General features: G+C 47.9%; 1 protein-coding gene and 1 long non-coding RNA gene across 2 annotated transcripts; one reads left to right on the forward strand and one right to left on the reverse strand.

Annotated features, from left to right (window-relative positions):
* The first annotated feature begins 24009 nt into the window (after nucleotides 1-24009).
* On the forward strand, nucleotides 24010-32572 carry LOC119401252 (protein inscuteable homolog). Its single transcript, XM_037667936.2, has 7 exons — nucleotides 24010-24174; nucleotides 25030-25829; nucleotides 25913-26061; nucleotides 26216-26562; nucleotides 27548-28135; nucleotides 31048-31273; nucleotides 31663-32572. Exons 1-7 carry the CDS (start codon nucleotides 24148-24150, stop codon nucleotides 31869-31871), a joined length of 2346 nt encoding a protein of 781 aa, XP_037523864.1. The 5' UTR covers nucleotides 24010-24147; the 3' UTR covers nucleotides 31872-32572.
* A 3459-nt stretch (nucleotides 32573-36031) lies between these two features.
* Nucleotides 36032-39380, reverse strand: LOC119401253 (uncharacterized). The gene is made up of 3 exons (XR_005185404.2): nucleotides 39361-39380; nucleotides 37947-38029; nucleotides 36032-36430 (listed from the first exon to the last, which is right to left on the reverse strand). It is a non-coding gene; the product is annotated as an uncharacterized LOC119401253 (long non-coding RNA).
* Between the last annotated feature and the right edge of the window lie 32709 nt (nucleotides 39381-72089).

Below are 72089 nucleotides of genomic sequence, written 5' to 3' on the forward strand. Positions count from 1 at the left end.
GCTGTTTGTAAACGAACTGGCATGCGCCGAACGGTCTGCCCAAGAAGACTTCCGGTGCGGCACTTCCGGTAATACTTCTTCAACGGTCCCGGTGGTGTTTGCCTGGTGTGTTGGAGTTTGTTGCTCTATTATTTCTGGCGCATTCCCTCAGATGTGTTAAAGGGGTCATGAAACGTCCTCCAAAAATTTTCAACTACGTGTGTATTCAGAATCCTGGCCGTCCATTTAGTACTATACATCGACTCGTTTGATGTCTGGGTTCGCTGAATTACTAAAAAAGCGCAATTTCGGTTTCCCCGCTCACGTTCCAGTCAACTGTGTAGCTGACGTCATTTTAAGACAGCCAATGAAAAGTCTCTGTCGTTGACAAAACATGGCGACGCAGCGATGTTTTTGAGTTTTAGTTGACCGTGGTTCGTAGCATCATACTGTTTAGATTGTGGTGCCGGCCAACGTTTATAGATGGTGCCGGCAACACCATAACATTAGAGTTACTGTATATGCTACCTTTAGGTAGCATATACAGTAACTCTACATAACATCATGGACACACAGCGGGCGATGGCTGACCTTCCCGAACTACAGCGTCGTCTGCTAGAGCGGAGTCGGCTGTTAGGCTTTGAGCCGCACGCCGACGCACCCATGCGGGTCCGAGACCGGCCATCGTCAGAGCAAGACAGCGGCAGCGGCGACGACGGTGAACAAGCCTGCGCCGTGGAGGCACCTGTATCGAGACCACGTGGAAAAACCTGCGCTAGCGGAAGCCCCGACCATCACCCTCCTGAACCCGATCGGCTCGGAAATACGCGCTGGTACGGTCAAGTCTTGAAACCTATATTGAGCAGTATGCCAGTGTGTGCGATCGCTTATCTAACTATTCTAATAGGTGTACCACTCTCTGAGCCCAGACCATCGGGGCCATCGCGGTTGATAGCTCGAAGCCACACTGCTCTGCGCTGTGGCTCGCTGGGCAGCTTGTGAAAGCGAACGTTGCTTGCACTTTCATAAGTTGTGCGGCACTGTCTGACGACGCACACAGTTGGCATAGCGAGGACTAAGCCACCGAGAACACACAGTAGAACACAACTTGCGACGCTGCAAGCAAACCGACGGGAAGGCATGGATACACACGTGAAAGAGCCCGGATGTACTTGAAAGCGGAACCGAGCAGATCACTCACTGTGATTGTGCAGCTTAGAACTCAGAGCGCCAAAATAGCTCTGCTGCTTTTTCTTTTTTTAGTATCCTATAATTATATTACTTCAGAGCAAAATAAAGCGAACGCTCTCTTTGTAACTTCTCTTAACATGACGTATCACTGACGTCACATTTTAGTGCTTTTAGCGGCCGACGGTCGCGCATGGTCGCTAGCGATCTCCAAAGAACTGTGATTTCAAATGGGTGTCATTAATTACAGAATGGGTATTGTGCCGAAATATTTCGGAATTGGTATGTCTAATCCGTATTAAATCAGGAAAAATTGCAACCGGGAAGTTTCATTTTCGTTTCATGACCCCTTTAAGATCAATGTCTAGCGATTACATGAAGGGGCTCGACGACGTCGCACGGGAGAGCTACAAGCAGGAACTCCAGTGGCGAGGAGAAGAGTCACTTGATCCGCTGCATCAGGGAAGTTTTGCAATTCAGCTTCTCGGCTGGAGCTAAAAACCTGCCTCCTGTCACAGCTGCGGATATATTTATGTAGTTTTGTCTAGGCACACGAAATCACTTTAAAACGCTTACTACTGCGCCTGTGTCACACCGGGCACTCTTGATGGAGATCGGCGCCGGTCGGAATCGATCGCGATCTAATGTGTTCGGTGTGACAGATAATATAAAATGTACTCATTATGTGATGACCTCAGGTGCGGCTGAGTCACGCGAACCACCATTGTTTACTTACGAGTACACTATATTCATGAATGAAACTTTCAAGCTAACCCGCCTATACATCTACAGTCCTCGCTCACACCGAAAGATAAATTAGCTAGAGTGCGACGATGTCCGTTGGCGGCAACACGACAGCCGATGAGTCCTTTGCTCGCACCGATGCACCCACTCGCAGGCCTCGCTCTCATGAAAAGCAAATGCAACGGCGTCACGGCAGTCGGCAACAAAACGTGTGCCGTACACTGTGCGGCGATTCATGTTGAGCGTGGCTGCTTTGGTGTCCCGAGTGTTGCAACTTGCTTCGAACAGTACACATCCCTGATGAGGCTCCAGCTACAAGAAACACCTTCACGGGGATTTTCGGCGTTAGCCAGCTTTCACGTATTGCTATCCACTTCCGGAGACAGCGCAGTTATCTGTCTTGGGTGGAAGAAGACGGCGTCCGACGTGTTCCTTGCAATTGGGGACCTTCGACTAACACCTGAGCATCTCCTCTGTGTCATTAGAGTACCCGTTGAGCTTTACTGGCCTTTGATGAAGTAGGAAGAACAAATCTACACGTTTTTTTTTGTGAGAATACAGTTTTCTTGCCTCATCGCTGCAATCCAGGCACTCTATCTGCTTTCATCTGTCGGGAAACGCGACGTTTTGACTTGTGATGGAAAACTAGTTTCGGATCGCAGACTGCATCCTGGCACCACACAGCAGTGCTCGAGACGCGAGCGCTTCATTGGAATAATTCTGTGCGCCGAAAACATCGAAACACAAGCAGCAGCGGCGGGCAACGCTGGCTAAAGCCACGCTAAAGCACGGTAAACAGGAAGCTTTATAGGGTGCGTTTCCGGTGAACGCACAATGTTGCCAGAGAGCGGCAAGCGCTGGCGAAACCGTCTATACTGGGGGCATTGTTCCTAGCGAGCGGTTCACATTTGCAGGTGTGCACTGAATGTGCCAGGAATCGAGCAAGAGTCTCCTTCGCAGATTCCTTTCTGTTTCTAGAACAGAAGTGCCGTCAAAGTCGATTTTATGGTCGTGCTTCTCACAGTGCTCTGCAAGAGCGCTACGCTCCATCTTCCTGACGTCGTTCTTTTGTTGGCTCCGGGAAACACTTGCTCTCGCTTATGTAGCTGGCTGGACAGTCAGAACACGACACCTTTAGCCTTGGTGATGGTTGGTCTTTCGGCATCGGTAGCAAGCGGGCGAGCGTCGATTCCGGTTTGTGAATCACTGTGACCCCCGCTTTCCCGAAGACACTGGAGAGCTGTTCACTGATGCCGGCACATATGGAATGACGACGCGCTGGGCCGGCTTCTTCGATTCCATTAGAGCCGGTGGGGTGGCCAGGGAGGGAGAGTCGTCGCGTAGTGTGTGTCTCTTCGGTACGGTGGCTGCCCTCTCGATACACATAACTATTTACATGATAACTATTCTTCACTTCGCGCTCTCTGAAACCGAAACTGCGACTGGGTGCTATAAAACCATCTACAAATAATTAACCGTCGCGCGCTCGAGCAAACGAGCTTTCCATCCGTAATAAGTGAGTCGTAAAAAAAAACAAGATCCAAATTTTTTGTGTCAATGCTCCTTTTTGCCACCCCATTTTGCTGAGGAAGCAAGGGGGTTGAGGAGATGAAATTCTTGGATAGAGAAGAAGAGAAAAACGCGACCCCCCTCCACCCCCCCCCCCCCCCTCAGAAGACACGGGGACCTTTTCCCGACAGGACAAACGATCGCAGCAGTGGGTGTCCAGTCTGCAGCTGGTCTTCTGAACCAACGTTTATAGAAGCAGGTAAGTTGCAAAACTCCCCACGTCAGCCAACCCGTCGCGCGGCGCCGGGACAGCTTCCGGTTTGGTGGCGCTGGCGGCGCAACAAGCTTCCGCTAGCAGACGAAAAAGCGTAGTCTGCGTGGCAAACGCCGGGGCAGCCGTTCAGAAAGAGCTCGGTTATTATCGTGATTTTTCGTTGCACTGCAATGTAAAACTGAGTAATATTTAGTAGCGGTAAGGCAAAGTCAGTAAAGCTATGGCTTCCAAGACTGTCCAAGATAACTGACGCTTGATAGCATAGCATACGAGTCTGTCCATTACCCTATAAGAAATTAACTATATGGCGCATTCTCGTAGCGTAATTATTTAGCTACAGCGGATTCTTGGGCGTGTTGGTACTTATATCTTTTCGTTTTGGACTGTGCAAGTATTGCGTGGTGTTAACGAATAAATCTTTGTTGTGTCAGCGCTGTTGTTTGTGTAATCCTTTCTCTGGTGCTCCGTAGTTTTTCGCGCTATTTTTTTCGATAATTCTTCACTTTCACTTTTTTGAAGTGAGGAGATTTCACTCTGTACCGCGGCTGTCGTTACTTGTAATTATTGGGTGGTAAAATCGCCGTGTGTGTACTGCACGCCACAATTTCAGTCCTGCTACAGAAAGAAAAATTGTATTTATTTTTCGCACGCAATGCAGAGAAACAATTTTTCAGATATTGCATGTATGGTGTGATGCACACAAACGGCACAACTTATTTACAGTCTCAGGCATTAAACCTTATCAAGACAGCTCTAATTAACTGTAAAAAATTATTTACAGCACAGTTTTTAGATTCACTCAAATCAAGGCAAGTTCGGGAATATCTTTGGGCAATCTTCGACGAGGCTCCTTTCCGCTGGCGATTTCAACCTTAATTCTTATCGTTGACCGTGTGAGTGAAATTCTTCAGGATGTCTTCCTCATGAATGTGCATATCACATACAAGTGATATGTCGGACAGTTTCTTGTCCATACGAGGAATGGCGCGATCGCACGTCGCTCGCTGGTCAAGGTCACGCGGGGTACAAGTAGGTTACCAACCGTTTCGTATTTCGCGGGACTGTCCCGACTTTTTATACAGCGTTGCGAGCCGTCCCTGTCGGGACAGCTATATGTCCCGGATTTATTCCGTACCGTCCAGTTAGAACTTTTTATGTGATCCAACGCACGCCCGACAACGCGCGTCACGCTCCAGAACACAAAGTTCTCACGAATAGCACGCACGAAGCAATGTTGCGGTGGCTAGCGGTGGCTGCGAAGGGCTTCAGTTACTTTGTCTGAACTTCTGTGCGAAACGCGACAACTTTTACGGATACATTCTCCAGCAAGAGGAAGTGTCGCGAGCAGCACGTAGCCAGCTGAAGAGGCCGAAACAATTGACAACCCCCCCCCCCCCTCCCTTCCCGACTCCCTTCATTGAAGAGTTGGTAACCCTAGGCACAAAAGAAATGTCGGAGTGTCTCGGAAGAGAACATGTCGGCACGGTGAAGACACACAGCATATCCGAAGCACAACAGAAAACGCCAAGCTGTTCGCGCAGAAAGCAGCCTCCACTGATACTGACGCGACGCGCCGAAACGCCGGCTGAAGAGAGCGGAGTGAGTGAATCCTGTTGCGACAGCAGCGCCACATCTGTCGCTGATGGCGGCGGCGCCGCGCAACATTGCTCAGTTTTGCAACTGACCTGGTTCTATAAACGTTGTTCTGAACCTCGTCGTCAGCAGCTGGTGAAACGGGCGGTACAAGCCACCAGAGTAGTCTGAAAATGCTGGTCTCCTCCTCCGGTCGCCTCGTCTGTGTGAGTGGGGGACATTTGTGGGGAATTATCCTCGCGAACTGACGTCACTAGGTTCCACTTTTATCCCCCGAAGATTTGTCCCCCGTGTGAATACCGCTTAACTGTCTCTTGTCAAGGACATCTCAACTAGGGTGGCTTGTTGAGACCATATCTCAACCCTCCTGTCCAAGGGAGGGGAATTAAAATAGCAGAACAGAGGCGCCTCCTCGTTGTAAAAGGTAAAAAGGGGGTGAAAGAAGTTGGAGGAAAGACGAGGGCACCATCTCGAGTGCCCAGAACACGAACTGCCAAGCTGGGGTAACTCTTTTACTTATTAGAAAAACCAACGGGTGTCCGGCGTCGCTGGGAATCGAACCCGGTAGCTCCCGCATTGGAAACAGACGCTCTAGCCATTCGGCTTCCTCTGCGATCTGGGCAATGGTAGCCGGGGCAACCTGACAAAGGAGGTGGACGCAGGCACTGGAGGGAAGGGGGGTGGGGGTGTCACACAGGTTTTTTTGGGGGGGGGGGCGATCGCCCCTACCGCCCCCCCTCTGGATCCGCCACTGATTGCTTGTGCTCTGTTGAGCTTTGTGTGAGGAGGAGGAAAAGTTAATAACAAAAATTGGCCGCGTATCTGCGTGCTTCGCTGCAAATGTCGTGTAAAGACGATAGAAGAGGCGCTGTGTGAGATATGGACGCCATCTGGCAATACGTCGGGAAACACGAGTGCTGTGTTGCGGGCTGGTAGTCCCGGCGCAGCGGCAGGCGAAGACCGGCGGTGACCAACGCGACCGGTGGGGACGCCGGCCAGTCCGAACACGCTGTTTGGCGCGATGCGCCGAAGGAGAAGAAACGTCCGCACTCAACGAGTACTCTCCACAAACTCACTTACACGTCGCCTGGGTAAAACAGGAATGCCAGAGCGGCGCCCCCTGTCATTCGTACAATGCAATACTGAACCGAAACCGAAACACAACATGAGCTTGTGCAGAGGGCACGGAGGAAGACAAGTTTCAGCGCAGTCGCATTTTCAGCGCACCTTAAGAAACTAGGGTTGTAACATTGTAGGGCGAGTAGGGCCAGAAGGACCGTCACGACGAAAACCTGCCTCCTCAGTCGTATTCGCCTGTAACGTTGGTGTGGCTTCGCGTTCCCTCCTCCGCTCCTGGCCTTTCCACAAAGCTACTGCCTAAGTACGAAGGCCCCTACCGCTTCCTACGTCAAGCATCCCCAGTTAACTATATGATTGAGCCTGTTCAATCATCTACGGACCGCCGTCGTCGCGGCCGCGAGAGTGTTCACGTCGATCGACTGAAGCCGCATTATGACCCACCAGTTGTACCTGTTCCTTAGGTCGCCAGGAGGCCAGGATGGCTCCTTTTCCGCGGGGGAGTGATTTGTAACATGGTAGGGCGCAGACAAGAACGCCTGCGAAAGAAGACGACGAAGACGGTTGTTCTTGGCGCTCGCGCTTGCTTGGCTTGGACCGCTGATCGCTTCAGCTGTGGCAATCTTTTAATAAACGCGTTACTGTCTCAACGTTAAACGCATACCATCAAGGTCTTTAAAATTGCGTATCTATGTATTTTCTGTTAAAGGAACACACCGCCTAATACTTACCTAGTGATGTTGCGCCTCAGATATGCGTAATGTTTCCTTTTTGATCAAGAATGTACACAAGTATGAACCTATTCAGCCGTTCACGATGGCTGGCCCTTGGGCAAGTGGTTCAACTTTGGCCCAGTGGCTGAATCGAGGGACGTGCCGACAAACAGAAAGACAGACAGAAGGACAGACAGAAAGACAGACCAAAATTTCTGCGTTTAAGTTCCCCAAGAAAGACTATCGTCTTTAATATCTGGGGTTTAACGTCCCAAAACCACGAGGAAAAGTTCGACGTCCTAACCTATGATGAGAGGTGAGTTCGTGGTATGACACGAGCGGGTCTTTGTTATCGAGGTTCCTGCAGGCTGCATTGAAGCGAGGGGGTGGACTGCAGACGCGGAAAGTGAGTTCTCGCGCCAGTTGGTGTGCCCGCTCGTTTGGGTTGCAGGAAGGAGATCCGGAAATGTTTCCCATGTGAGCCGGGAACCATGTAATGTGTGAGGACGGGAAATGATCTTCGCCCCTTTCTTGGTAGAAGAGCTTGTTGACAACCGTAGCTGCCTTCGAAGAGACGAGGGCAGCCGAAAAAGTTCTTATGGCTGTTCTGGAGTCCGAGTAAATGATAGAGGCTCCCGTGCAGCTTTGAAGGGCCACCGCAATGGCCATTTCTTCTGCTTCGTGGGTGAAGTTGGTAACTACCGTGGCTGCGTTGACGAGCGAACCATGGGTGTCCACCACGGAGACGGCGTAAGCGCCTCGATTCCAATATCTTGCAGCGTCAACAAAGAGGACTTGCGTTTCGTTGCGCATGATCTTGGCGAGTATGGCCTTGGCTCTCGCTTTTTTCCGTCCTTCGTTGTGGGTCGGGTGTATGTTTCTGGAAATCGGATCAACTGTTATCGCTTGCGTGGCGTTTTTGCAAAGTTGTGACTTCTCTGGCGGCATGAAGAGGTGCTGAATGCCGGCTTCTAACAAGATCTCGTTGCCCGCCCTTGAGAGCGAGAGCTGACTAATTTGGGCGTGCCGCTGTGCCTCAAACAGTTCGGTAGCTGTATTGTGCAGTCCCAATTGGAGGAGTCGTTCCGTACTAGTATTTCGAGGGAGGCTCAGGACCCTTTTCAATCCTGTTCTAATTAGTGTATCGATTTTGTTGAGCTCCGTCTTCTTCCAGTTGAGGAAAGTGGCGGCGTACGTTACGTGGCTGATGAGAAAGGCGTGAAATGCTTTCATGAGGTTGTCTTCTTTCAGGCCGTCCCTTCTGCTGGCGACCCGTGATATAACCCTGGTGAAGTTGAGGACACTCTTTTCTATGCGTTTGAGTGCCTCCACGTTGTCACCGCTGTAAGCCCCAATGACCATACCCAGGATCTTGATTGTGTTACACCTGGGGATACTGCCTCCGTCCCTGGTATTTAGGTGAACGGGGAGGTAGCTAAGGGGCTGTCCCTTCCTGGGGCCGTGTTTGCACAGGAGCTCTGATTTGCTGGGAGACAGCTTCAGTCCCGTATTTTTAAGAAAAGCTTCTGTGGTGTCCAGCGCTTGCTGCAGGTTCTGCTCCAGAGCGCCTAGTGGGCCGCTGGCAGACCAAATGGTAATGTCGTCCGCGTAAATCGCGTGTCCTACCTCCTGGACTCTTGAGAGTTGGTTGGACAGATCGTGCATAGCGATGTTGAAAAGAAGCGGCGAAAGCACTGACCCTTGCGGGGTGCCTATGTTGCCTAGCTTGTGCTTTCGGCTTCTGATTTGTCCAATGTTTATGGTGGCCGTTCGGTCAGCCAAAAACGATCGTACATAGTTGTGGAAATTTACTCCGAGATCTAAAGTGGAGATTTCGTTGAGGATGTGTTCGTGCCTGACCGTGTCGAAGGCTTTGGTTAGGTCGAGCGCCAGGATGCCTTTTACGTCTCTGGATTTATTCTCAATGACGCTGCTCCTGATGAGGAGCATTGCGTCCTGCGTTGAGAGTAATTTTCGGAAGCCTATGAGATTGGGGCGAAGTAGGCTGTTTTCTTCAATGTGCTCAGCAATTCTGTTGTGAATGGCATGTTCGGCGACCTTCCCGAGGCACGAAGTAAGGGAGATAGGTCTCAAATTCTCTGCATGGAGCGGTTTTCCGGGTTTGGGAATAAGGATTACATTAGCAGTTCGCCAGTCATCCGGTACCCGGCCTTCAGTTCATACAGCGTTGATTTTGCTCGTAATGATTTGTATGACTTTGTCATCTAGATTTCTGAGCAGTTTGTTTGTGAGTCCATCTGGACCGGGGGCCGAGCGGCCGTTTAGGTCGTGAAGGGCGTGCACGATCTCCGATACCTCGAAAGGACGATACAGCGAGGGTTGAGGTGTCCCCTTGTACTCGCGTGTCGCGTCGTCCCAGGGGAGAGATTTACTCTCTACCGGCAGGTATATGTCTGCCAGGGTGTCAGCAAAATCCCGGGGACTAGTGCCTTCATTTGTGTGCAGATGGACGAGCCTTTCGATCATTATCCGCGCATTGCTCTGGGTCGGTTTGTTGCTGTCGGCGAATAGGTTCTTGAGAAGGCTCCACTTGCTTCCCCTTCTCATTTTACCGTCCGCCTCATTACAAACCTCGTCCCATTGCTGCGCACTCAGCTTTCTGGAGTGTTCTTCGATCTTTTAGGGGCGAAGCTCCTTAAAGCGGCACCCGTTCGTCCCTCGTAGTCGTAGTGCGTAACCAGTCGTAACGCTAGTACCAGATCTCGACCTCCAAGGTGGTGCCGGTGGGAGATTTTTCCTGTGCGTTGTTGAACAATAAAAAATTCGCAGCGTGCGCGTTAACTAAAAGCCGAATTCTTCTGTCTCTCATTCCCCATTAGCAGCCATTGGCATGTTCCAGTAGGAAACGTTAGTAGAAGTAGAAGTGTAAGTGTTAGCTAAAAGCCGACTTCTTCTGTCTCTCATTCCCATTAGCAGCCATTGTTTACCTCCAAGGTAGTGCCTGGTGAGATTTCTCCTGTGCGTGATTAAACAATAAAACTTTCGTTCAAAACGCCGTTGATTGATGAAATAAACCAACGAAAGACGCCAGATGTTTTCTAAAAGCAAAACGAAAGAACGCCAGATGTTTCTAAAGCAAAACGAAAAGACGCCAGCTGCTTAACAAAAGACGCCAGATGTTTTCTAAAGCAATGGTTTTCTAAACAATGAAAATCCACAGCGTACATGTAAAATTAAAGTGAGCTGCAAGTCGTCATAACTCTCATCGAACCTTTAGTATAAACGCGCCTGATCTCACGTCGGTGATGATGTACTGGGCAGAATTCACGGAAGATTCACGGTTTACCGATGAACCTCCGCAGCTTCGCCGACTCATCATCATTCACTCCGTGGATATGCTGTGATTTTTTTTGTTTATTTCCGTTAGTTTAGATCGCAGCCTCCTGTTTAGCTTCTGCTGTTTTCATCGTTCTCTCAACGCGTTCTTCGCCTCCAGGAGGTGTGCGAGTCTGGAGTCCATGGCTGGCACCTCCAGGTCCAAGCTTATTTCTTTAGTGGCATTAGCCACAGTACTTTTCAGATTTTCCAGGAGCTTTTCGATGGTTTCTCCTTGTCTGTCCTCGCTACCCCTCAAGCTTCGGGAAAGGTCCCAGTCGACGTACTTGTACGTCTTCGGAGGAGTGGGTGTGATGCGAACGTTGATTTCTAGGATGAAATGGTCACAGCCAAGGTCCTCTTGCAGGTTGTCCCACCACCCTTCCGCGTTTCCTAGGAACGTCAGGTCCGGGGTAATGTCCCGCTGAACCGAATTGCCTCTGCGTGTCGGGAATCTTGAGTCCGTGATTAGTTTCATGCCAAGGGTGTCTGCACACTCGGCAAGGTTAATCCCTTTCCTGTCATTGGTGGCGTAGCCCCAGACGTTGTTGTGCGCATTGAAGTCGCCGGCAACGATCAACGGTCTGTTCTTGGCTTGCGACGCGGCCGATGTGAGAAGTTTCGTAAAGTTCCTGAGTCGGTCAGTCGGGGAACTGTAGACGTTTAGTATGTAAAGGTGTGCGTTAAGGGCTCGATTCGGAATGATTTCTGTTAGCAGGGATTCCAGGCCTTTCTTGTATGTCGGGGTGCCTCTTTCCATAAAGCTGACGTCTTTGCGGATGAGGGTGGCAATAGACCTCTACCAGCCTACGTCACTCACTCCCCCGTGCGTCAGGTCACGTGACCTCTCGGCACACGTGCAACCGCGGGTGGTTGGCAAAACATTCCCGCTGCCGGCTCAGCGTGGTACAGTCGCACGGTGTTTGGCGCACGTTTTTTTTTTCTTTGGAACCTTTTTCTGAATCTTTCGGTTCCAAGATTATTTGTGGTATGTGTCAAAGAACATATAAATGTGTCGTGGACTGTGTGACGAAAAATTTGCCACGCTGCTGGCTGTTTAACTTGGAGAAGTGAACCCACGTGGTGGTTTGTGCAAGGAACAGCGGCATCGTCTTCGAAAATGTGCCGCGTTTACTGTGGCGTGTAGTGTGCGTTGAAAGGCAGCAACGATATCGGTTCACATTTGCGGACGTTGAAACTGACAATATTGTGTGGTGTGTGTTGTGTGAATAACGATGCATCTTGTTTGCGAAAACATCGGCACGCGTTGTTTCTAACAGGGCAATTTGCAGTGACCGGTTGTCGACGGAACATCAGGATTGGACATTTTATTTGACGCGATGATCTGCGAGTGCGTACATCTCAGTGTTTGTGCTGCGTGCACAAAAAAAAAAAAGAAAGGGCATGGTGTCCGTGCTGAAAGGTGAGACTACGCATGAGCTACCAGCGTGTTTTAGCATTGCGGAACATGCACGTATGGTTTACCACGGCGAATATCCAGAACCATACGCGTATCGCCTTTTATTGGAGATATACGTCATAATGGAAGCAGTGGAGATTCTTGTTTGTCATATTCTAGTTAGCTTATCTTTACGGCTCGATATTTATGAAGTGACATTCAGAGTTTGTGTACCAAGTCTAAAGGAGAGGAGCAAGTATGGAAACACGTTGTAGGCATCAGATACAGCGACGTAACCGCGCAAGAGAATATTTATAATTAAATTATTGGTGTTCAACATCTCTAAACTGCTCAGTGGATTATGAGGAACGCGGTAGGGGATAACTTCGCTTTAATTTTCACGGGGATTTGTTAACCGAACGCAGGCTAATGCGTGTTTCCTTCGTTTTTTTTCTTTGATTTATCTCTGATCAGAATTTTGCGCCGTGAGTGAGAATCGAATCCGTGACCTCGCGCACAGTAGCCGCCAATGCTGTACATCGTTTAAAACTGCAGTGCAGATTTCGCGACGGAAATTCATGCCATGCTAATCCATGCCATGCTAATATTTCTCCAAACACCAGTCGCCGTGAAAATGTACAACGTTCGCTTCCGAGGAGCATAAGATTTTTTTATGGCTGTCATCCCCGACGAGCAAATCATATGTTGAACAAACAGAATCGTTCATTACAGGCAGTAACTCTTCCTTCTAACAGCTGTGAGTTCAGAAAACAGCAATTTGCAAAAACTTCTATCGAAGTAAAGCAGACACACGCAGCGCTGCTATGCAGAGAGATCCCGCCGGCGGAACTTTCTTGCCAACCAGCACCTGCTCCGAAGGCGGGACTTGGGGGCGGGACACTGCCAGTGACGTCACACTGTTTGCAAACAGGGAGAGGTCTATTCCCCTGGCTTGTTTGAAGTCGGGGTCCAGGGTCGGCCTGGAAACCCTGTACCCCGAGAAGGACATGTTTTGAATGTTCTTTTCGGCCCCGCAATCTTGTAAGATGATCATGTGTGGTTTTTCTTTACATGATCCGACTATAATTGCGTTAGGTTAGCTTTCTTTTTGTTGAATGAATTGCAGTTCCATTGCCAGATCTTGAAAACTTGCGATGCATTATACATGGTGTTGTTTTGGCATGACCCCGTGTATGTCGACCTCACCTGTTGGTCGGTTGGGGGGTGTGGGCAGCGCAGATTGGTGTCCCGGGGAAGACGTGGGCCCTGGGTCCGGCGTGGAGATTGTTCTCGTGGCTTTGGGTTGAGCGATTGGTCTTTCTAGGCGGTCGAGTCTGCCACAGATTTGCATGAGTGCCTCTTTAATTTCAGTAATTGCCGTTTGAAAGGTACTGAACTTACTCTTCGTCTTGCGGCTCTTTTTGGCTTTGTTGTCACTTAGAAGGAGCCTCGCTGACTTCAGACAAAGTAACCTACGTCGGATGTGCGTCATCTGTCTGCATGTCGACGGCCCTGCGTTTGTGTGAGCTACACGATGCGACCACGGTTCCTGATGACTGAGGGATGGGTGGAGGAGTGTTAATAAGGAGGGTGAACCCTGCGCTCGCCTATGCCACCAGGCGCTAACGTAGGTGCATATTTACGTCAAACGGTGCCTTCCAATTCCAAATGGACATTGTGCAAGCTATCATGTATCAATCTACAAGAAATTCACAGGGTCCCTTATGCACTCGCCCGAGATGATTGGAAGGCGAAAGCCATCTTATTTTTCTTCTCAGTCGACATATTGTTTCTGTCCCGCCACCCTCCGAAAGCTTTCTGCACCTAACATGGTTTTCCATTGCCTCCAGGATCGGAGGCACCTCGCCTAGCTGTGCACTGCCTCCGTGATCTGCCCACCGTTGACCAAGCTACGTCGTGAAATGACGTCATCATATGACGCCACGTCACGTGACGTCATGATGGCGTCGCAAATTTTGGTGATATGTGACGTCATATGGTGACGTCATCACGTTATGACAATTTTTTGCATTACTCGTGTAGACGCCGACGGGAGACGCCGGCGCGGGACGCCGGCCAATTTTCGCGTTTGATGACGCACTAAGGCTTTCGCCTTAATAAACATTCGAAATAATCTGTCAAGTCACGTTTCACTTTCACGATTCATATGACGGAAGAATCAGCCACGTTCTTTTTTTCTTTAATTAAATTTCCGTTGCGAGTTCAGCCCACGTCCTCTGCACTCCATTTCTCGTCCTTCGTTTGGTAACGCGCTGTTTCACCAAAATGAATCAACGTATCACTGCAACATCTTTCAGTCTAACTTATATATATGCACACTTTTCACACACAAACACTAAAAACGCATGTTTAAAAAAACAGCGCAAAAAGAAACAATAAAACACAGCGCTGCACTCACAACTGAAACTTTATTGGAGGGAAACATGAACTTACACGCACAAACCGCGCACGTCAAGGAAGGTATAGTCATATACCTTCACGAATAAAAGAAAGCTTTCCTTCTTCAGAACCACTGAGGGTTGGCTAACATAGGAATCGCTAGACTTACAAATATGAAATGTTTCTGAAACTTCTCGAGCGTAGTGCTTAAACAGAACCGGGCGTACAACCGCACGAGGCGCGGTGAGATGCCAAATGAGAAGGTAAAGTGGTTTTCATATCCAGCTACGATAACCAGCCTACAGATAAATGTGCTGATGTGCCAAAGGAATACAGCTTTTGCGAGAGCCCGCAACATTCGGCCAGAGTGGTACGAAAAAAAGAAAAAGCGTTCCCCGTCGGGAGGGGCCCACAAAAGGCGGCTACCGGCTGCCGCAACGGCTTCGCCGACCATCTGCCACCACACGTCCCCTCCCATTATTACAGGCTGCCGGGGTCCCTTGCAAGCTGCATTTGTAAGGAACAAACCGGCCGCGAAAAAAACAAGTCTAAAAAAACTATACGTCGCAGAAATAAAGGGCCTCTTTACACAGAAACGCTTCATCGCGCCCTCTGCGACCATTTTCGCGCACACTGCAACGGCTGGCCCGCACCCGTTCGAGTTCGTTTAGGTCATGAAAATTTAGGGGCACGTGTTCAGCGGCAAATGCAGACACACTAGGCATTCGAGGTTACGTATACATACCTCTTGACAGTGTACCTTTCCTCCAGCATCCCGTAAACTTACGTGACCACGTAATTGTTCTATTCTGGCGCATAAACAAGGAACGAACACAAAAAACCGTTGAATAAATTATGCACCAATGGTGACTGGTAAGGTCAGTCTAATGGAAAAAAATAATGGCGAAACGCTAGCGGCCCGCTTACTGTGCGATGTCAGTGCACGTTAAAGAACACCGGACGGTCGAAATTTCCGGAGCCCTACACTATACGGTGTGCCTCATAATCATATTGTCGCTTTGGCACGCAAACCCCAGATATTATTATATGTTACTATAATTGGAAGAAAATATGCAAAAATAAGACGTTTGACTCATAAATAATGTGGAAATGCTGCAATCATGGTGAACTACCAAGATCAATGTAATATAGGACAATCATTAAAGTGCTTTCGCTCAAATTTGGAGTGGGCACGTTTTGCAATAGACGGTTCAGTGTGCAGATAGCATTTTCGCGTTACTCTAAAAAAGAGAGAGTAAAAATAATCCCACAAAAATAGTCCCACAACGATAATCTATCTCGTGTGCTTTTCCTTCCACTGTAGCCGTGCAATTCATAAACGGCAATCAGCGTGACATAGCATTCTTTACAGGAAAGCGCCGAGTTTTCAAGACGGACATCCAGGTGGCGATTACTGGGACGCCCTCTTTACTCGATCTTTTCTTAGGTTGCGATGTGGGCCTGTATAATATCTGATGTTTAACGTCTCAAAACCGCAATATGATTATGAGGCATCCCGTATCCGGAGATTTCGACCATCTGGTGTTCTTTGATGTGCACTGACATCGCACAGGGCCTTTGGCATTTCGCCTCCGATTTGGGCCTGTTGGTTTGGATTCCGAGCCTGAATTTCCAACCGAGACTGAATGTACAACGAGGCGGAATGTCCAACCGAGACGGAATGTCCAATTTAGAAGAGAAGAACTTGCAAGAAAAACTGATTCATTGGGTTAAGATAGCCTAATGCAAGATCGCATTTTTTTTTTTTTCGTTTTGTAAACATTGACTGTGGCGTTAATATTTACTTTGTGTGATGTCAGAAATCCTACATCGCACCCCCTTAAAGAATTACGAAAGAGGGCGCTCCCATTTTGTGGGGCCTTTATGCGCGTTTAGTTCCTGGGAGTGTCAGCCAGAGCCACTCGTAGCCAAGGCGGCGAGTGTGCAACAGAGGGTGATCTTTACACGAGGTTGCAGCTGACCCCCTCACATGCTGCATCACGTCTGCCGGAACGAAGCCCTCGCTATGAAAGTACGAAAGAAGGGTTCCAGGGGCTCGTTTCTTTGTTGAACAACCAACAGCCAATTAAGCCAAAAAAAAAAGCATAGGGAACACTATCTGTTGTTTTTTAACTGTACTGTAAGGATTATAACCCCCATTGAAGGGAATAAAGTGGGCGAAAGAGCACCCTTTCCGTATCCGTACCCGCAACCTCACAAATACGGCTACGATTTGCGCTGGCTAACACTCCCAGAGATCAAACGCACATTAATACCCAACAGAGTGGACGAGGATGGTGGTGGTTTTCTATTAACAAAGAGAGGTGTGGGACCTCTTTAGAGGTTCCTGCAGACTAGGTGCAGTCTCTATTCCGGGACCCCATGCATTGGTTGAAGCCGCCGCCCTGGCTCTCTGTACCAAGGCCTGTTGGGCCCGAAGGTCTGAGCAGCCGAGCAGGGCAGTCCTCTCGTGTACGGTTTGGGTGAGGAGTAAGGGTTGTGTTGTTTTGACAGGACCACACCATGTGGTAGGTGTCCGCCACCTCCCCACAGTGCTGGAACTGTCCTGTGACCATATAAGGTCGAAATGTTTTATTAGTGCAGGCAGTGTGTCGGAACGGAACGAAAACCGAAAACGAAAAACGAAAAAAAGAAACGATATTTTTGACGGAACAAAACGTAACCGAAACTTTATCTATTATTTCTTTCCGGAGTGAAACCGAAATTTTTTCGATCGTTTTTCGGTTCACGAGAAAACTTCGCAATCCGGAACAACTGAGCTCATGCAATGTGAGCATGTCTCAGGGTACAGTATTAGCGCGTGCCTCAGGCAGGAATTCCAAAGCAAAGATATGCTGAAATTTGCAAACTTGCATATGCAAAGATATGCTGATGTTTATATTAACGCAAGTGGACTTTTGCGAGCCTGTCACGCAGGCCAAAGTGGAGAGGGCATTGTCAGCGCTGAAGTTTGTTACAGCGAAAGCTCTTATAAGATCACAACAGCTGATTTTGGCGCCATAGCTGTCCGCCGCCGCCGGTGTCCGTGACCGCTATCGCGTGAAATAAGAAAAAATTAAATGAGAAACAAATTTCTAGGATCGGATGGGATTTGAACCCGCACCCTCTGCGTGGCAGTCGGGTCTTCCACCAAAGTGCCACGCTGGTGTTTGTAACTAATTCGCAAAAATACTCCATACAGGCGTCATGTCGGGCAAGGAATCATGTTAACATATGTATTATAGCGTGGCAGAAGAGTAAAACAACAACCTGTCATCACACAATGCTGATAGCGCAAAGAGGGTGTTGTTTATTGCTTTCCACCAGTGTTGCGGCGTTGCCATTCCAGAATTGGAATGACTCCGGAATGATTCCACTTTTTCGCGACCCCGGAATGGAATGGGGACAACGCTTGGAGGAGTGGGATGGCAATGGAATTAAGCCCCTTCTGCACAGAATCGAATGGGAATGCAATTACGTCTTCTTCCGAAAATAGAGCACGTTTTCGTCTACGTGCTGTTTTTCGAACTTCAAACAGTAAGTCAGAGCCTCGAATTTAACAATAAAACAGTATTTTTAAAACGGCTTGGCTATTGCAAGCACGGGACGTTTATAAGCAACGCACCTACTACAAACCGAGGCGTAAGTTAGTGTACAAACAAATGCATTATCCCAGCAGATACTGAAGGGAGAAACAAATTACCCCTCCGCGTTGATTCCCGTTGATACCCCCACACGAAAGTAGCGAATACTCTATGCACAGCCTCATTTTTATCTCACGAGCAGTTTAGTACCTGACACTCGTAAATAACCTTTGCGGCATGGAAGACATTGCAAGCCTGCGCACAGGTGAACACAGAAAGTTCTCCTCACCCCATCCATGCTTGCGAGGGTCGCTTGACAAGCGTGAGTGCTGACGAGAATTAAGTGTGGCCCAGTGTTCCGTATTCGATGCAAAGGCACAAGGTGCCCGAGCGGGGCACTGTTCCAACTAATACCAGTAGATCTAGAGGGTTTTGTTCCCCATTAACCAAATATTAGTTTTCTCCATATTCACGACCGCTCCAGCTGCGTGGCAAAACTGCTTAGTGTTCTTCAATACTACTTTTGTCAGCATAAAAATACGATATGTCGTCATTTTAGCAGTAACACATTGAAGCTTAAATAATATTAAAACATCACCATTCGTTCAAACACACTGACCATGCAAATACTATAGGTAGCGCGAGAACTGCCCCTATGGGAATTAATAGGATGGTTGTACTGCACGAGATATGTCACCGAGCTACTATCCCTCGTCTGAAAATAAAAGCAGAGCGCAAGGAAGACGGCACACAAGAGACCAGAACACGGGACGGGCGCTCACTACCAACTGATTTTATTACGAAAGAATTGGGGGAAAATATACAGAGCGTACGTCACAAGCGCGCCTGCGCACACATCGCAAAGCTAATCATCACAAAATCTATACTGAATATTGCGGCAAAGCAACTGCAATTCCCCCGCCCGCAAACACACTGCCGTCTGGCTGACGTAATCTGCGCCCTTCGAACTGTTGGAGGCGCCCTATGTGAAATCTAGAACACCAACAGTTCGCGAGCAACCGTTTCTCTGCTGCGTTCCAGCACCTTCGAACCAGCAAACAAAGGCACACAGCCACGCACTGCCCAGCGCGCAAGAATATACGCGCCATTATCATTTGTGAGCGTCAACTAATGCTCAGGGGCCCGCTGGTTGACAAACCTGCCCGTTTGGCCGATGTAAGGTTTACCACAGGTTGACACATCTGCCAAACGGGCAGGTGTGTCAACCAACGGGCCCGTGAGCATGAGTTAGCGCTCACAAATGATAATGGCGCGCATCTTCTTGCGCACTGTGCAGTGAGTGGCTGTGTGCCTTTGTTTGCTGGTTTGAAGGTGCTGGGACGCAGCAGAGGAATGGTTGCTCGCGAACTGTTGGAGGTGTTCGTGGTACAGTTACTTCCGCTTCTCTGAAGAACGTGGTTTACCCTTGTCCTACTTTCTTAAAGGGAGGGCAAGTAACTACATCACAATGTTTTTTTTTTTATGATTATCTTAACTTCAAATTTTTGCATACAAAAAAAAAAAACCTTTACGAACCGTTACGGAACTCTTTTTTTTTTTTCGTTCCGGAACAGAAACGGAACAGAACTTCTTGCGGTGGAACGAAACTAAAACCGAAACGGAAAACATTTCGTTCCGACACCCTGATTGCAGGACACAACATCGTGTTGGTCTAAGGTCCCTAGATAAAACAAGTTTTATCTAGGGACCTTATGTTGGTCTGGAGTCTAGCGCCCTCCGTCGGAGCTCAATTGGTAGAGCATCAGACGCGTAATTCGAAAGTTGTGGGTTCAGATCCCATTGACTGAAAGGGTGACATTAAATAAATGCTTGAATCGAGCGCTGACAATAAGGCTGCAGGTATAGTAACGTACGCGAACACGCCCCTCTGTGACTACATGTAATCTATTACGCACAGGCTGTCGAACTGGACCCGAACCGACATTCGCGGATCTATCGTGCCTGAATTAGCACCACACCTGAGCCGAAAAAAAAAAAAATATGTCGGTTTGGTACAAGGCGGTTCAGTGTATATGAATCCGCTGTCTCGACTTAGACCACTCAAGTGATTATTTCAACACCCTATTAATTTCTTTAAAAAAATTAGAGTGCAGGAAAGACGAAAAGAACGTATCCCATCTTGCGTCACATTGCCCCGTTGGGATGCTCAGTTCGAGACCACCATAGAAATCTGGGAATGTCACTGTAAATGCCAACCTGTGCGTGCGACGGTCACGCTTACTGCATGACCGCGAATTCTACTTAATTGATATATGTTAGAGGCAAGCCTTGAATGTTTCTTTATTTCCGCGCTCTTTTGACGTGCGCAATGCATCCGTCTGTGAAATTAACCATGCGGTTGCGAGTGAGCGCTCTTTGTTATTACTATTATTATTATTACTAAAATGTAGGAGTTGTTACTGCCATTTCCTTACGACGGCAACTTTTTGCTTTGGTCGTTATTATCAAAATTAAGACCAGGAAACAAAAAAATCTGCCGTTCATGTTGTGCGGTACTGTTTTCGTATGTCGTCTTTTCTCTGCTCTAAATTCAAGGAAAAATGGTATTCGAACCAATCCGAATATCTATGCATGCTATTATTTTTTTTGCAGGAGCCCTAAATAAACAGTAACTGTACTATACAGACGCAGATATATGACGCACTGCCCTTATTTTTGTAACTAATTCCAATGTGATGATGCACCATATGTAATTCCGTGCCAAATGTGGTGTTTATGTATCGCGTTCTGTAAAGAGTGTCGTTGCCGAACACTGTACGAAATTTTTTATATGGTTTACTTTCAGTCAATATCCGACAACCGTTTTCCAAGGTAATAACGGCAGTCCTGACAAAAAATTGGACCATCTCCCCGAAGGGAACGCTGATGGGATGCGAAGCAGCAGCGTTGCGCACGGGTGGCGTCACGGGTTGAACGGCGCTAACGCGGGTGCTGCAGTGAGCGCTGGAAGATTCGTTTGAAGCGAAACTCGGTGTAGCGTTTACTGGTGTAAACGTTTGTTTGAAACGCAGACACGGGAGGCGAGCGGGCGTTGGAGCCGGCAGCTGCGGCGCTCCGGCGGGTGAGGGAGAGAGTGACGTACCCGCACACCTGCGAGGGAAGCGTGCGAGGGGTGCGTGACGTCAACGCCCAGCTGCGGCGTGACCTACTTGGCACCACTCCAACACCTGCGCCGAGGGAAGCGCGTTGCCTCGCGTTTGTGCGGACGGACGGACAGAGTTACACAGGTTAGTCAAAGAGCTGCTACGCATCTAAAAATTTCCTGATCTATCACGCCGCCGTCTATCAACGTAGGGAACCTTTCGCAAGTAAGCTCCAAACTGCTTGCAGCAAAACAGCGCTAGCGAAAACAAGGAACTATAAAGCATAGCGACAGACATGTAGTGCACTGAAAATATGGTTTACGCAATTCCTTTGTCTTGCGGCGCGTCATGCATAGGATGAACAGCAAGATGCCTAAATGACAGATTGAAAGGGAATAAGTACGACACAACAAAAGTGGTATCAGGGCATTTAGGTATGCATTGTACGGACTGCAGATGCGCGCCTCAATTAGAAAACACTAGCATCTTGTACAAGTCAACTGACAGGTTAACAAAGGAGCCCCTCGAAGCCCTCGAGGTAAAAAAGCTCGGCGATTCCTACGCCAGCATGCCATCTGTTATGCTCTCTGAGAAAGATCTCAGATTTCTTGACCCGTTTTGCACTCGCAGTCGGAATGACCATGTGATGCTCTGTCATATCTGTCTTATTAAATGCGAAGCATTTCTTAGCGAACCTCTGGCACTTTGAGCGTTTCTATCTACGTATATATCTATCTAGCCGCCTACGTCCGGGCGCTCTCCTGGTCGTCTCCATAGGTTGTAATATACCAAAATTTGCACATCATAGGATGAGTGTATAACGAACACGATTCACTGCGTGGTCATGACGGGAATAACGCAAAATACCTGTCGCGTACGTCATGAAATCCTTTCCCTCAGTCACGTGTGACACATACCCGTATACCAGAGTTCATGTTATGCGGATATGTGCCTCAGGTGATAACATAGTCTCAATCAACGCAGTAACCGCGAGCATACACACTGACACGGAAAGAAAGTGATAGTAATAGTGATTGTAGGGGTTCTACGTACCAAAACCACGATATGATTATTGGAGACGCTGTAGTGAAGGGCTCCGGAAATTTTGACCATCCGGTATTCCTTAACGTACACTGACATGGCACAGTACACGGGCTTCTAGCATTTCGCCCCCATCGAAATGCAACCGCCGCGGCCGGGATCGAACCCTCGACCTCCGGGTCAACAGCCGAGTACCGTAACCACTACACAGCGGCGGACGCAAGAGAAGTTAGGGAACTGAAGACAGAGCATCCCTGGAAGACGCTGGGCTACCATCCACTCGTCCACGTGGTCCGCAACGTCGACCACGTGGATTACGCAAAAAGCGGGGTCAATGCTTCCTACAATAACCCTGCCGAGAGTACCATGTCCCTCATGATTACCGGTGACTTCAGGATTGATTTATGAAACCCAACAACGCCTTGTTCTTAGACGGCATAAAAGACGGCTTGGGTGTGGACAGGGCATCACAAGACCTCGGTGCCACGTCCAGGATATGAGGCATCATCGATCATTCCTTCGCAAGAGCCATCTACGGCTTCAACCAGCTCTACTATACCTCGCATTTCAGAAGACTTAGACCGTTCATAGCCGCGATCACGAACGGATCCGATAACAAGTCCCGTCCAGCTGCTGGTGCTCCCTAATCACGGTGATGATGACCTTATTCAAGAACTTCCAAGGACCCCTTCCACACATGCATACAAGTTCGTGAAACGTGCGTGCGTTCTCCGTCATAACGGATAAGTATAAGCATATAACACCTGTAACGCAACTGTAACAACTGCAACGGTGACTGCGACGTACGTGCAATGTGCGTGCTCGTGCCACTCGGCTGTGTATATATCTAGGGAAACGTTTCTGAATAAAACTTAGTTGCGAGTAGCGCCTGTCCTGTGCATCTGTGGTCCTTCATTGTCCTATTCGAATTCGCGCTATCGAGTATTGAATATTGAGCTTACTGCGTCAGGTGTTGGTAAGACCTATGCTGCTGTTGGCATCGTTAAGCAACTGTAAACAACTGTTTATATAACACATATTCGGCTCTTCAAAATATGTGTCTGCTTATACCATTTGCACATTTCTCGAGCGTCATTCCGCAACGTCTCGCTCAATGTGAAAAATTGCGACACAGTCACCTTAGTGCGCATGCTTCGCATAACATCGATTCCCACGGTACGTGGGATCTGCCGAATTTTTTTCTATCTTTTGTTTATTCATGTACAGCCAATACTTATTCTGCGCAGCTACTGAAGAAACTTTCAGAGCGCCCTGTGTTCCTGTCGTTCCTCTTCATCGGGTCTCTTGTTCTCGCCGGCGAAGTATGAACTAACTGCTCAATTATTATTATTATTATTTATTGTTGTTATTATTATCGAATATGCTTCTCAATGTCAAAGTACACCTCACGTAGCTCGTGTGGTGGTTAAAGCGCCGGGCCGGGTCACGGGTCATTCAGAAAGATCGCTGCTTTCGGGAAAAGCTCGCTGACCCGCGTTTTTTTTTTTTTTTTTTTTTGTGGCTGGAGAACATCCTGGCAGCCATTTATGAATAGCCCTCGTGAGGAGTAACCTACGTCGACAGCTGCCACGTGCCGAGGCACGGGGCACGGCTTTACAGAAAACGGAAGCTTATCTTGAAAATTTATTTGACTTCTCTACTCGCGTATGCAGTCGCGTGGCCGCCCGGTGTACGAAAACATCTGCGACCGAGACCTTCCTGTGAAGAACGGGGGCGGAAGAGGGGGGTTGCTCTTCCGGCACGCGCCGTAGTTGCAGCTGGCCCTGCTTGAACCACGAGACGCCGGCTGTTCCGTCGGGAGGGGTGGTGGTTGATGAGGCGACATGGGCGCGCCAGGTCAACAACGCAGGCCACAGAGGAGCCGCGCAGTTGAAGGCTGAGGGAGGCACGACGGCGGTATCATTTTCTACGGAAGGTGGAGCGGACTGGGGAGGCGACACGCGCCGTCGCGTGCCAGCTGCGCAACACGGGGTGACAGCCGGCACGCGACCATCTGGCACAGGCGGGGCATCCTTCCTCCTCGCACCACCACCGTATAAAATGCGCCGCGGCGTTCGCCGCCGCTCCCATTTTGTTGCTCTGCTGGCTTCGACTAGCTCGCTGCACTATGTTCTGCTGAACGTCTACACCAAGCCTTGTGGATTTCACACCCAGCTCGCGAAGGATTTGACGCCCAGCGATCAAGATGGGCCGAGGAGGCATTGACACGTCGGTGAGTTCACTCGTGACGCGTTCGTTCCAACGGACCGTAGTTCCAAGCACGCACGAGTTCCGTTGCTCTGCATGCCGATGCCGTGAAGCGACGTAGTAGAGGCCACATTGAAAGTGCAATAACTTCGCTTCGTACGTTCGTAATTACATGCTTGATTTCGCATTACATCTGCAGGCAATGACATTTTCCTTCCTTTCACGCGAAACACTGAACAGCGGTGTTGCTACGGTCCCGTGCTTCGTGCGCGTGCATGTTAAGTCTGACGCTGTTAAAACAATTCCTAATTGTTTCATTCGATTACTTGAGTTCACAAGCTATAGGCATATTCGTTCTCAGATGATATCGTTGAACAACCCCATGAAAATGCCCTCACCGCTGCACCTGGCATACATCGAGCCGTTGACGCTGACCGAAAAAAAATCTGTCAGGCCGAGTTGCTCTCCTATACAGCTTGGTAAAATGACAAAATGTTCAAAGCCTGTCCTGCTTGCAGGTACCGAGGTGGAAATCTGCCGGCAGCGATTGTATAAATACGGCTAAAGGGGCTCCGATAAAAGCTCTAAGGCCAGCAATCACCTTGCGAAGCTGCACTGAATCGGCTGAGAAGCCGCGGCAGCAGCATCGAATCTTCCCAATCCTTTCAACAGTCTTCGCTTAAGTGTATACGGTTGTCTTCCATAGTCAACACCATGTGAATAACACACTTGTAATTCCTTGTTAGCCTCAACGTAAAGGAAAGTTAGGCGAGCAGACAAGCGAAAGACTCTTCGCGTCCATATGTCTTAATTTACAATGGCACACTGCAAGCAAATAAGATGCAGAGTCTTACAACTTTCTTTTTTTTTTCGACTGCAGGCTAGTGGAAGGAGCCATGACGTCATCAAGCTCAACTTAGACACGTCGCTTGACAACTTGGACCTGTTCCACAAGAGCGTCCTGCCCTATCAGATTTCTAAGGTATCGCCGAGAATTGGCCGCACACTTCCCAGGGAGGAGGTTAGACAAGATGACTGGCTGTCCCACTCGATTGAGCAGGTCTGTCGCAAGACCCTCTACAAAAATGTCCAATACAGGACCATAAACATGTCTTCCGAAGTTGGCAGCGAAAAGGACGTGTGCTTTGTTGAGAAAGATAAACTCGCAGAAAAATCAAAAATTGACACACCCGGTTCAACTCCGGTGCCGCCAGCTGCTGGGATACCGAACAATAAAGCGACCTGCATGAAGACTCCAGAAAACGCCAGGATCGCTCCGCCGAAGACGCCGAAGACGAGCACTCCCAAGAGCGCATCCTCGTTCATGAAGCGATGCCGGAGGGGCAGCTCGTTCCGCCTGCTGCGCTCTTCTTCAGAGAAGAAGAACGTCCGCTTTGCTTCCACAGAGGATCTGGCCGCCGAGGAACGCCACTCACCCTCCCTCGTGCCATCATCTGAGTCAAGGGTCAAAGCTGAAGAAGCGCTCGAAAGCATGTATGCTACCGTCAGTCCTATCGTGCCAAAAAACCTCAAGGATGTCTGTCGGAGGCTTCCTTTCGCTGACGAAGAGGCGATGACGCCCGTAAAAAAACCGGAAACTTCCGAATGCTCGTTCCTGAATCCTGCCATTCTTCCCCAGAACAGCCCCTTGGGACACTACCTGCAGTGGATCGTTGAACAGTAAGTATAGTGACGTCAACTATCAACTAGCTGTCAACATATGCGTCTTCACGATGCCTCATTAATTCTTGAAACTGTTTCAGGTCGGGGCTGAGCTCCGTGCCTAGCGTCCGGCAGTGGCTCAATTCGGTGCGCCTTTCGGTAGAGAACGAGTGCCTGAGCGCCTTGCAAAGCAAGTCTCTTACAAAGGACCCTGCTCTCGCTGCCGTACTGGCCGTCGGCGATGCCCACGGTATGTCACCACTTGCAGCAATGTGCGTGAAGTCAATTTGTACAGGATAGATTCAGCACTGCGTCAGCAACTTACTAGGAGATTTCGTTCTGTCAAGTTTCAATTGCAACTTGTCTTGAAAAGGCTCTCACCTCTTTTTGGTTCGTCCTTACAGATGCCATCACGTCCCTGCAAGACCGCGTTGATTCGGTTATGGCAACCGTCACTCACCTGACCAGGAGGCTCGAACAGGGTCTCTGGATTAAGTTCTGCAGCAGCACGCCCGGCCTCAGCTCGGAGGTGAACGATCTACTGCGAGACTACAAGGCTGTCATCCATGGCTCATCGCCGTATTCGCGCAAAGTCGAGAGCCACCTGTACCGACTACTGCAAGATCTCCGAGAGATCGGAGCCAGGCCCAACCGCAAGCCTACTGATCCGGAGTCCATCAAATCGCTACTGACAGACATCAAGAACACCGTGCGGACGCTCAGCAACTCCCTCATCTTGAAAGAACTGGAAGTGAGTTATTTTTGTTGTTATTGTTGTCACTCCTGCGCTGCAGCCCCTCCCGGATAACTAGTTTACCACATAAAGTTGGGCCCACTGCACAGTTTAGCCACCCTCTGAGAGCCGGAGGGTGCATTCTAGGAACCTTTTTACGGATAAATTTTTCAAACGAGTTAATTACTGCAGGAGTTAGAAATTAAACTGTCTATCATGCTAGAAGGAAGGAACAGGAAAGGCAGGGATGTTAACCAGTCTAGAAAGACCGGTATGACCCTACACTTGGGGAAGGGATGGGGGAGATATAAATGCAGAGAGAGAGAAGGAGAGCACGCACGCGCAAAGTCACACACATCTCACAGTCATGATAACGCCGTCAGTCTACAACCGCCGGTGCTAGAGCCACTGCATTACGCCAAGGAGCTTTTCGCAAAGGGAGCTCGGTGATCTTCATTAGCGGCGGTGTAGTGCCTAGAACATATTCTAACCGAACACCATATATGTTCCATTATGTAACTGCGCAAAAAACGGACGGTGACACAAGAGGAGAGGAAAGCACAAACAGGCACAGACTATCAACTGAAGCTTTATTGCAAGAACAAGGCAATATAAAGGACAGGATAAAAAGCAAGAAAGAGCAAAGGGGAGGAGAAAAAGCCAAGAGGGACCCACATCAACAAAAACCCAGTTGCTTTAGTTGATAGTCTGCGCCTGTTTGTGCCTACCTCTCCTCTTGTGTCACCGTCCGTTTTTTGCGCAGTTACATAATGGATCATTACCAACTCGCCCAACTTACCACTCTACTACCATATATGTTGTTCGGTTATCTGTGTTTTTCCGCCGTAACACAATTTTCGTGCAGGAATTGCCGGATAATTGCAAAAAGTAAGAATTTAAGCAAACAGCTGTTTCACATGAGTTCACTGGGTCACCCGATATATTTGTGGGTCAAGGCTAGAGCGCCTATACATACCGCCTGTTTTTTTTTTATTTCTCGCAGAAAATCGTGAAGATGAGCGGCGAAAACCGGGCCCTGAGTTGCGCCCGGCGATCAGTGGCCGCTTTGAGCAGCTTGGGCGAAACCGGTCCGGACATGTGCGACCTGATCACGCGAGTGGGAGGCATCCGAGCACTGCTGTCGATCGCTCAAGATGTCCAGCTACGGCCGCTCAAGTGCGTCGCCATCCGCGCGCTGACCATCGTCTGCGGCCACTCGGTGGCCATTCGGCAGCTGGAGCAAGCGGGGGGCATTGATTTCATCGAGCGCACCCTGAGAGACGCCTGTCAACAGGAGAGATGCGAAGCAGTTGGTTTGCTGGCCCAGGTCACTGCTCCGTGGGTCGACTGCACCGGTGGAACGTTGAAACATATGTCGAGACACATGGACTCGCTGGTCTCCTCCTTAACCGGCATGATCGAGCAGGCCAGCAGCGGAGACGTGTTTCTGCTGTCCGCAGCGGCACTCGCCAACCTCTCCTTCCTGGACCGCGTGGCTCTGGAATGCATCCACAGGAACAAATCTGTGCGTGCCCTCATGCTGGCGACCAGGCAGAAGGACCTGGCCTGTTCCATCTTTGCGAAGGATCAGGTGAGGACAGGGGCCTAGGCAGAAATTTTTTTCGGGGGGAGGAGGGGCACCCCCTTAATTTGTAGTGGGAGCCGGGCAGGCAGATGTGGTCGAGTGTCATTTTCTGCTCTGTATGCTATGGCAAAAAAAAAAAAAAAATTCCCGTGCCCCCCCCCCCCCCCCTGGCTACGCCACTGTGTGAGGAAAGCTAAGCGTCTCGCGCATGTTTGTCTTCATAACTGTCGCGATCTGAGCCTGCATGGTTACATATCAGGCACGATTTACAGCGCAAGAACACAGGAGACGACATACGAGCGCTCGTATAACAGAGAGCTGAGCCAGTTGGTATTTTGTAGGTGTTAAAGAGACAGGGCGTGCAAACAAGAAAGAAGTCAATACACCACAAACTAACAGAGTTGTTAGTCGCCGTTTGTGGTGTCTTGACTTGTGTCCGTGTTTGCACGCCTTGTCTTGAGCGCTCGTCTGTCGTCTCCTGTCTTCTTCTGTGTCTCTGTTTCTTGCATCACAAAATCATTTTTGTCTTCATATCGCTCAGTCCTAGCTATCAGCTCCAATACCACCTGGTATCCCGATGCTCTCTGGACACTGTTGAGTTCCGTCATGCTACTGAATTCTGTCATATATGACAGAATTCAGTAGCATGCTTATGTTTCAGCGGTATATAACTGGCCGCAATCGAAGGCGCCGTTTAGACAGTTTCCAGAAAAGCATTCGCGGTCGCACACTTTTCTTGAACAGGCGTTTTTGATAGAATAATCATACGCATTTCAGCCGACTGTTTTATTTTTACTGTGGAGGAAAACTCTTCTTCATTATCAGAAACGCTATGTTCACTGCTTTCATTTCAGGTGTCTTAGCGAAATGTCAATGCAGCAAAGCACATCATGTGCTGACGTTAGCCATCGAAGCCATTTTGTACATGCATGTCACGCTTCGGAAGGAATAGCCGAATCTCCAGAATAGCACCCGTCCAGACTCTTGGTTTGAGCTTGTATGTCATATGCTTAAAGGGGTCATGAAACGAAAATGAAACTTCCCGGTTGCAATTTTTCCTGATTTAATACGGATTAGACATACCAATTCCGAAATATTTCGGCACAATACCCATTCTGTAATTAATGACACCCATTTGAAATCACAGTTCTTTGGAGATCGCTAGCGACCATGCGCGACCGTCGGCCGCTAAAAGCACTAAAATGTGACGTCAGTGATACGTCATGTTAAGAGAAGTTACAAAGAGAGCGTTCGCTTTATTTTGCTCTGAAGTAATATAATTATAGGATACTAAAAAAAGAAAAAGCAGCAGAGCTATTTTGGCGCTCTGAGTTCTAAGCTGCACAATCACAGTGAGTGATCTGCTCGGTTCCGCTTTCAAGTACATCCGGGCTCTTTCACGTGTGTATCCATGCCTTCCCGTCGGTTTGCTTGCAGCGTCGCAAGTTGTGTTCTACTGTGTGTTCTCGGTGGCTTAGTCCTCGCTATGCCAACTGTGTGCGTCGTCAGACAGTGCCGCACAACTTATGAAAGTGCAAGCAACGTTCGCTTTCACAAGCTGCCCAGCGAGCCACAGCGCAGAGCAGTGTGGCTTCGAGCTATCAACCGCGATGGCCCCGATGGTCTGGGCTCAGAGAGTGGTACACCTATTAGAATAGTTAGATAAGCGATCGCACACACTGGCATACTGCTCAATATAGGTTTCAAGACTTGACCGTACCAGCGCGTATTTCCGAGCCGATCGGGTTCAGGAGGGTGATGGTCGGGGCTTCCGCTAGCGCAGGTTTTTCCACGTGGTCTCGATACAGGTGCCTCCACGGCGCAGGCTTGTTCACCGTCGTCGCCGCTGCCGCTGTCTTGCTCTGACGATGGCCGGTCTCGGACCCGCATGGGTGCGTCGGCGTGCGGCTCAAAGCCTAACAGCCGACTCCGCTCTAGCAGACGACGCTGTAGTTCGGGAAGGTCAGCCATCGCCCGCTGTGTGTCCATGATGTTATGGTGTTGCCGGCACCATCTATAAACGTTGGCCGGCACCACAATCTAAACAGTATGATGCTACGAACCACGGTCAACTAAAACTCAAAAACATCGCTGCGTCGCCATGTTTTGTCAACGACAGAGACTTTTCATTGGCTGTCTTAAAATGACGTCAGCTACACAGTTGACTGGAACGTGAGCGGGGAAACCGAAATTGCGCTTTTTTAGTAATTCAGCGAACCCAGACATCAAACGAGTCGATGTATAGTACTAAATGGACGGCCAGGATTCTGAATACACACGTAGTTGAAAATTTTTGGAGGACGTTTCATGACCCCTTTAACCACGGCGCGTACGATTCGACAGGTAAATATAGTTTTCCCGCGTCTATTTTGCGCCGTCTTGAAGCATTGAGTTGAATCGCGACTGAGAAGAAAAACTCAACACAGTTACATGTGTTTCATATCTAACATTTTAGACGAAACTCTGCACTGCATTCGTCAGAATGAAAATGGGAAGCATACAGTGGATGTAGCAAATAACGACTCGAACCCATGGCTTATCATGTGTGTCGAGGCTTGAACCCTCCAACAACTTAGATGTAGCGCAAAACGATACATAGACATGAGAAGGCACCACACAGCGCCCATTTAGCGCTGTGTGGTGTCCTTATATGCCTTCTCGTGTCCATTCGTTTCGCGCTACATCTATAAGCTGTTCAGATGATTCACCAACAAGCCCACATTGCAACCATTGTCGAACCCTCGACCTTTCGAGCATGTTGGGCATCAGAGAGTCGAACCTCAAACCTTCCAGATATATATACTGAGTGTTTGTTTTCAGAGCCAAAAGCTGCTAGGACAGCTTGAGTAATGTGTTTCGCCCAAGAGTGAACAAACCCAGGCCTCTATTCCTGAACGGGCATCTCTGTCTCGTCGCAGGTTTCCACAATATTAGCTAACGTGTCCGGTGGGACTCACTACCACGCGGACATCATCGAGTCCGGCGCGCTGACTCAGCTCGTCTGCTATCTGCAACTTCGCCCTTCCAGCCTGCACAGCAGCGGAGAAGTGGATGCCTGCGAACGCGTCCTGCAGAAGTCTGCCATCGCACTAGCGCGCCTCTGTTCATGCTCCAGCACAGCCGGCATGGTCTTGCAAATGCAAGGTATACCTACTGAAAAACATTTCATGATTTGCCACAACAATATTAGATAATGGTGTGCGCCCGCACACAAACAGCGGGAAAACGATAGATTGAACGGCTTACGTTGTTTGCATCGACTTTTTTTTTCATGCTACTTTCAATTTTGTATTCCCGCGCGTTAAAGGCATAGCGGGAAAGACATTTATATCTGCTGTAAAAATAATATCGCATTTAATGGTCAATTACCGTTACACGCCTAGTCGTAACTTTCTGGATAACAAAGCGTGTTTACGTTTTTGCCTTCTAACATTTGCCACAAATTATATTTCATGCATGTAAAAAATGTAAACAGTAGAAACCTTTCGTGCACCGCTGCTTTACAATAATTACATTTTTTTTCTTGCTTTCAGGTGTGCAAAGACTTGTTCGCCTGTGTAAGGAACCAAAGGAACGCAACAGCAGCAACTCTGTCCTCGTGGCCTGTCTGGCAGCACTTCGCAAGATCGCCACCTCTTCCGGTCACAAGGATCTGAAGGACATCGGTGCCACGGAGCTTGTGAAAGACCATCTGTGGAACTCTTTCAAGCAATATTCGGTCGCCCACGAAAGCTATGTTTAACGAGGGCCAGAACTTGCAGCGTTCTTGCGTTTAGGTGCACCTGTCGATGCATATTTGAGAACTGATCAAAGCTAGCCGTTCTCACGCATACCCACGCGAAAAAAGAGTCTCTTAGTCAGAGTCGCCTCTGGTCTTCGGACCTGGGTTAGTCGAAGGCAGAGGGAGCCAGAACCCCGTGATAGCGAGTCTTGAGTATCTATAAGAGGACTATATGTCATTGTCAATAGACCATTGTAGTGAAGAACGGTATATATATTTCCGGTTTCCTTTACGGATGAGTCTGCTAGTTGAGTAATCCAGCACTAATGCTAGAATTATGTCCCCGTGACGAAACACGTCTAGTCATACCTAGTCTCTCAAAACTATAAATAGTGCACGCCATATCAAACCCTGCACTCTGTGGACTCGAATTGCGACAGTAGTAAGTCATTCAATTGATTACCACAGATTGTAAAGTAGGCAATTTTTTATCGCGAGAGCTCGCGCAAATGATTGTTTCATGTTGCTTTATGTTGCTTTTTGAAGTACAGCTCGTGGCCAAAGACTGATGTATGTCGCAGTTATGATTTTATGTTTTCTGTGTGTCCCAGTGAAAGTGCTGGATCCCTGCGAGTCCTGCTCGTGATTCAGGTGTTTTAACTTTTATGTACACCATTAAATTCAGTTACTTGAGACTGAATGTGTGTAAATAAACTGACATGCACTTCCATGCGCCTTGGTTTCTTTTAAAATCAACAATGCATGGACACTCCTCATAGAACAGTTGGGCTAGTTGGAGATTTAGCATCGACATATTTGCACTGCGCGAAAAGAACGAGGGCAGACCAATACAGCGCCTGTGTTGTGTCGTCTCATCTGTCCTCGTTGTTTCCGCGATGTGCAAATATGCCAGTGGACACTCCTACCACAGTATACAGTACTCTGGGTCTAGTTGGTGCATATTTAGTATTATAGTAGTAAACTTGGCGCCAAAAGGCGACAATGCAGGAACACAGGGACCGCCCGTCCTTACTATTGTTACCAAATATATACTCCTGCCGGGTTGCCGAACCCGGCTCAGAGCAGTTATTATTGCGATAGCAATTGACACTCTTGGCGGGTTTTTGCCGTCGACGTCACGTGTACCGGATATGTATATGTATGTATATATAAATAAAAGCCAGTAAGAGAAATAAATCAGAAGAAAATGTTTCCCGATCGCTTCACCGGGATTCGAACCTGCGACCCCTTACTCCGCAGCGCAGCGCGTTAGACAACTAAGCCACGCGCCATCCGTTCTTCGGAATAATAACTAGCTGCTTGCCGTTCTGCGTGTGACATTCTAATTTGTTGCTATGGCGTTCATTGCTTCGCCCTTGCGGCGAAACTGTGACCTTTCATTGCAGCGCTAGGCCAGCCACTGCACACCTCCTTAATTCTTTCAAATCGGATTGGTGCGTCTGAGCATGTGAACATGGCTCTGCCAAGGTCACCGAGCTGCTGTGACGTGGATGTCATGGAATGCGACGGTGGATATGTCGAGGCCACAAACAGCCGGCTGAAGAGGAAGCTACGCAGGACTTCAAGCGTGAGTGATCTCAACTACAACACGCCGTCCTCTCAGCAGACTCAGCATACGCACACAATCGCCTACATCCCCATCGCTGCTACAGGCAACCTGAATCCCCTGAATAGACAAGCTCTCACTGCCTATCTTGGCAGATTAGCTCCAGGACAAATAAGAGAGGTCCATATTAATCCCAGAAGGAATATACTCGCTGTTGAAGTGGATACACGAGCGACTCAACGCATTGAAAGCTGTGACTCAGCTCGGCAACATACCTGTGCGCTTCTTCATTGTAAATGGAGGCTGCAGCATCGCTGGTGTGATTTCCGATACAGATATTGATGACAGCGATCTATCAACGTTGTCATACACCGTTATACACAGTCGAGGTTTGTGAAGATAGTTTTTGAGGGAGACGACTTGCCATCGCATGTGAAAGTGGGCTATTTGAGGCATCCTGTCCCACCCCCTCCGCCCACTGAAAAATGTTAGGGGGGCGGAGTCCCCCCACTTTCGACAGTGGTTATTGTCAGCTGCAGACTGGGAAACTAACAAGTGAGGCAAAGTTTTACTTGAACGCAGCAATAACGTAATTATGCAATAAAACTTGAAAACGATGAACCCAGCCTTTAACAGGCACGTACACAAGAAGAGAAGAGAGACGACCACACACGCTGGGAAAAATAAAACTTATCCTACGATTGTGCTGTGACGACTGTTCACCGTGTGTCATGACTACGAACTGTAGGCTACCTGCGGTGCGGGCTGCCTATTCCATGCTTGCGCGCCTTGCGCTCGAGCATTGCAGAGGGGGCTATCGCTCAGCAGGGGCTCTATAACATTACAGCAATCTGTCATGATTTTATTTTGTTCTGCATGGCCTGAAATTTAAGTAATTGGCGACGCAAATATGGGCGGGAATCAGTAAACGTTTTATAGCCCGACCAAACGCCCTCCTTTTTCAGAAAATTTAGCTACTCTTTTTGAAAACGTATAGCATCGCCACTGCTCCATATCCAAGCTGCTGTGAGTTGATGAGTGTGCAGAAATGTCCAGTATTTTTAGTTGTGCCTAGCCAGGACAGCTAAAATATATTCCCACTTTAGTCTCCGATTAGCCTGATTCACTTTGCTTATCATATGGTAGCCTGCAGCGATCGCGGCGGCTTGTAACAAGCCAGTTGACTCGAGCAGATTGAGAAGCCCAGCTTTCAACTTTGCCCCATCACTTGATCTACCTCTCCAAGCAGATGATCAGCGTCCACGGTTTTCTGGAATAAGAAGGCTGCTCACCTGCAAAGGATTGTATCTGCTTCTAATAACGTTTATTTCTCTCTCTACCTCTCTGTCAGCAACGATGAGATCACAGAGAGCTGTACACACGCAAAAACAGCTCAACATCGTTATACTACAACTGAAAGTATCTGTTATACGCAGGGCTAAAAGTCAGGGGGGCCCGGGGGGGCCCGGGGGGGCCGCCCCCCCCCCCCCTCCAATTTTTAAGGAGGGGCTCGGCCCCTCCTCGGCAGGTCAACTGTAGCACTGCGGCACCCATTTGACAAGCACTGGAGTTGACTTTTTTTATGCAGTAGTGCTTTGTGGATGTGAATTATAGCTCTCCAATCTCTTGAATAATATTGCAGCAAAACGGCAAGTTGGGCCAGTTGGTTGGGATTCGTTTTTTCACTCGGTTACAGCGCAACACACACGAGGACAGCGCCGTGTTGTCCGTTTCCTTCTCTTGTCCTCGTGTGTGTTGCGCTGTAACCGAGTGAAAAAATCCATCTTGAATAATGATTTAATTGCAATTATTCGGTTGATGGGGCATCATCAAAACAAGAAATAAAGGAACAGGTTTCATCGTACTGCTGGATGCAATTGCCCGAGACGCTGCGCACCATGCGTAACCACCATGTTCGACTGAGCTTCTTGGCACAACACTTTTCAACGAGGCACCTGTGCGTGAGGCTTCCTGTTCGTCTGTCAGTTATGGTCCACCTTCGTCTCTTTAGGTGAACAGTCAATATTCATTCGTTTAGTTGTGTATTACGAGTCTGTTGCAATGCGAAAGACGCATGTATCTTGCCTACTTTTTTAGGCAAGTACGTGTAGAAATAAAATATCATCATCATCATCATTTATTGAACCCTTAAAGGCCTTAAACAAGGCATTACATAAGGGGGGGGGGAGCAACTAAGTATCATAAGTACATGTCATGACACAAATGCAGTGCTTAAAGAATAACAGTGAAGTAAATATACATTGCACAGTGTTGAACACAAAGATAAAGCAGATTGTGAAAGTGTCAAAACTTTTAACTACACTGTAAAAAAAATTTTGTCAAAATGACGGGAAAATCTTGGCAGCTCTATTTCCAAGCATATGGCCGTCAAAATGATGGCAGGCCGTCATTTTCAAATGATGGTAATATTTTATCATTTTGATGTCTTTCCCGTCAATTCAAAATACAAGCAAACCGTCAAATTGATAAAATGTAACTATCAAAATAACTGAAGGTCGTCATTTGCAAATGACGGTGTTCTTTCATTTTGACGTCTTTTTCATGAACTCAAAACACAACCGACCTGTCATATTGATAACATTTCACCGTCATTTGCAAATGACGGTGTTCTTTCATTTTGACATCTTTTTCGTGAACTCAAAATACAACCGACCTGTACGTCTTTTTGTCAATGCTATTATGAGACCATCAATGTAGCATTTTCTCTGCGAGGTGACAAGAGACTCTCAACATGAAATGCAGCTGCATTGTTAGTATGATGGCCCAAGAGATGAAGTGTATTCTGTGTCACTATGAACTGTAGAGTGGTGTACCTCACCATGCGACCATCACTCGACATGGGTAGTACCTAATAAAATATGCATCGAAAGCTTTTGTCAATACTTGCACATTTATTATTCAAAGCGCTTTGATAAGGCTGAGCACCCTTGGTCCTATTCCGCTGCCTTTTCCTTTACCCCGCCTTTTGGTCCGGTTGATCTGTCCAATGTACCTGGAGTAAACAAAAAGAGAATGACAGAATAAATCCATGCGCCATAAACTATGCCAATCACATATTTGGGTTTCAGATGTGAAACGCCGGAAATGTATAAACTATGCTGCATTGTGTGAGAGACACTGTATGATGAAATCAAAGGACACCAGATAGAAATGCTGAGCAGCAAATGTGACCCTATTTGTCGCATACTGAACTAGCTACATGTATATGCTCTGATGCATAATGTTCCCAAGTAAGCATGGAGGGTAATAACAAATATAAAATGTAAAAAGAGCCCACAGTTGCACAAACAAACCGTGTATTATTTCTAGTAACAGAAATAGCTGCTCATAATGTAGAGGGATAAACACATACTCTAAACCGTAATTCTGCAAGGTCATTTTGCTTCACTTCAGGAGCTCTGCCATGAATCGCATCTAGACCACTAAGTTCCAGTATAGGCTACATGCACACTTGTGGCAGCTGTCCACTTTTACAAACCTCATTATCATGCCCTGAAACTTGTTAAACATCAACACTGGTGAAATCTTGGCCTGCACTGCTAGGTGCTGCAAGATCTTCCTCACATTGTGTCACACTCTGTCTTGGACACACAATGCTGCCATGAAAGCAACTTACATGAGACGTGAATGATTTTGCACTTGAAAACACTTTTTTACAGTTTACAAAACAACAGGCAGTGGCAACACTAGAAGAAATATGCTTCTTAACGTGCCCAACCTCTTTAAAAAAAAAAGAAAACTTGACATCACGAAATATATGAGGACATCTAAATTCTTGTCCAGATGACACAGAAGCAACATCATCTCCAACATGACTGCGTGAAACAAGCACACGCAGTGCATTAAATGTTTTGAAATGTTTCGAGCAGCCCTGATTTACACATGCTACATTAACATTATGAACATTTGAATGAACTCTGTAGTGTCTCTCATATTTGTACAAGTTCTGCACTGCAGTCTCGCAAATGTGACAAGAAATCATGACATTGAGATGTGTTTCCATGAAATATACTTTAGAAGTATGCGCCTATGAGCTGACTTCGCTGACGAGGCAATATGTTGCAGCTGTGGCTTGGGTGCATGGGGTGAGTAGGCCTGCACATTAAATTTGAGGTATTAGTTCAGAGGACCCTATTTAGGGTCCGATTTGTCTTTACAAACGACACACGTGTCCTCAGAAATTTTAAAACACGGAGACAATAAATTCCAGAGATATTCAATACATACGTCGCTTCATGGAGTGTTAAAGTTGCAGTGACATCCACAGCCAAGTATGCTTGAGGTTGATATACACCTATGCCAGAAGGCTTATGCGCTGACAGTGGGGCAATACGTCGCAGCTGTGGCGTGGGTGCATGTAGGCAGTTGGCCTGCACATTAAACTTGAGGTACTAATTCAGAAGACCCCATTTAGGGTCTGGTCTTTCTTTACAAATGACACACACATGTCCTCAGCAATGTTAAAACACGCAGAAAAAAAAAAAAAATCCGAGATACTGAGTACATACCTCGCTTGGTCGAGTGCCAAAGTTGCAGTGATATCCACGGCCAAATATGATTGACGTTGACCTTTCAGACCTGTCCTGTGAACCTGAAATGATTGGAGCGATTAGCAGTCAGTCAATCACATCCATTCGATAGTTACATGCAGTAACTTGCATACTAACTTGCAAGCACTTGACAAATCCCTTAGCCTCCTCCTCACCCTGCTGTGTTTTAAATCCTTACACATGTCGAGAACATTGCAATTTAATCCAGTTTCTCCATTTTTACGCAGTGACAGCTGCTCGTTTGATAGGCGGCACTTTTAAATTTTCTATGAAAAAATTCAAAGTCGGGGCACGCGCGTGGATGCTCTTGGTGTAATGCTTCTCAATACAAACTCAGTCTTTCGCGTCTTGGTCTTTTTTTTTTTTTTATTCGCAATGCTTCAGCGCTCCCGTTCAGTGGCGTAGCCAGGGGGTGGCACACCGGGCCCGTGCCCTCCCCGAAATTCTTTTGCATACAGAGCGAAAAATGACCATTTCAAGGAGGTGCCCCCAACCCCCGAAATGAAGGCGGTGCGCCCCCCCCACCTACCCCTGAAAAATTTCTGGCTACGCCCCTGCTCCCGTTTGCATGTTACAAGGTCACTTTCGATTGCGATTCGTGAATCAGAATAGAGCTGGCCAATCGCTATCGGATACCAACGTCTGCATCCTTTGCCGGGAAACGATCAAGAAACAGAGAGAGTAAATTGCACAAGAAATGCAGTTTTAAGCCACACTACAATACAAAAAAAAACTATTAATTTATAGTTGACGTGTACTTTTACGAATTAGCGACTATAGCATCCACATTATGCAAGTCGTCAGATTTGCAGATGATCATGATCAGCATTAGCGCATGTATACCAACGAAAGATGAAAAGCAAAAAGAAACAACTAAATAAAGTCTTATACTAATTGAGGACCCTATTGAGCATTTTTTTCAAGTGCTCTGAACGTACTCGGCCGTACATGGCGCACTAGAGTTCCTCCACTCGATCCCAGTCCTCGCACCGTTTTAACCACTTTCAATCGCCATCGAAAGTGCGCGAAAAGTGCACTCTACTCAAAAACGCGCGCCAATATTCCTCGTACGTTTGAGCTTTTTTTTTTTTTCACTGGAACATTTTTATTCATTTTTTTTTCTTCTTTTATCACACTAGATGCAAGCTGACGCTTGAAAATTGCTGCACGTGGTTCAGCCTCGGTGCGAAAGCACATCGCTCGAATGCATACCGCAAAAAGCAGAACAGACGAGCCATGGGAGTCGCCTCCACAACGCGCGAAAACTTGAGCTTACTTCTTTGCTACACGCAAACGAAGTGCCTTGTTAAACCGTGCACAGCCGAAGGTGTAAACAGACGAAAGTAGTATATAAGTAGAACAGTACACTCACCTTTACACGTGCACTCGAGTTCAGGCTGCAGCTCCAAAGCACACACGCGCGTTGCACAGGCACTCGCACGCCACGCAAAAAAAAGACAAAATGGCGCACCAAACCGACATGGAAGAAGCACGCACAAAGATCGAAGAAACACGTTGGAATGTACCGGCGTACCAGCAGTACCCGCTCTCTCGGCTCTTTCTCTCTCTCTCCGGCGCGGTGGCGGCTCTGCCTCTGCCGCTCTGCCTCCTCCACTCTTTTTCTTGGAGAGGTAACCGCTGAGAGAGCGACGTGTCACGTGACGTACGGTAGCCAACCGAGGCGCGCTGGAACTTTCTCTCTCATTTTTCTCTCGTCTCTCTTTCTCTCCGCTCGAGGGCGCACCGCCTCCGCGGTGCGCCCTCGCCCCTCTGCAGTGACTGCGGAGAGAGAGAAACCGTGGCGCATCTCTTCCTTTCCTGCTCCGCCCTCTCCACCCACCGCGAAGCGCTCGCTCGTGCCTTCAAGCAGCTGGGACTTCCGTCTGCCACGGTAGATGACATTCTGCACCCGGTAGGATCAGCCCATCGCGTGCGCCCTGCCTGCGCGCGGTCCTCAACTACATCGAAGCCGCGCAACTGGCCGACCGTCTTCTCTGAACCACGCCGACCAAGCCCCCAACAAACGGAACTTCCGTGTTTTTTTTTTTTTTTTTCCCAGTCATGTGTTTATCGCGTGTGTGTGTCCCCCCCCCCCTTTTTTTTTTTCTTTTTCCCCCTCTCCCCCCAGTGATGTGTTTAACTCCCCCAGGCCTCCTCCTCCACTATAACTCTAACTTCTCCTATACTTTTCTCCCCTTTCCCCCAGGTGTCGCGGTTGTGGTGTCCTCGCCTGAGAGACAGTTACTGCGTCCCTCACCCCCACTATTCACCTAATTTTCCCAAATAAAGAATCTCTTTCTCTCGCCGTCTTTCCCATTTGACGCCGACGGCTCGTCAAAAAAGATAAAGAGGTCGCTGTCAAAATGATGGCTCGTTTTAACAGTGTATTACACGCGGTTGGTTGCAGGGCGCGAACACAAATTAATACTGGAAGGTTAAACAAAAATAAATTAAAAAATAATAATAAAAAATAATAATAAAAAAACTTTATTGAAAAGCAGAAGCTTTGTTGAACAACAGGTATGTGCGAAGGTCAGCTGAAAAGAGAAGACAGCAACGCTCTGAATTTGACTGGGTCGCGCTCTTGAACAACGTATTCAGGAAGACTGTTCCAATGTTCAATGGCTGATGGCAAGAAGGATTTGTTAAATGCTTGAGTTGAGCCATGAAGACGTTGTACACTTTTAGAGTTGTACAGTCGACGGGAAGTGCGAGATGGAGGAATGAGCAGAGTGCCATGCAGGTGAGAAAAGTTGTGATATAGTTTGTGAAACAGGCTGATCTGTGCGGTTTTTCTGCGAACAGCTAGAGGGGTTAGCTCAAGAGACGATTTGATATGAGTGACGCTTGCATGTTTACTGTACTGAGATGATATGAACCGGGCTGCACGATTTTACCGCCTCGAGGGAGCTGATGAGGTAGTCTTGATGAGGACTCCAAATGGCGGAAGCAAATTCTAGTTTAGATCTGACGAACGTTTCGAACGCAAGTTTCCTGACAGCGGGAGGTGAGGGCCGCAGAGATCTTTTTATGAATCCAAGTGTCCTGGAGGAGTCTGCTGCGAGTTTGACAATGTGGTCTGACCAGGTCAAGGTGCTGTTTATGAGGACACCCAGGTAGCGGTAGGAATCTACCTGAGATATCCCATCGGAGTTTAATGAATATTGGAAGACATGGTTGGATTTTTTGCGAGAGATGATCATGTGTTTGCACTTTGAAACATTTGGCTCCATGAGCCAGCGCGAGCACCATGCCTCGATAATGTTTAGGTCTTGCTGCAGTAATGTTTGATCCGTACTATTGGCGATTCTGCGATACACAACACAGTCGTCGGCGAAAAGACGGATGGACGATGTAATTCCGGATGGCAAGTCGTTGATGAATATGAGGAACAAAAGAGGGCCAAGGACAGATCCCTGCGGAACCCCGGAAAGCACATCTGTTATAGTGGACGACTCTCCACCAATGGAAGTGAACTGTGATCGAGCTGTCAGAAAACATATTAACCATGATAGTGCAAGTGGGTCGAGATTTAGCGTGCAAAGCTTAGTTATGAGACGACGGTGAGCTACGCGGTCGAAGGCTTTAGAAAAGTCGATGAAGATGGCGTCAGTCTGATAGCAGGAATCAAGGTTTAAGTGCAGGTCCGTAGTGAATTCAGCCAATTGCGTTTCACATGATAAGCCGGGGCGGAAACCGTGCTGCTTGTGATAAAAGAAAGAGTTATTTTCGAGATGACGGGCAATGTGCGAGAAAATGACGTGTTCTAATATTTTGCAAGACACGCATGTCAGCGATATGGGGCGGTAGTTGGACGGATCAGAGCGATTACCTTTTTTGAAAACCGGTGTAACTTTCGCCATCTTCCAGTCATCGGGAATTTGACCTTCCAAAAGGGACTGAGTGAAAATAACTTGCAGAAAGTTGCTCGAGACTAGTTTCGTACTTTTTAGAAATTTGGACGGTATGTTGTCGGGTCCTGGAGCGCTTGAAGTATTTAGGTTGTCGATGAGTTTAGAAATACCCCGAGCTGAGATGACAATCGGTGCCATACTGCTGAAACTTTGACGAGGTAGCACTGGCACGCTCTGGACGGGCTCGACGGTGAAGACAGAGGAGAAGTACGAATTCATCACGTTTGCTCGCTGAGAAAGTGGTACGTCAGTGCCGTCAGGGAAGACGAGCGTGATGTTGTGCGATTGGTTTTTAGGTTTCAGAATTTTCCAAAATTTTTTAGGATTAGAGTGGAGGATGTTCTTTAGGTCTTCATGGTGGAACTTTCTTTTTGATTTAAACAAAAGATCGGTGTATTCACGTAAGCAGGTTAAATATTTGTTCCACTTTACTGCTGAAGGCGAATTGCGAGCAGAGCGAAACAGCCTACATTTCTTACGGGATAGTCTTTTTAATTGTTTGGAAAACCATGGTTTGTCCGCATCACCACGAATTCGTACCAAGGGGACGTACTTATCGATTAGATTGTGAATTCGCTCTTTGAACAAAATCCAGTTATCGTTAACGGATCTAGAAAGCGCTGACTGGCAGAAGTGTTCGTAAAATAATTCAAGTTCGCCGTTAATGGCGGTAAAGTCGGCCTTGTTATAGTCTCTAATGCATTTTTTGATAGGTTGATTTTTTGATATGGGTATAGATAGGAGGAATGTGATAACTTTGTGATCGCTAAGCTCTATCGGGAGTGTGATGGCCTGGACAAGAACAGGGTTAGAGACAAGAACTAGGTCAAGTATGCTATTGCCTCGTGTGGGTAGGTGAACGGTTTGAATCAAGTTGAACAAGAGGATAAGCTGTATGAAATCATTAGAAAGTCTTGACGATGCTGTCAATTTCGTCCAGTCAATATCGGGAAAGTTGAAATCGCCGCAAAGTAGGTATTCGGCGTTTGGAAACCGTGAGGTGAGATCAGTAAGTACCGAATGAAGGTCGTCGGTGAAAGAGAAGTCACAATTTGGGGGACGGTAGCAAGCAATGAGGATGACCGTAGAACCAGTTCTTAGCGATAAATTTATGCATACAATTTCCTGAGTGCTCTTAATGGCGATCTGGCACGAGGTGAGACAGGACCGGATAAATATCAGCACACCACCACCCCTACGTGAGCTCCTATCGCACCTATAAATAAAGAAGCTAGAGGCATCATCCAAAAGTTCATGGTTTTCGACATCAGATGTAAGCCATGATTCAGTGAATATTGCTATGTCACTGTGATTATCGTAAAGAAAAGCCTCAGCGATGTCTTTTTTTGGCAAGAAACTACGAATGTTTGAAAGAACAACTGATAAGCGATGATGGTTAGCCTTGACAGGAGTATGATAAAGATGAGGGGAAGGGACGCGTGTGGTGGGGTGCAGTGATGGCTAAGGCTGCAGTTCAATCACGGCGTCAGTATCGGCATTGTAGGTATACTGCTTGCTTCCAACAATCAGCTATGTCGAACCTGATTTTGAAAGATAAGTTCTTCTCCTGAGCGTAGTGGAAGAGCTTACGCCTGGCTAGGCGCACACGTGCGGAATAATCTTCGCGTATAACAAAGGAAGTGTTTTTGAGCTTACCACTGCACGAAATAACAGTCGACTTATCTTTGAAATACGAGAATTTTACAATGATGGGGCGGTTTTTATTGCCGTGGAAGCGGCCCAGTCTGTGGGCCCGCTCAATATTTTTGGAGTCTAGTGTTACGCCAAGTTTTTCAGAGCAGAAGGAAAGAATCTTAGACTCTGACTGCCCCCAGGTTTCACCGTCAATGTCGGGAAGACCAAAGAAAATCAAATTACAACGGCGCAACCGGTTCTCGGAATCATCGCATTTTTCAGTGAGGACTTTTACTTCGGAAGAAAGCTTTAGTATTGCGGAGTTGGTCACTGGGTTCTCGCCGGGGCTAAGAACCTGATGCGCCTCGACAGCTTTCTCTAATTTGTCGACACGCACTACAAGACGGCTAACCAAGTTGTCAGTGTTTGACTGAGCTGCACGTATTAGGGCAAGTTCGGTTAGGACAGAAGATTGCGCTTGCTCGAGACGAGATATAGCGTCGTGAATAGTCTGGAGGGTTGGACCGGGGCAAGAGGCCGGGGTGACAGGGCCGGGGTTGAGTTCAATGTCCCCCGATAGCATAAGCAGCAGGCATACAACATGAGCATTTATGCATGCTGAACAAAGTAACAGGTGAAATGCGTCCCTCCAACGGGTTAACAAATCAAACAGGTCGTAGGGGCACGACACCGCGAGTAGGCACCGGTCATTTGTACGGGAGCAATAGGCAAGTGGCAAGTAACTAACCTGCGTTAGAAAGGGCATTCGCATGACTGGGTTTCCGACGGTGTCGTGCCCCGAGTGGCCTTCCAATGTGGGCGGTATTTGTAGGCGCGGCGCCGCTCCTGCGCACTGTGTTCCACGTAGTGGCCAGACGAACAACGGGTTGAGTACCATGGACGGCGGAAGCAGGAGAGCATCGCTTTGAACACTGTCGGTAGGCGGTAGTTCCATCGGTTCCGTGTAGTTGCTTCCGAGGAGAGCATCGGTTTCGGCGCCGAAGGAAAAAGCCGTGGCTGTCCAAAGGAGGACAACCTGCGTTAGAAAGGGCATTCGCATGACTGGGTTTCCGACGGTGTCGTGCCCCGAGTGGCCTTCCAATGTGGGCGGTATTTGTAGGCGCGGCGCCGCTCCTGCGCACTGTGTTCCACGTAGTGGCCAGACGAACAACGGGTTGAGTACCATGGACGGCGGAAGCAGGAGAGCATCGCTTTGAACACTGTCGGTAGGCGGTAGTTCCATCGGTTCCGTGTAGTTGCTTCCGAGGAGAGCATCGGTTTCGGCGCCGAAGGAAAAAGCCGTGGCTGTCCAAAGGAGGACAACCTGCGTTAGAAAGGGCATTCGCATGACTGGGTTTCCGACGGTGTCGTGCCCCGAGTGGCCTTCCAATGTCGTGCCTGAGGTTCTCAGTGCAATGAGCGAACTAATGTTCTTCTTTGCAGATTTCTAAAATTCTTTCTTTTTAGTGGTTGACTGAACCGGCAGATTGAGCAAACACGCGAAATAGACTCTGAATTATGTATTTCTTTGCGTAGCATTCATAAGCATTCGTTCAATTTTAGAGACAGCTAGTTGGCTTCACTACACTCTGATCGTACCAAACACAACCAGGCGCGTAGCCAGGATTTTTTTTTCGGGGGGGGGGGGGGGGGGCGCTGAAATTCAATACGCCTACCAGGTGGCTTTCATGAACTTTTCAGTTCTCTGTTTCGGCGTCTATTATTATGGTCACATAGCTTCCGGCGAATAGTGTTGAGCTAGACTAAAATTGCCATTCCGCATCGTGCAAATCCGCGCACGTGATGCGTGCACAGACGCCTTGTTCAAGCAATACGTTACGCGACTACATTTCAGTGCAGTTGCTTGCTTCATGACAACGTGTACATTAATACGAGGGTGTATGCTACCAACGAGAAAATGACAGACTGCAATAAAGATTTTCTGTTTCGTTGTTTTTATTTGAAACGCAATAAATAAAATATACATTTCGTGCATGCAACTGTTCTGTAGGTCCGTACATGAGCATTAAACGTAAGATGAATTGGGCTCATTGGGCACTGTGAACATGAACCTGCAGGTACCTGATGCGTAGCACCGGTTTCACCTTTAAAAATGCATGCGAGGGAAGATGCGTACAAGCAATTCTATCATACAAACAATAATCTCGCACGACTACCAACGTAAAACACTCTTACGAACATCATAATTATGCAAGAGAGGGGGACTGACAGCACGGTTATTTTCTGCTTATTTTAAAACAATAACTGAAACTTTTTTTTTTCTCACACCTTACATCAGATGTCAGTTAAGCAGTGCAATCAGACTTGCTCGATAAATCTAGACGTCGTAAAGGAGAAGATCACGCTCATAAATAACTGGAAAGTCATACTTCAAGCATTCATAACGTTGTTAAGGGCTTTACAGCCAAGTTGGTGAGGGAAGGCGGTAATGATAACAAATTAAGCTTCGGAAAATGAATGAAAGCGGAAATACAATACAATATACAATGCGGAAATACAAATAGTTATGTGCCACGAAAATATGCGATATACACGTACAGAAACTGGGTACTAAAGCTGTCCATTAAGACAGACAACTGAGAGAGAAAAAAACAACATAACACTTGACAATTCAAACCGCTAGTAAAGCATAAACTCGAGGAAAATCTATAATCTGGAATATATGTTACTCCTGACGAAAAAATACAAAATATGTGTAGAATAAACTTATAGCAAAAGATGTTAGTGAAAGGTCTTGCGTTAGCAAATGCGATGGTTTTTCTAAGAAGTAATGACAATATTTGATAAACAGACACTTGTATAACAGTACATCATCTAAAATAGCCCACAAAACATGGCAGCACAAAGATTTACAATCAGCACAACATATATCTGCACAAAGATCCTACATTTAAAAATTGCAATGAGTCTGACAGTTCTTTTTATTAAAGTATTTGCAGAGTACGCGTGCTATCTCCAATGAGAACTTAAAGAACAAAGCCCAAACGACGGGGAGTCTTCGCGAAGCGATCAATAACATCACTGTGGCTAATGTTTACATCCCTGTGAGAGTAGAGGAGCGCTAGGCCGACCAGGCGCTCTTCGGACATTGTAGAGCGCAGATAGGTTTTTAGCCTCCCTAAACTGGAGAACGACCTTTCTGCTGCGGCGGTGGTTAGAGGGAGTGTTACCAGTATTTGCAGCAACTTATGAATGCTAGGATAAAAAGTGCTGTCGCGGTGAAAAAGGGAATCAAGCCCGGTGCTAGGACGTAGGCTTGGTGCTGTTGCCTCCCACTTCGTCCACCAGAGCTCAAATTGACCCAGAGATGAAATCTCATCCACATCCTCGGCAAACGCAAGCATTAGTTCATTTGCCTCCCTGAAGCGGAACTCATGTGATGGTGGAACTGTTGCAGGAATCAATACACGAAAGCTTTCCATTAATGACCTCATTGACCTGTGCTTCTCAAAACGCTGATCTAACTGAGAAAGTATAAAATACATGAAAGGTATGTAGACGGATTTGCGGAAATATTCGTCTGCACTTTCTGCGGGAGCATTTCCGCGATGTTCTTGTTTGCGGCTTGTTCGTGGCCTAGCTATTTCGACGTTGTGCTGGTCTGCACACTCTTGAGCCTTGGAGAATACATTCTCAAAGAACGCTTCGGAGTTTGTTCCATAATTCTGAATGGTGCGTTGCACAACATCGATGTGCTCAATGGCCGAGCACATGTCTGCGTTCTTTGCCTGGAGTTTTCTCTATAAAGGCAAAGTCACTGCCAGCACATGCTCTGCGACATGGAGGCCTACAATGAATAATGGTGACAGCAATGCACACATCAGGTTGTTGGCCTGGGCTGCGTTCTCGGGTCTCCCAGTTGATTTAATTTCAGTAAGCGCGGCAATGACGGGGTCAAACAGGCAAACAAAAGAAAGAAGCGCGTCGTGTTTCTCGACCCAGCGGGTCTCGCACAATCCGAGAAGCCGCTTGCGCCTAGACTCAGAACGCATATCAGCAATCTTTTCACGCAGAACGTTTGATCGGCTTGCGGACTACCGGAAATATTTCGCAGTCTCCTTTACTGTTCCGAAGCAATTTCTAATGTACGCTACAGAACAGGCAGCGCAAAGCACTAGGTTTAAACTGTGGCTGGCACAGTGCGTGTGTCGCGGACAGTTTTTTTTCTTCGGAGATCCGAGCACTGAGAAAAGCCACATGTGTGGCATACGGCCCCCGGGTGCGTGGCCTTGAAGCACTGAAAGGTCGTCTCACTGAATGGGCCGTAAAACGGGGGGACAATGCCACACGTGTCGGTGGTTGTTTGTGTGTGTGTGTGTTGGTGGTGCGAGGAGGAGAGCCCAGCGGAGTCGGCACGGAGCATCAGTCGCCAGCGAACCACTTGAGCTGTGTGGACGTTTCTTTCTTGGTGTAGCAAATAAATCAGTTCGTTTTGTTTTTAAACACCGGCTCTGTACGTTTCACCTATAGATGTCTCACGACTTGATCTAACGATTCGTAGAGACACTACACTCTTGGTGCCGAAACCCGGGACTTTCTCGCCGTGGACTTTGTGTTGTTTATTCAACCGTCAACGACTCCACGCCTTGAACGCCTCGGCAACGACGGACGTGAACCTACTCCGGTGAGCGAACTGTTTAACGAATTTGCTTAACAATGGAACGTCTCGTAAAGAAGAGAAAGGTCATACGAGCTCAAATTACGCGACTCATCAACGATTACGAGAATCGGCCACAGCCGCTCGATGAGAATGAAGCCGCAATCCTGCACACCAGACTTACCAGTTGGCATAACGAACTGAACACTGTCAACGACGAAATCGAACCCCTGGTGACAGATGAAGACGCGGAGAACGAGTTCCAACAGACGTGTGAATACAAAGACCGCGTCGTAGCCAAGGAGGTTTAAAATGGTCGTAGCCTGCCTCGCTCGCCTGCAGCGGCGAATGACTGACGAGTCGCCCAACGAACGCCGAATCAGCGGGCAATGGCGGCGCTTCACAGACGACGGCGGAATTCAGGACAAGGGTGAAGCTCCCGAAATTTGAGCTTGTGAAGTTCAGCGGGCGGCGCTCGGACTGGCAACCATTTTGGGAAGTGTTTGAGCAGGTGGTTGACGAGAACGAATAACTGTCACTTATTGACAAATTCCACTGCCTGAGGTCGTCAGTCACGAGTGATGCTGCTGCTGCTCTTGCGGGTGACGTCACTGTAAACAAAAATTAGCCGAGATGGGAGCTTTTCCAGCACATGAGCCCCCAAAACCCCCATGCCCCAATCATTTACTCCGTGGTAGCGGAGTGAAGTCGGCACATGTCGTCAAAAAACGCCCCTTGCTTAATCAGGGAGTTTATGAACGACATGACCTTCTTAAACTCCCCACGGAGTTTTAGGTCACGTGGTTAGAAACTCCCTATGGGAGGTTTAAAAAGTATTTTTGGTCGTGACGTGCGTGCCGTGGTTAAAAACTCCCTATGGGAGTTTTAAAAACCATTTTTGGTCGTGACGTCCGTGCGTGTGTGAATGTGCGTGTAGCACGCCGGTGTGAAGCTCCAGTGTCTTGTGTGGGTCGCCGTGTGAGCATTTGTCGACAGACAACGAAGTTATCAGTGCAGCGAGGATTTGCAACGGCCGGTTGGTTTGTGTAGACGTGTAGGACTATTTTCTCCACTGAACCGTTCTGGTCAGAGACAAGTTCAACTCGCGCCAGCGTCCGACCGCGAACACATCGAGCTGGCTGTCCCGTGTTTATTCTCCCGTCAAGCGGCAATGCCCATGCAGACGAGTGCAAGCCTCCGACACGCCACGGATACCTCGCTTCAACGTGCCGAGTTACGAAGAAGTGCGAAGAATAATTTCATCGGTAACAAAAGTAAGCTGTTGCGATCGTCAGCGGGTTGTTTCTGGAGTTTCACCGGCTAAAACTTCGAAGCAGTAAGAAGTAGGCTTCGCTACGTCGTCGGCATCAAGCCGGCCGGCGGCCGGTGTGAGAGCTGCGCCGGCGACGCGCTCGCTCCGACCACCGGCAGCGCTTGCTTCTCGGAGTGTCACCGAAACGATGTTTCACCGGCTGCAACTTCTATAAGCGGTAAGAAGGCTTCGCTACGTCGTCGGTACCAAGCCGGCGACGAACCGAACTCGCAGCGCCACACCGGTCGCCGTGGTGAGTTCTACGAGCTCGCACCGGCCACCGGTGAAGCAAAGAATATGTTTCACAGAAAATAAAAGCTGCTGGAATGAATATGCTTAAATCGTCTCTTTTGCGCCATGCAACCACCGCTGTCAAACGTCTAGCGAGAAGGCGAGCGCCGATACGAGACAGATTTGAACCAACATGCGACCGCCGATGCACTGCGAGCAAGAGGAACCGCGACTACGAGCCGTCTCGTTCGTTGCAAGTGCATCGCTCCGTAGCTTAACGCGGACAGCGGACTCGGATAGCGCGTGTGTGTGTAAAAAAAAAAAAAAACGGCGACGAAAACTGTACAGCAGCAAGTATTTTCTGATCGCGAGCTGGGAGAGGCCTAGCGACGCAGTCGGCCACAACGCGGTGTACCGGCGGGACGACGCATTTCTTCGCCGGTGTTGCTCGTGAATGTGTGCCGCTGAAGCGTTCGTGCACGGCCGCTCGTGATTCGTGTACGATTATGTGCATTTTACAGACTCACGCACAGTACTGCTAAGGCGGATACATACAATGCGACAGAGTGCCAGCTGATAATCAAAATTCGCTAATTAAGAAGGCGTTGAATGTTAGGCGGGTTTATAGTAAAAGATAGGTGTGCCTCAGTGGTATCTATAAGCTCATCACAAATTTACACCTACGCCATGAATGTTTGTTGCTTAATTTCGGGGAAAAGAAGTGTCCCATCTGAGCCACATTGGAGGTCAAGATGTGGTGCCTATATATACTCGGTGACCAAAGTTTGGTTGTGAAGCGCTGGTGGTGAGTTGTCAGTGTGAGTGTTGTATTACTTTGCGAACGTTGTGTGCATGTTTGTGTACGTGTGATCCAGTTTGCGTGTTTCGATGCTAATTTAATTAAAGAGCGAAAAGCATTTTTTTCTTTTTGATGGTTATAAAAATTTACTCCCATATTTACCTGGAAAAGCTCCCCTATGGATGTAAACGAAAACTCCCCTCTGTCCATCCAAAAACCCCGTCCTGTTGGGGAGTAAATTTTTTACTCCGTCCGGACGGTGTTTTTAAAACCCCCATCAGGGCGTGCGCTAGAGGACAAGCCATTTACTCCCATCTCGGCTTATTTTTGCTAACAGTATACGTCTCGATGCTATCGCGACGCCGTAGAACTTCTCAAAGGGCGTTTCGGGAACAACGAGCTGCTGATGCAAGAGCACATGAGGAGTCTGCTAGACATCAAACCGGTGCGCTCTTCGGATGACGTACGAAGCCTTCGCCGCCTTTACGACACTCTGGCAGCACACATCTGCGGACTTGAGTCGCTGGGAAGGAAACTCCACACCTATACGGTGCAATGCTGCTACCTGTGGTTCAGAGGGCCATGCCTCGGGACATTCTTCTCGACTTTGGAAGGAAGTGCGCCACGGACGCCAACTCTACCTTCGACGATCAGCGGAGTTCGTCCACCGAGGGATCGGAGCCAACAACACCGGAGGGAGACAGAGGTACAGTGAACACTTTCAACAAACTCCTGTCTTTCCTAAAAGTCGAAGTCGAGAGCCGAGAAAATCTTGCTGCACTTCAGAGTTTGGACTTAAAGCAGCCCTCGAGGGAGATTCCCAGTCAGAAGCAAAAATCGAACTCAAGAATGCATGGCACAACTGCCCAATCGTCGGCAATGTTGCATCAGAACGTGACACCTCAGGAATGCTTCTTTTGTGGAACGAGCGAGCATGCAACGACAAACTGCGACGCCGCAAAAGCACTTGAAGAGAAACGACAGCTTCTGCGATCGTCCGGGCGATGTTTCAAGTGCACGAGGCGAGGGCACTTATCGAGTGCATGCCGTGTGAATGTGCGATGCGCTAAATGCCAGCGAAAGCATGCAACAACTATGTGTGACCCATCGTACCCGACCAGACCACCAGATGCTAACGATGCCGTTACTAGCACTCAAATAAGTCTCGAGGCTGTCACCAATGATGGGACCGCTCCTAAAGAAACCGTTTTGTTGCAAACAGCAACGGCTCAGTGTAGCGGAGAGTCCTCAAACGCTCACGTGCGAGTTATGTTTGATGGGGGTAGTCAGCGCTCCTACATCACCACACAGACCGCGCAGAAGCTTGGGTGTGAGCTAGTAGGACAGGAAAGACTGAGTGTTGGCTTCTTTGGAGGACACCAAGAAGAACGGCCATTTCGAAAAGTAAAGGTGTTTCTGGAAACGAAAAGGGGTGAGAAGCGGGAACTTGAAGTGCTCGAAACGGATGTCATATGCGACCAAACGATTCCCAAACCACCAAAAGAAACATTGGAGAAATTGGAAGCTTTGGGCTATGAATGTGTTGATTCCAACGACCATGGTCCCAAAGACATTGGTTTGCTGATTGGAGCCGATTACCTATGGGACCTGACCACTGGCCGAACGGTCAAATTAGGGAAACGGCTCAGAGCAGTGGAAACGGCAGCAGGATGGACGGTGCAAGGTCCCGTTGAGGGAAGCAATAACGACGGTCACTGCACCCAGACCGTGATGCTGCGCACTTCGGTTATCGAGATGACAAGCGACACGCCCAGCAAGCACTGGACGCTAGAATCGATTGACGTCATTGAGGAGAATGAAACAACAAGTACCGCGCTAGAATTCTTTGAGAGCACTTCCTCAATGGCGACACGGAAAGACTTTGAATGCGGAGCCCTCTCGACAACTGAATTGAATCGAGCTGAGTTGTTTTGGGTCCGTCACGAACAGAAAAAGGGGCTACTAAGGGAGTTTAAGAGTGTTCAAGAAGAACGGCAGCTTCCTGCAGATTCACCACTGAGAAACACATCACTCATGATTGATGAAATGGGAGTACTGAGAATCAGTGGAAGACTGCAACATAGCAACATGACCTATGAGGCCAAACACCCTAGCGTGCCGCCCAGGGAAGGCAGCACAGCAAATCTCCTAATTAAGCGTTGTCATCACCAGGTACTTCATGGAGGAATTCGCGACACTCTGACGCAACTTAGAGAGAAGTACCGGGTGGTTGGAGCTCGACAGCTCGTCAAGAAGTCCCTGAGAGAATGCGTAACGTGTCAGCGCTTTCATGCACTACCTGCCAACGAGGTACTCGCTCCTCTGCCGAGGGACCGAATAACGGAGGCTCAGCCCTTTGAGGTAACTGGTCTAGATTTTGCCGGACCTCTTCTCATTAAGGGGGCATCTGCTGCGAAATGCTACATCGCCTCGTTCACTTGCGGAGTAACCCGAGCGGTTCATTTAGAGCTAGTAAACGACATGTCAACAACCTCATTTCTTCTTGCCTTCAGGAGATTCATAGCAAGACGTGGCATTCCGAGCACAATTTACAGCGACAATGCACCAACCTTTAAGAAGGCCAACAAGGATTTGGCCTCTCTTTGGTCGGCAGTCCGAAGCGAGGAGGTGCGCGACTACATCGCGAATTCCCGTGTTAAATGGAAGTTCATTGTTGAGAGTGCACCATGGTGGGGCGGGTTTTACGAGCGCTTCGTAGGACTGACGAAGCAAGCACTGAAGACACCGCTTGAACTAAGGAAATGACATTGTCATTGCGGCGGGGAGTGTGTCGCGGACAGTTTTTTTTCTTCGGAGATCCGAGCACTGAGAAAAGCTACATGTGTGGCATACGGCCCCCGGGTGCGTGGCCTTGAAGCACTGAAAGGTCGTCTCACTGAATGGGCCGTAAAACGGGGGGACAATGCCACACGTGTCGGTGGTTGTTTGTGTGTGTGTGTGTGTGTTGGTGGTGCGAGGAGGAGAGCCCAGCGGAGTCGGCACGGTACGGAGCATCAGTCGCCAGAGAACCACTTGAGCTGTGTGGACGTTTCTTTCTTGGTGTAGCAAATAAATCAGTTCGTTTTGTTTTTAAACACCGGCTCTGTACGTTTCACCTATAGATGTCTCACGACTTGATCTAACGATTCGTAGAGACACTACAGCGTGTACAGCGCATTCGGGTACTTCTCGCGAACTGCAGCTTGCACGCCATTTGCTTTTCCAGCCATCGAACTGGCGCCATCGTAACCGTGCCCGCGAACATAGGCGTATCTACCGGGGGGCAAGGGGGGCGCGAGCCCCCCCACTGAGAACAGTTAGGGGGGCGGAGCCCCCCCCCCCCACACACACACACTTTCGACAGTGGTCACTGTCGACTGCGCACCGGGAAACCATGAACTGAGGCGAACTTTTACTTCTACATAGCAATCACTTAATTATATAACGAAATTTACCCTGCGCTTCTACTGTGGAGAATGTCTCCAGTAGAGCACTGCACGGGCTCGGGCCTACCCGAAAACCCGGGCCCGGCCCGGCCCGTGGGCCGGGCCGGGCCGGGTAAAGTAGTTTTAACGGCGGGCCCGGGCCGGGCTCGGGCCTGAAGCTCCGGGCTTGGGGCCGGGCTCGGGTTTCAGGTGGCGGGCTCGGGTCGGGCCGGGCTTGGACTTCCCTCAGTTCTTATTTTATCCCAAGGGAACGATGTTTTTACGTGTGCCACGCTATTTAGAGAAGTTTTCTGAGGGACAAATACAGAACTTCGTTCGCTTATTGCACGGAGCTACATGATTGATGTGAAACGAACTAGCTAAACGTAAATAGACCAGACGCTTATACAGTTAACATCTCACTGATATTTGCTTTATTTGCATTGGTTATCATTTTATATCCCAAATGTTATTTTGTAATCGCAGTACTAAATGTAATAAATTAATTGATACCTATAACTTGTCATTGCAAAAGTGATCACAGAGCTGCGGAGCGGGAAAAGTTCTTGGATGTTTCAGCCGTCCACTATAACAAAGTCTGCGCGGAGTCTCGTTACATAGAGTCTCTATCGAGAAACGTTCTTTTTCCGTGGCTCCCTCACGGCTTCCAGTGGTCATGCGACGCGACATGCACATGCACAGCCTGCTTTGTGTGCCCACATTGCTAACGTCCGGGGTTTCGTCTTGTTCCCCTCTATGGTGTGAGAGTTACATAATACTGCAGCAACAGCGTTGGAATCTGCAGGAATAGCATAGGTTCATTAAACAAGGTGTGGGCAAAGTGATATTCACCGGACGAAATATCTGGCTTAAAAAAAGGAAAAAATGCCAGGCCTGCGCGGAGTGCGCAGCATGCACAGTCACAGCGAGAACTCTCGCCAGTTAGAAGGTTCTTACACAAGGTTACGATGTAGAATTCAACAATTGAATTACTACTTCCATAAAGCTGGACTTAAGGCATCCTCGTTATGCATGTTTTGCAACGAAATCGAAACAGTAGAGCATTTCTTTTTATTTTGTCGCCGCTATTCTAATCGGAGAAAAAGATACCTTGTAGCTTCATTTCAGAAGCTAGGATTAGCAATAAATGCTCCAGTAATTTTGTCATTGGGCGGCACTTCGTTAAGTTATAGCCACAGGGGTGTCTGCTCTGCTGTGTTCGGTCACATCAATGAAACAAAAATATTACCTTGTTAGTCTGTTTTTCTGTGTTCATAATCTTGGTTTGAAATCTGTCATTATTTCTCTTAAAAATCCCAAACGATAGTCTGACCGCTTGCTCGTTAAGCCTTTTAATTTATTACAGCGAAAGTTGTTATGAGATCATTTTAACGGCCGTTTTTGGAACCGTAGTTGTCCGCCGCCGCCGCCGGTGTCCGTAACCACTATCGCACGAAATAAGAAAAAAAATGAAACAAGAAAAAATTTCCAGGATGGAACGAGGTTCGAACCTGGGCCCTCTGCGTGGGAGCCCAGTGTTCTACCTCAGGGCCATGCAGGTGCTTGAGACTGCGTTGCAAAAAGACCCTATACTGGATTCATGTCGGGAGGGAACCACATTAAGATATGTAATGTGGTGTGGTAGAAGAGTAAAATAACAACCAGGCGTCACACAAACGCGAATTCTGTAACCGGTAGTCACACAATGCAAATTGCACAAGAGTGGGTTGTTGAGTGCTTCCAACCCATTACAAAGGCATCTGCGATAATTCATCATCATCAGCCACAGCATCAACAAATTGCACATAATACCTTACAGGTGTTTAGCGAGTACCACGCTTCTCCGCAGAATGACGAAAAATTGCATAGTGGCTGCTTCCCTACTACACAAAAATTATGATTTATAGCGTAGTGGGTTCCTGGCAAGTGCACTTCTATTGGTCGCCAAGAAAGCCCATAAGGCTCCCATGATACATATCCTCAGGCTCTCAATAAAGTTAATTCCTGCTCTCTCGCTCTCCGTTTCTCCGGTTAACGTATGTTATAAAGCGTGGTGGGACAGTTAAATAACGACCGGGCGTCACACAATATGAATTACGTAACTAGTGGGCCGTTTAAAGCTTCCAACCCATTACAAAGGCCTCAGCCATAATTCTTCATCGTCATCAACCACCGCAATAACAAAGTGCACATAATGCCTCACAGATGGTACCTCGCTTCTCCGCAGAATAACGAATAATGTCGTCGTGGGTACTTCCCAACTTCCCAAAAATTATGCTTTGTGGCGTAGCGGGTACGTTGCTAATGTGCTTGTATTAGTAGCCACAAGAGAGTTTATAACGGGCTCTAGAAATGCCGCTCTTCCAGCTTTCGCTGTGACTGTGCTGCGCTTTCCGCGCAGGCCTGGCGTTCTTTCGATGTTTCATTTCTAATCAAAATTTCCAGATTTGTTTAGTTTCTTAGGTGTTTACCTTAAGCATCCTGCCGCCCGCTTCTTGCCCATCCCCCTTTGGGTGTGAGCGTCATCAGGCAGACATCATCATCATCATCATCATAATCATCATCATCAGGTCAAAGAGCGGACTTTCTAGAGCCCGCTCAAAACTATCTTGGGGAAACTAATACAAGTACACATGCAAGGTATCCACTACGCCATAAATCATAATTATTGTGAAGTATGGAAGCACCCACTATGCCATTATTGGTCTTTCTGCGGATAAGCGAGGTACCCGCTACGCATCTGTAAGGTATTATGTGCACTTTGTTGCTGCTGCATGTAGCTGATGACCATGAAGAATTGCGGCCGAGTACTTTGCAGCGGGTGGGAAGCATCAAACCACCCACTCGTTGCGCAATTAGCATTGTGTGATCACTGGCTGGAATTTTACTCTTCTGCCACGCTATAATACATAGGTTAACGCGATGCCTTTCCCGACATGACGCCTGTATAGGGTATTTTTGCGAAGCAGTTTCAAGCACCAGCGTGGCTCTGTGGTAGAACACTCGACTGCCACGCAGAGGGCCCGGTTTCAAATCTCCTTCGATCCTGAATATTTTTTTCTGATTTATTCTTTCTTATTTCGCGCGATAGTGGTTACGGACACCGGCGGCGGCGGACATCTACCCCACTGCCATTGTGATCTGATAACAGCTTTCGCTGTAAAAAAAAGACAATCACGAATTTCGTGCCAGGTGATGTCCCCTTACCTCGAACCGAATGCACCCAATGAGAAAAAGCGTCGAGAAGCTTATTGGCGCCTATATCAACAATCTGGAACGAAGCCCAAAAATAGATCGAAATCTCTTCGTTCACCTCCTGCCATTCCTACCCGTGCAGTCTAATAGCCACCTTCTACCGGTACAGCATCGTTATGAAGGCATACACCATTAAACACCGAAAAAAGAGCACGGCACAATCCGTGCACAACCGAACCTACGACGATAAACCCACAAAGAGGAGCTTTATGGGTGATATTGAAGAGCAGCGTGGTATTTGGGAACGAGCTATATTAATTCTGCAAAGGTCCGCAAAGACATCTGAAATTTGCTCCAGTGGTGAAGTCTAAGAAAAACGAGTGCCGACGCCTTCACAACTCGCAGGGCTGATTTTGTGCGCCCCTGCCGCTACCGCAGACAGCGAGAGCAACTTCAGCGCTGCAGGATATGCGATGCAATAGCGTAGGGCGTGCTTAAAGCCAGAATCTCACAATAATTTGCTTTTTCGCACAATAACACATGAGGACGTAAACTGTAAACTATGCAACAAAAATCCTATAGTCTAAATACTATAGCAGTGTAGTGAAGCATGAAAATAATGGTTCCACGAATAGTGTTTTTTTTTTTCTCTCCGGCGGTGCATACGACTTTCGAAAAGTACACGTCGTGCACGTCGTTCATAATAACTTTTATCTAAGTTAGCATATTTTATTAAATTTCGCTTTTTTTTCTCCTCTATCTTGCGGTCGGAAGGTACTACTACGGTGAAGACAGGTGCTACAGAAGTGTGTACCATTGGGTTTGTTGGTAGAGCATGCTTTAACGTTCAATATAGAGCACAATAAAAACAGAAAGGAAACAGACTATGTTTGAACAGACCATTGGGCTCCCTACTGAAACTTAAGTCATGCTGCAAATCACTTTCTTTGCTGGAATATCTGCTACAAAACGCTTATGACGATTCCGCTCTGTATTTGCAGAACAAAATAGGTACCGTATGCCGCTGCTGAACAAACGTCCATCGTACCTAGTATGTCCACTCAACTATATTTCCATCGTGAGAACATTTTGTACAAGGAATTACCGTAGGTTAATGTATACATGTTAGCAAAGCATGCGCCAGAAAAACGTAGGTATTTGCTACCTAAAACGTCTTGCTGTCGATTCCATATGCGGGCAACACCACTTCGATTACAGGCTCGGGCCCATGTCGGGCCCTATCTGCGGTCGGGCCGGGCCGGGCCGGGTAGGAGAAATTTTTTCTCGGGTTCGGGCCGGGCCCGGGTCTCGCTTGGAGTCACCGGGCCGGGTTCGGGCGGGTAAACTTCAAGGACTGTCGGGCTCGGGCCGGGCCCGGGCCGAAAATCGCGGCCCGTGCAGTGCTCTAGTCTCCAGTGTATCACGACCACGCACTGCAGGTTCTCTACACGTGCCTCAAACATTTTCACCTCCATCGAAAGTGCGGCCGCCGCAGCCGGGATTCGATCCCGCGAACTGGGTTTTCTGGAGTGAGGACACTGAAGTGACAGCCGGGCTAGTTGGTCTTGAGTCATCTCGAATTGACTTCAAGGCAAAATACAACTTGGACAGCAAAAAAGCAGACACACGCAGCGCCTGTTTCTTTCTCTCCCTCAGCAAGGATGAGTTCACAGAGTTGCACACGCGTACAAACAGCTCAACATCGTTATCTACAACTGAAAATATTTAGTATACTCACATGAATACATCTCGCCAGCTGATATAAGTAGCCGCTGCCAATGTGATCGGCGCGTAGCCTTCTTGAGTTACATTCAGAATGAGACACTGTCCGGCTATTCCAAAAAAATGTTTGGGTATTGTTGAGCGTAGTAATGCGCCGTTTAGTGTGCGCACGTAGTTTTAACACTGCGAGATTTCACAGATTCGTCACGTCGCGTAACAAGCACGCGATTTTAAGGCATAGCGAACATTTTTGACGAACGGCGAGGAACCAGTGACCAAAAATATGCCATATTGAAAATAGCCTACTTTCTTATTTTTTTATGTAGTCGTGCATGAGTGGTCATTACGCAATCGAAAATCTTGGGGTCATTTGTTGCATCGCGTTACGAGCCGGTGCCGTGTGTATGAACCAGGAAATTTTGACCAATCATAAACAGCTAACGACCAATGCGAAGGGAAAAAATGCGGCGTATTTTTACGTTATAATCACCCATAGTTTTTCAAAAAAAAAAAACTTGTGCTTACACGGTTTGCATAGGCGTACTTACTTTTAGAGGCCGGAGGGCCTTCCGAACAAAGCAGAAAACACCACAATACAATGAAGACAAACACCAAACTGGACCAGCGTTGTTTAGCGCTGGTTTTTGTTTTTTGTGTTGTCCTGTTTGGTCTTCCTTGTCTTCTATTATTGCGCTATTTTCTACTTGAAGTTCGCATTCTCCAAGCAAAGTTGCAAATACAAATACTATGTGCATAAATAATGTACTGCGCCCCTAATACCACAAATTCTTACTTATAAAGAACTTGTGGTTGACATGTTAACAATAGTAGTTATATAATAATAGTAATAATAACAATGTGCCAGAAACACTATTTCGACTAGGAGAAAACAAGGCAAAATATAGGATACGCAGACCTAGATATCTGCAAGAAAAGCGTAGTAGTTACTACGGAAAAGAAAATGATAAGTCATTGTTGCCTATATTAAACAAACGCAATTATTATTGAGCAGCTTCTAGACGTTCTCGATGTGACAAGCACTGGCGCTGTGCTTGTCTCATTTATTCTGTGTGGTCCGTCCTGGTTTGCGCTGGAGTTTTCATCAAGCATAAAATTGTGTAATGTACGGTTGTCCCAGTGTATGCTGCGTGACTGTACTTTTTCTGTAATGATCTTGAACACTACTAACCAAATTCTATCTCTGAATCGCATCAAGTTGAGTGCGAATGAAGTTCTCTCTCTCTCTCTCTCTCTCTCTCTCTCTCTCTATATATATATATATATATATATATATATATATATATATATATATATATATATATATATATAGCACGTGTGTGTATATATATATACACACACACGTACGGCGGACGGAGTGAGGGAGGCCCCCCCCCCCCCCCCCCCGCTCGCGAAGAACAAGTTGGTACGCCACTGCCCGCGAAGGTAGGTCATGTCGATCCCAATGCTTACTAAAAATTTTATGATTTCCGCTGCAAGGTTGCGGCCGCTTTGGTCATGTACGGGAACAAAACCCAAAACCACTTCCTCAATCTTGTTGCTTTCCTTGTCCAAGTAGCGGGCACACATTGTAAGCTGTTCAATACTAGCAACATCTGTTGTTTCATCCGCGAGTACAGAAAAGCAACCTGCATTGTTAATTTTTGCAACGACGTTCTCTCTTATGAGAGTTCCGCAGATTTTAATTATCTCATTCTGAACTGTCGGACTTAAATATGAGGCGTTGCCGGAGCAATTCTCAATATGTTCCTTAAGGCTGCTGTCACCGCAACCACTCCGCAAACGTAGCAATGCTCTGAATTGCCTTCATTTTCTGATGGGACTGTGCCGAGATCTAATGGTCCGCTGTCATTGTGGCCACGAAGAGACAGGCCTTGTCTTCCACAAAAAATTATTGTGTCGACTATAGGGGCCATTCGCTTTCTGTTTTCATTTATCTGCAACACTCTGCCGCTATCGATCTGGTCAACCACACTACGCGCACCACTAGAGAATGCTCTTATAAAACAATCAGCGGCCAGTTGACTTTCCCGATGGTAGCCCGTTTTCTGGTAGACTCAAATATTTCTAATGCGTGCTTCCAGTTTTAGCAAGGTCTGGACACGAGCGCACCAGCGGACGTGTGATGGCCTTTGCCAACGTCAGTGCGGCAACATACTACACAAACACGACAAAATGTACCCTCACACACCGCGGAATAGCCGAGCCATGGGTATTTGTCGAGCCATGCCAGCTAAAACTTCCGCTTCTGTTTTGAGTCGGTGAAGCAGTACAACTTATGGGTTCTATCGGGACGCCAGGGGGATACGAGGAGCTGGTACTTGACAACATCGTCAATTTTGTTCGCACTTTGGTAAAGCCCAATGTCCATATTACTGTACTGATTTCTTCCTTAATTGTTCTGAAATAGTTCCAATATTCTCCGTTCAATTTCACATGGCTGGTGCATAATATAGTACAACTATACCTTGAGCAGGCCCTTGGTCTTCTTGAAGGCGAGTGCCGTACTGTATCTGTGTGAGGCTGGCATAATCTTCAGTTCTTGGAGACGTCCCTGGATAAGGATAAGGTAGATCAAGTCACTGCAATATTTACCGTTATATGTCATATCGAAATGCAAAATCACCAAAAAAATATTAATACAAAGAGAACATGCTCTGAGCAGTCTCTAGCAAAGTCTCGATGAGTTTGGAATTAAGAAACACTGGCGCCCATCAGAGGGCGTGTCGTCTGTGGCGTATCGCCGACATTTATTCGTCAAGCCTGCCTGAGCCTTGAAATAACGAAACTCTCGCACAGAAAAAAAAAAAAAAACTTCCATGGATGGGAAACAAGAGTTGAAGAAAAAAATCTATTTGAAGAACACATTCGTTTCCTCGCAACCAGTGCAATCGTCATTCACCTGCACACGCTGCTGGCATGATGATAAGTTTAAAATAATGTGCAATGGTGTTCGCTCGTCGGCATGAAACGCGTTAAAATATTTGCGACATGAAAAGTCGCACGCTCTCTCACAGCGGACAGCTACTTCTTGGTGCACAGGGCTTGTAAAGGCATAAACTAAAAATGCCGCGATGGTAAATACATTTTTGTTGAAACTTTTTATGTGTGCTGCGGCTTACTGATAAACAGTGAAAGACCCTTTCCAGCTTTGTGCACCGGTAAGCATAAAGACGTTTCATATATTTTGTAGCGATGGTCTCCTTATCCAGGGCTACCTATTCGCTACATTATGGGCGCTTCTTTCAACTATAGTCCCCAATAGATTTCCAGGATGAGCGTAGACTCGTCTGTGACTGTGATTCTAAGCAGTTGCAGATATATACCAGTTCTGAGTATTATTAATCACCGTTTTTGACCAACGTCTTGCATTATAATAAAATGTATTCCTCAAGAATGTTATATTGAAGACGTGGCATAAATTATAAATTTCCGGACTAAGAGATCGACACTTCACTTATATACAATGACTTCTTGTAAACAACACGAAGGGTTCACTTAAATATGAAAAAATATCACATATGATACACATAGTTCAGCTCAGGTGCATTGTAACCTGACTCGATCGTCGCAAGACATGAGTTAGGTAACATAAAATCATAAAATGAAGAAAACTACTTCCCATTCAAGTCCTCGCTGGTGTGTTCGCGCCTCGAGGAAGAACTTCCCCAGAAGTCGGAGAGCCGCTTCTGCCCTTGAGGTATATGGCCGTTATTGCCGTTATGATGAAAGCAAAGTTTTCGATGGTTCTTCGTCGTTGATCACGGAGATCTTGGACGGTGATCGGCAGCGATGAAGAACTCACACGCAGGCAGCAGCGGAAGTCAGATGGATGAAGTCGTTTATGATAACGTGAAATGATAAATACAACTGAGCTTATAAAAATACAAAGATTAAAACAGGACGAATATACAGTCTCACTCTTCTACTTGTTAACAAAGTTAGAGCCCAGACTGGCGTAACTTGCGATTGCCACTAGCCTCACTGATCTATCAGCGCTCTGATTAGAGCCCAGGCTAGCTTTACGTACATTGTACAGAGCCTCACCGATCTATCAGCAACGCTGATTACAGCCCAGACTGATGTGCCACTCACGTGCATGTCAATATCTACTGCCACAAAACAAAGAAAAAAGGGCGGTGACATCCCTTTATCCCTCCCTTGGCCACGGCGGCCAACCAGAGCGTAAGTACTCGTAGGCCACAGCCCACCAGGCAGGGCCTAAATGGAAAACCAAGATATTACAAAAAACGGCTTTCCTTCTTTCTCGTCGACACGTGGCCACGCACTGTGTCAGGAGCCGACGCCACGTGCGGAATTTATTGCTCACACATTCCGCTTCAGCGGCATCGTCGGCCAGTAAAAGCGCCGTCACCTCCAACTTGGCACAAACCAGGCTACTGGGGTTTCGCCTCTGCAGCGTGTTCCCGTCGCTGGCCGGTGTCATCAAACAGCGCCGCCTGCGCTTCAGACTCCCGCAGTAGGGACCATGCCCGCAGTGTGGTCCGTCTCCTGGCCGGAAGCGGCGTCTTCCCGGAGTTCAAAAACAAGACAGCCGCGGCCGTGGCCCACCAGAGGGGAGGCGGCGCGCAACTGCCCGCATGGCGCCATCGTAGCCGACACTAGAGGTGTGCACGGGCTCCGGGTAGCCCGAAAGCCCGAGCCCGACCCGGCCCGCGGGCCGGGCTCGGGCGGGCCGACGTATTTTCACCTCGGGCCCGGGCCGGGCTCGGGCTACTTGGAGTTTTATCGGGCCGGGCTCGAGCCCGGCGCAAAACCCGACTCAAGCCCGAAATATAGAGAATGAGCGGGAACTGTTTTCCAGCACGCATACAGCGCCTTTTTCGCGACCGCCGTTCACCGCTTTTCCTTTCCATTCGCTACTTTAAACAAAATGGGAGCAGGTAAACCACTGCCTCTGTTGCACTCCGACAAACAGCGAAGTAACACCACCTGAGCTAGTGACGGCGCCACGCGACTGTTCGCGTTAGATTTAAGGCCAAATCCCATATGAGTGAAAATGCACGCGACAGCGACGAGCGACCCGACGTATATCGCCTTCGTGCAAGCTGACGCTTGCATGGGCATACCCCATACACGTGACTGCTTTGGCGAGCGAACTCCATTGTTGCTGGCATGAGGCCGTATACTTGTATAGCAAAAGCGCCGCACTTCATTGAAGCCGGAATCGTTGGACTGCTTGCTGTTTTTGCTCGACAATTTGTAATGTGTGCATTATAGACTGTTCTTCGTGTGTCGTTTGATCATATTTGATATGCTCAACAAAGTGCCAAATTACCGGAAAACGATGCTTTGTTTTCGCAGCGAACCTTCAAAAAGCCGGGCCGGGCCGGGCCCGGGATTGTGTTTTCGTACGTCGGGCCGGGCCGGGCGGGCTCGCAGCCCTTTGCCGTCGGGCTCGGGCGGGCCTTCGACAAAGTCAGCGGGCCCGGGCCGGGCTCGGAAATACGGCCCGTGCACAGCTCTAGCCGACACAACCGCCTGCAATGCACTCCAAACACAGCGGGAGATGTACGGCACCGGTCGCCGCTCCGAAATCCAACCCCTCTCGGCATTCTGTGACCTCGCGGTTCGCCCTTTGGTGCGAAACCGCTCTCACCCTGAGCACTCAACACAAAAAAAATCACAGCATATCCACGGAGTGAATGATGATGAGTGGGCGAAGCTGCGAAGGTTCATCGGTAAACCGTGAATCTTCCGTGAATTCTGCCCAGTACATCATCACCGACGTGAGATGGGGCGCGTTTATACTAAAGGTTCGATGAGTTATGACGACTTGCAGCTCACTTTAATTTTACATGTACGCTGTGAATTTTCATTGTTTAGAAAACCATTGCTTTAGAAAACATCTGGCGTCTTTCGTTAAGCAGCTGGCGTCTTTTCGTTTTGCTTTAGAAACATCTGGCGTTCCTTCGTTTTGCTTTTACAAAACATCTGGCGTCTTTCTTTGGTTTATTTCATCAATCAACGGCGTTTTGACAAAATTTTTATTGTTTATTCACGCACAGGAGAAATCTCACCAGGCACTACCTTGGAGGTAAACAATGGCTGCTAATGGGAATGAGAGACAGAAGAAGTCGGCTTTTAGCTAACACTTACACTTCTACTTCTACTAACGTTTCCTACTGGAACATGCCAATGACTGCTAATGGGGAATGAGAGACAGAAGAATTCGGCTTTTAGTTAACGCGCACGCTGCGAATTTTTTATTGTTCAACAACGCACAGGAAAAATCTCCCACCGGCACGACCTTGGAGGTCAAAGCGTAAGACTGGTTACGCACTACGACTACTACTACGACTACGAGGGACGAACGGGTGCCGCCTTAAGGAGCTTCGCCCCTAAAAGAAAAGCGCAGCGTCGCATGTACGCATGACCCGCCAAGAACGCATGACCCCCCAAAAATGCGCTGCCGAGTTCGATTTTGCAGCTTCTACTCGATAAGCTGTGTGTTGTGCTGCTACTGTAGTTCCGGGGACCCCAAGCCACTAGCGTACGCACGCTCTCTCGTTCATTTGTAGTTCTTTTAAACGTTCATTTGTACATTCGAAGGATACGCGCCTTCGTTCGTAGGCGACGTGTCAGCATGAGCGCAGCCAGCAGGCCGCCGACCAAAAAAATGTCGGGGGGGGGGGGGGTAGGGGGGGGGTGTTGCCCGGTCAGCCCCTCCCCCCCCCCTTAACACAACTTAATTCTGTGGCCTGCGAGAGTTGTGACAAAACTGACTTTCACTTTATATATATATATATATATATATATATATATATATATATATATATGTGTGTGTGTGTGTGTGTGTGTGTGTGTGTGTGTGAGTGCGTATGTGTGTGTTACCACCCTATGAGCCCCCCCCCCCCCCTCCGACGAAGGGAGACTTTAAGCGCTGATTATACGCATATGAATTCATCTCGCCCGCTGCTATAAGCCGCCGCTGTCAATGTGATTGGTGGGCAGCCTTCTTAAATTACGTTCAGAAAGAGACACTGTCTGGCTATTCATAAAAAAAGAATGGGTTATTGTTCACCACAGTAATGTGCTGCTTATTGTGCACACGTCATTTTAACGCCATGAGTTTTCGCAGACTTGTGACGTCGCGTAACAAGGAGGCGATTTTATGGCGCATTCAAAATTTTTGACGAAATTTTTCGAGCTGCACCGACTAGGCTGTGTGACGCACAGCTCCCATCCGGGGCTGACAGTGGATCTTGAGCGAGGGGGTCGTAGGCATGAATAGCGGGCGAAAAAGGCTCATCAGCGTGGCCGACCATTTAGGCCAAGATCTTCGACGGACGCCTTCGTAGGCATGCCATGCCTTGGCGGCATCGCGAAGGCGGTCGATGGCCACCCACCATTTCTGCTGGTCCGTCCAGGCCTCGTGGGCTCCTACAGCGTTGATGGTCGCCACCCAATTTCCGACGTGATCTTGAAAGCCACGGAACTCGGTACTGCGCATGCAGGCAGCCGGCGATGGTAACATGGCAGCAGTGGCGGATCCAGAGGGGGGGGGGGCGGTAGGGGCGATCGCCCCCCCCAAAGCCTGTGTCACCTCCGCCCCCCCCTGCCTGCAATGCCTGTCTGTCTCCTCATCCCTACCCTACCACTCCCCCCCCCCCGGTCAGATGAAGAAACCGCCCCCCCCCCCAAAGTTGGCACCTGGATCCGCCCCTGTATGGCAGGCGTAAATCCAGAGTGTGCCGACGCTAAGAAGGTCAGTTGGTGTGAGAGCTGCGTGAGGGCACGCCGGAGCTCTCTGCGGTTCTCGGGTGAGCTGACCTCAAGGTCTCGTGAGGCGGCCGCAGCCAGCACGGCATTGATTGCGAACAATGCTGGCAAGGCGATAGGAGACAGCTCGGAGCTCGCCGCTGTCAACGCGTTAGCAAAATCGCTGCATGTGAAACAGGCTTTAGTCGTGACGCGGAGGTGCGCGATGGTATGCAGCAGCTCCGCGGCGCTGTCGGGTGATCCGCATCGAGAGCCAGGGCCGGCATCTGCGGGGGATACTGCGGAACCCATGGCCATGGACGCGTGGACGGCGTCCCTAGGAAACTCAAATCTAGTCAGAGTCCTGGGCACGGGATCCTTGCCATCGGAAGCGTAAACCGCATTCCGAGGCAAGTGGAACACGCGTGCGATGTCTTGTCGTGCATTAATTGGTATTGCGGCGTCGATGAAGGGAGGTTGAGCCGCCGAGGAGGCATGTACGCCGTCCCCGAACTGTGCTTGGTGCGGTAACAGGTAGGCGGGTTCCATGTCCGAGGAAGCGTGGACGGCTTTCCCAATTGGATGGCGGGTCCGGAACGCCGAAGACGCACGAGCACAGGCGGTGTCTGCCTTAAGGCTTCGCATCCTGTGAGCGAAACAGAGACAACGCCTCATTTGTTTGTTTGTTTGTTTGTTTGTTTGCCCTGAGGACAACGCCTTAACACTGGCTGGCCGTTCTATTTTCTGTCTTCGTCCTTCTCTACTTCGCGCTAGCTGCCCGCGCGCCATAGATGATGATGATGATGATGATGATTTCCTTGATGCATGGCCCCGGTGTTCTTCGTCATCACAGTATATATATAGTAAAATAATGACACACAGAGACAGCCGACCATGGTGAAGTGGCAGGCAAGAACCAGAAGTTCAACGACGTCACGCGGTGGAGTTGACGAGAGTTCCGTGAGGACACGCAAGAGTTCCGCGCCGCCGTTGTCGGTTAAGGCGCCCGACGAGCCGGTGTTCAAGGTGTACGCGGCGGTCCGGGTCCTTACAGCGGATGGATCCATGGTCAAGGACGCGTGGACGGCGTCTCTGGTCGTAAACAGGCATCACGTCGTCGGTGAAACGGTGCGGAGCCATCCAGGAGGCCTAGACGCCGTCCCTGAACGGTGGTGGCACTGGCGGCAGGTGAGCAGGCGCCGAGGAGGCCTGGACGCCGTCCTCAACCCCTGCACGTTGGCGGGTGCCATGGACGAAGAAGCGGGGCTTCTCCTTAGTACTCCTTCCTCCATGCCCATTACAAAGAGCTCAGACATATTTAATTAATGAGTGGGCACGGCGAAAACTCAAGAAGCGGACCATTAACCATGCGTCCCGCATTCTTGTTCCAGATGGCTTTGCTGCCGATTGTCGCTGCTTCTTGGACACCGCCGAATCGTACCTGCGCTTCGCATGCTTATGGAACAAACGACAACTTCACGGAATTTGCCATCAACTGGACCTCGTGTCTTCGACAGGATATCGGCAGCGCATGCGCGACATCGGCCAGTTCAACGCATAAGAACAGCTTCAAATCGGATTCTTCAGTGGGCACGGCGAAAACTCAAGAAGCGGACCATTAACCATGCGTCCCGCATTCTTGTTCCAGGTTAGTTTTGTAGGTTCATACCGTAGTGATGAAAGAGGTGTTGTTGTCGTGCCGTGCCCACGGACTTTGATTGCTTTGGCGTACGAATGCTTCGATGTGTGCAAATTACTACTTTGTGGTGATGTCGAATTAAATCCAGGCCCTACCAATGCTGAAATGCTCCAGACGCTGATGCAGGGCCAGCAGGCTATTAGGGATGATTTAGCAGAGCTTAAAAACCGGTTGGAAGTTGCTGAGAAAAGTGTTAGCTCTTTCTCGACCCGAATGACCAAATTAGAAACAAATGTAAGAGAAATAGCCCGGAAAATGGATAATTTTGAAACTCTTAACAATTCGGTTGAAAAAATTCAGCAAACACTCATGTTGCAGCAGGAAAAGCTTACAGAGTTAGAAGACCGGAGTCGGATGTCGAATCTTGTTGTGTTTGGCATAGATGAGCGAGAGAATGAAACGGAGAATGTTCTACGGCAGAAAGTAATAAAAGAGGTGTTCGAGGATAGGCTCGGCGTAAAGTGCTTGTCTGTTGCTAGAATTCACCGTTTGGGAAAACGTCCTGGAAAACTACCTGTAATCCTGTTTTTTCAAAATTATACGGAAAAACAGGAAGTGCTGCGGAACTGCAAAAAGCTGAAGGGAACACAAATTTCCGTACAAAATGACTTTTCTGCTGACACGCTAAGAAAACGAAAACTGCTATGGCAAAGCGCGAAAGTCGAAAAAGAGCAAGGCAAGAGGGTTGCGCTAGTGAAGGATAAATTGCGTGTTGATTCACAGTTCTATGTTTCGAACACGCGTGTCGTTGTTCGATCTGGGAAAGATCCTACACAAACAGCGTAGCTTTCACAGTCTGCATTTAAGAACCTGCGTGTGCTCTCTTTCAACGCAAGAAGCATTGTGAACAAAGCGGATAAGTTAGAACTATTGCTTTTGACGTACGACCCTCATGTGGTTGTTATCACTGAGACTTGGTTGCATGATGGTGTACGAGATGACGAAATTATTCCCCCCGGCTATCAGATGCACAGGCGTGATCGAAGCACACGTGGTGGAGGAGTTGCAGTTATTTGTAAACTTGGTATTGATGTATGTTTGATCAATCAGATTGCCGACCACGAAAGCCTGTTCCTCAACGTCACTGTAAATGGTTTAACCTTTATGCTTTGTGTTGTTTATAAAGCCCCGGAAGTATCAGATTCTTTTCTGGAACAGCTCTACGACCATCTCCTTTTAAACCGTACACGTCACATCATGATTACAGGTGACTTCAACCTTCCAGCTATTAAATGGAAGGACTTAGCTTACGGGCAATCTAAATCGAGTGATGTTGTTTTAGACGCAATGTTAGCTCTGAACCTTGACCAAATTGTCTGTGAACCTACGCGCAATATTGCTGTCTTGGACTTATTTTTTGTAAGCGATATCTTTTTAAATGGTGTTATCAAAGTTGAAAAAGGAGTGTCAGATCACAGCCTATTTCTCTTGGCCTTATCGATGCTCTGTAGCGCGTTCGAGTACAAATTCAGTGGACGTCAAAGATTTTGATCGCGCTGATGATACATCATTCACAGACTACTTAGAGAGTGTACTAAGCTACAGCACGCACGATGATGTCCAAGCATTATGGATGCGATTTAAAAGTGCAGTCTGGTTCTCCATTCAGCAGTTTGTCCCGTCCCGGAAGCTACGCAAGAACCGTAAACACCCATGGATATCTCGGGAGATTATCCACATTAAACGCAGAATCAAGAGACTTAGAAAGCGTAAAAACGTAGCACCAGAAACCCTTCATGCTTTGAAAAGCAATATGGCAACTAAAGTAAATGATGCTAGGACACATTACTATCAAGTCACTCTCCCTTCATTCATTAAAGAAGATCTTGCTAAATTCTGGAGATTTCTGGCTCAAACCAATGAAACAGTGAATAGAATTAAACTGGACGGGAAATATGAAACTGACGGCTTTTTAATATCGCAGGCATTTAATAAATATTTTCACAGTGTCTTCACTTCTTCGAATGCTTATGTACCCCTACCAGCTATTCTTAACGATGTGTACATTCCTACTGTCACAAGGGAAGGTGTTGATTTTGCTAAGAAAACTGAGCACCAAAAAAAGTATAGGACCAGACCAAACCCCAAATACATTTTTAAAGCGCTATTCTACACAGATTAGTGATTTCTTGGCAGAGGTATTTAATAAATCATTGCGTAGTGGTGGAGTTCCGGGTGACTGGAAGATTGCGCGTGTTGTGCCCATCCACAAGAAGGGAGATAAATCAATTGTTTCTAATTACAGACCAATTTCCTTAACTTCAGTAAGTTGCAAGTTATTAGAACACATAGTGGCTCACAATATTCAGTGCTTTTTAGCAGATAATAACATCTTGTCCCCTTGCCAACATGGATTTCGGAAGGGATTGTCCACAACAACGCAATTGGTTACAACTATCCATGATTTTATGGCAGTTTTAGATCGATCAGGGCAAACTGATATACTTCTACTCGATTTTCCAAAGCGTTTGATAAGGTTCCGCATAGTAAATTACTTCTGAAATTACGTAACATAGGATTGCCGCTTTATCTTATTAAGTGGGTTGAATCTTATTTAACTAATAGAAAACAATTCGTCGAAATTAAATCTAGTGTATCTAGGATGCTCAATGTCACTTCTGGTGTGCCACAGGGAAGTGTGTTGGGGCCACTATTATTCCTTATATATGTAAATGATTTAGTGCAAGCATCCCGGACACAGTGTCTATGAAGCTTTTCGCGGATGATTGTGTTGTGTTTAAAGAAATAACCTGCCCTGACGACCATAACCTATTACAGCAAACTCTTCGCAACATTGAATGCTGGTGCGCAGCATGGGACATGGAATTAAACGTTGATAAAACTGTGCTCATGAATATAACGCGAAAAACAAATCCTAGTGTGTTTACCTACAATATTCATGGCTCCCCCATTCAATCAGTAACGCAGTGCAAGTATTTAGGGATCACCCTTTCAAGTGATATGACGTGGCGAGCACACATTTCGTCAGTGTGCACTTCTGCTTTTCGGAAACTGTGCCTTTTGAAAAGGAAGCTTGCAAAGGCAACTGAGAATGTTAAACTTCAAGCGTATAATGCTATTATCAGACCTAAGCTGGAGTATGCGTCCGTTGTATGGGATCCGTACACGAAAAAAGATATACAGAGCTTAGAAGCGCTACAAAAGAAAGCCATCAGATTTATATTCAATAAGTACAAAAGACTAGATTCACCACTCAACTCATGAAAGCTCATAACATACCCACCTTGGCTGTCCGCAGAAAGATCAGTCGACTAAAATTCTTGCGCAATATTTTTAACGGAAAACTTGGTATGTCTGCACCTTCATATTTAAAGACCACTACAGCGAGAACTACGCGCAACACTCACAAACACACCCTACAACACATTTTTGCCAAAACGGAGGCATTCAATTTTTTTCCCCGCACTGTTTTGGATTGGAACAGTCTACCTAAGTTCGTTTGCGAGGCAGACAATTTTGACGAAGTCCTTGAGCAACATTTTTCGTAATGAATATTGAATCATTGAAACTTATATTGCTGTTATGCTGCGTTATAAACTGTTACATTGCTGTTATATTGCTGTTAAACCATTACGCTGCGAGTGTTGTTATAAATTGTTCGTGTTTTTTTTTTCTTTTTCGTTCCTTTCTTATAAATCGTCCAAGCGACAGCGACATATTGCTTGTGCTGCCAGTGTTGTTATCAATTATTTTGTATTGTTCTTCTTTCTTTGTAATTCCACTCCTGCCTGGGCCATGTAAAGCCCCTTGATCTAGAAAGTAGCGACGCTCTCCTCCGCGCGCGCGTTTT

This window comes from Rhipicephalus sanguineus, chromosome 8, assembly GCF_013339695.2.
Source record: "Rhipicephalus sanguineus isolate Rsan-2018 chromosome 8, BIME_Rsan_1.4, whole genome shotgun sequence".
NCBI classification, from domain to species: Eukaryota; Metazoa; Arthropoda; class Arachnida; order Ixodida; family Ixodidae; genus Rhipicephalus; species Rhipicephalus sanguineus.

Bases quoted from the DNA above. Each gene is read 5' to 3' on its own strand.
- LOC119401252 (XM_037667936.2), top strand. From the start codon at position 24,148: ATGGGCCGAGGAGGCATTGACACGTCG. The intron at 25,830-25,912 runs GTAAGTATAGTG...AAACTGTTTCAG, and splicing joins CTGCAGTGGATCGTTGAACA to GTCGGGGCTGAGCTCCGTGC. The intron at 28,136-31,047 runs GTGAGGACAGGG...GTCTCGTCGCAG, and splicing joins CCATCTTTGCGAAGGATCAG to GTTTCCACAATATTAGCTAA.